The sequence below is a fragment of the Vigna angularis genome, chromosome 2 (assembly GCF_016808095.1).
Source record: "Vigna angularis cultivar LongXiaoDou No.4 chromosome 2, ASM1680809v1, whole genome shotgun sequence".
Taxonomy (NCBI): domain Eukaryota; kingdom Viridiplantae; phylum Streptophyta; class Magnoliopsida; order Fabales; family Fabaceae; genus Vigna; species Vigna angularis.
This window is the reverse complement of record NC_068971.1, coordinates 14,351,336-14,423,424: the sequence shown is the minus strand read 5'-3', so window position 1 is coordinate 14,423,424 and position 72,089 is coordinate 14,351,336. Positions and strand designations below refer to the sequence as shown.

Sequence of the window (72,089 nt, the reverse complement as noted above, 5' to 3'; positions counted from 1 at the left end):
CTATGCTATATGAAGAACAAAAAATCAAACGAAAACATCAAAAACCTAAAACAAAACTACCTTGAAGGTGGGTTTGATGCTTAAACGAAACGAAATAAAATCCAAAGAGCACCTATACACAAAATCAATTGGTAAAAATGAAAGAAAATGGTAGAGAAAGCAATTAATTAATGAAAAATGAAAGAAAAAATGGAAGAAATGGAAGTTGATGGTGTGGAAGACATGGAGAGAGTAGCTGCACAACAGAAGGTTGTATTTCAAATGTGCAAGAGACTCTCTATTTGCAAAATTTAACCCTAGAAACATGTTATACCTCAATTATAATATTAACCGAGACAATAAGGCTCTATGGTCTAAGTTCTATTAAGAATTGCTGCCTAAAGCCTCTCAAAACAATAAAATAAAAATTTAGTTATTTTATGTCTCGATTCGCGACATAATTGAAGCATAAGTACTCTATAGTCTCAGTTCTTTAGACAATCGATGTCATAGATCCCTTTAGGTTTCAATTTTTTGTGAACTGAGACATATATGTTTGCAATAATTGTAAAAATGTCACTGCATCATTTTATACTTTGGTTGCAACGAAACCGTGTCAAATGCACGAGATAAAATCCATATTTTTTTATTAGCAAGAGAGACATCACCCTTGCTTTTAAATCTTAGTTAATTGCATTATCATTTAATAGATACAATAAACAATTATTTTTAATCAATTTAAAAAATTGGCTTAAAATTTTAATTGATTTAGTCTAAAATATATTATTTTCTCTTTGAAGAATTGCTACTTACACGTTGGTGTAATTCCATCTATGTAATGCTCCACTCCTCATTGTTCTTGAGCGGACGTTAAAAGTTGGAAAATAATTATTAGTTTTATGGAGGTTTTATCTGTGCTTTGGAATATGTATGACCCACTAACTTTATAATGCATAACACAATAATCATACTATAAGAGATTTATTATTTGTGTGTCATTCACCTCTTAAAATGTTATTGTTTAAGTTTACTTATTCACCATATATAACCATTAATTTTTAAGAAAATATTCTGAATAATGAATAATTATATTCAGAGTAACTAGATCTCTTATTTACTTATTTATTTATATATGATAAAATAATTATAAATGTAAGTAGGAAATTAAAACGATTGTTTAAATAAGACTTGATAGTATTCATATTCTGTGATTCTATTTTAAAAATATTAAAAGATTCTATGTTTTCAAACATTTGTTTTAGTTAAAACTTTTCAAATATTATATTTATCTTTAAACAATATTTTCCTCTTATAAGAAGAGAAGTGTTTACTTTAAAACTCAAATATGATTATTTTGAAAAATAGAGACAAACTCTTATTGATCTTGTCAAAATTTTGAGCGTGAATTTGTAGATATTAACAAGTCCTTAGCGGTAACTTAAAGTATTATCGTTAACATAATGATACATCATCATAAATAATCATAATATCAAAAATTCGAGATTAATTATGATATGTAAATAATTTTAATAGATGTAGGTTTAGACTACTTCAGGATGAAGACACTTAATGAGGCTTGTTGGGTTGTGCTCTTTACTATCTCTGTTAGATCAGGTAGGAACATAAGTCTTGAGTCTAGGTCTAAGGGAAATGACTGACCATTCCTAATGGAGGGCTTAAGGAACCAATGTTTCTGTTATCGGCTTCATGTGAGGTATTGTCCGCTTTTGAAAGTAGAACTGCGTCATAGTTTTGTTCTTAAAAGACTCCTTAGATGGAAAAAGAAATGAGTAATTAAAACATAAGTCTTCTAATCAAAGTTTAGGGAATTGACTAATCATTTCCAATAGAGGAATTAAGAAAGAGATTGTTCGTCTAAAAATATTGTTACTTTAAAACTCTAAGTATGACAATTTTGAAAAATAGTGACAAACCCCTGTGTTTATTGAAATTTTCCATCTTTGTTCCTATGGTAAGAAAAAGTGTTAGCTTTATTAGGAATTTAAAATTTGAGTATTTCAAAATACATATACAAAAACCATATTGGCATAAAAAAGTTAAAGATTAAGATTACAATTGAAAATGTTTTTGTCCGAGTAAAAAGACAATCATCCTTTAATAAATTGTGGTCTCTTTTTTCAGTTGAATATATATAGTCTGAACTCTAGTAACCAGATTCAAATCTGCTATTATTTTACTTTTGAAAAATCAAATTTTAGTTTACATTATTATATACACCAGCAAATTTGAAAAGAATTGTGAAGTTAACACTAGTTTACATTATTACATTTGATAAGGAATGTATGGCTTTTGAGCATTAGAATTGTGAAGTGACACTAGTGAGTGAGGCTGATGGAAAAAGAGACTGGTGCTTTGTATATATATATATATATATATATATATATATATATATATATATATATATATATATATATATATATATATATATATATATATATATATATATATATATATATATATATAGTGGTGGATGTGGGAATTGCAATATGGACAGCAACTGGTGCTCTTTGTGGTCGTACAATCACTTATATTCTTTTTCTTAAGAAATGAGAATAAAAAAATATTTTCTTTGATTCCAATTTAAAATTACACAATCAACAAAAAAATTACAATAAAATCAAAACACGATAAAATAACATGTTATGGTTTTTGCTATCTATGTATCATTTTCAATGTTTAAAATGATACTATAATTATCTTTTATTTTCGTATATCTAATCTTGAATCTATACTTATAGTGAAGTACACATAAAACTAGATAAAACATGAATAGTGATTTAATTCAAAGTCAAATTACGTTGGTGTTTGTGTCAAGAGTTTACTTTGTAACAGTGAGGGTACACAGTACCCAAAAACTGTTTGTAGTTTGGTTATAGTTATTAACTTTTGAAATTCATCTTATAAAAAAAACTTTTTGAAATTCTTTTAATTTCCTCTAGGACCAGACAAGTATAGCTCTTATAAAACAGTTTGGTTCACATGCATAAACATCGCCAAACAGATAAATTATTATTTTCTGCACATTATTTTCACGTTTCTTTTCGTAACTTTTTATATTTTATTGATAATAAGAGACGCGTCCTTTACAAGATGTAACTTTAACGATTGTTTTGCTTGGATTACGGAAGAAATTGGGAGAAAAACACAGGAATGATATAAACTAAAACTAGAAAATTATAATATTGTGTACTTATAATTTTATCGATACTCCATTGTGGCATTAATATGTATCAATTAGGCTCTATTCCCATTGAAAAATGGATTTAGAAAGAGTAAATGGATGGATTTGAGAATATTTGAAAGTAAGTTTATTATTGTTTATTTTAAGAGATTTGGAGGTGAATGAAAATAGATTTGGAAGAAAAATTTGTAAAAGTTAGGGTAGAATTTGATCAATGTGACAGATAAAAAATATTTTAATTGATAAAAAATAAAGATTACCAAAATGTCCTTAGTGGTAAAAATAATGTAAAATGATATTTATTAATAATATTAAATTTAATTACTTCTTAATATAAATTAATATAAAATTATTTAATTATTTATTAATATAGATTAAAATAAAATTATTTAATTACTTATTAATATAGATTATTAAATTTTTAAAATTAATTTTATCATCTTAAATTAATATTATTGTTATAAAAGATTTTAATAAACATTCTCAATGTTTTTAAATCTTTTTCATTATTATTAATAGTAGTTATACAAAATATATTATTATGATTAATTGATTTTTTAATAAATTTTAATTATTTTAATTGCATCTTAAAAAAAACTCATTTGAATCAATTACACTTGTAACTAATTATGAAATAAAACAAGGACAAAATTGACATTTAGATCAATTACCTTCAAATCTCTTCTCATCAGCGAGTAGTAATTTGATCCTCAATCCCGCAAATCACCTTATTTTCTTATTTCCAAATAGGTGCAAGTAAACATGAATTTATGCAAGAATCCGTCTTTTTCAATCTTCTTAAACAGTAAAATCAGTGCAAGTTAACACTGCCTTAGAGACTAAATGGATTTAAACTCGCGTATACACACATATTTATGTTTGTTTGTACGTGTTTTTTTTATTAATAAATATACATTATATTAACATATATTTAAATATATATTATATTAAAAAATATTTAAATATGTATTATATTAAAAGATATTTAGAGATTGAGAAAAAATATATTTTTAAGTTTTTAATCAAATATTGAATAGAATAAATATAAAAAATTATTAATAAGTTTAAAAAGTTGATAAAAGTAGATTTTTGTAAAAACAGATATAACATGTTAAAAATATAGAGTAAACTAAAGGATGGCCTATGCAAAAATTTGTGAAGTATATTTGCTATAAATATGAATCAATATATGGACATATTGATCTAATATGAATTATTAGACTTGTCTAATCAATGCATTATTAGATTCATCTAATATTTAATGTTAGACTCATTTAATCAGTATATAAACACATTCGTCTAAAGTATAATATTAAACTCATCTTATGTGTATGAACATGATCGTCTAATCAGATAATGAATTTAATTGTTTAATGTTTATTAATAAGCTCGTATAATAAGTGTATAAATAGACTCATTTAATGATTATTGCTAAACTTATCTAATTATGCATGGTTAAACTCATCTAATGTGTGTTGTAAGACTGGTTTAATTAATTTATGGACAAACTCACCTAATGCATATTCTTATAATTGTCTACTCATTACAAAAACTCTTGGAATTACTAATGAAATTTTATGGACAAAAATAAATATGCCGGTAAATTTGAATTATCGATAAATTTTATTAATAAATGTTTTAAATTTTAATTACCGACTAATATTTCCGTTAGTAATACATATTTCATTTATTGATGAATTTTTTCATTAATAAATCTAACGATAACACATTTTATTTACTAAAAAAAATTCGATGGCAAATCCTTCGATAATATATATTTTATTTATTGACAAATTTTTCTATCAGTAAAATTTCTCAATAAATGAAATTTTTCTTACTTGAAGGGAATCCACTAATATACTGGTTCGGTTATCACAAGCCTACATCGAGTCCTCATTCAACAACCTTAGTTGAAGGGAATCCACTAATAATGATTTAAGTCTATATTAATACAATGACAACCCTCAATTGCACTCCTCACACCACTAAAATCAAAATAGCAAGTATAAGAGATAAAAACACTGAATCTCTTACAAATCATAAGAGCAATACCAGCTCTCAAACCTGACTATCCTCACACAGGTATCCAATACACAAATTGATGAAGAACCTGATCTAAATACACTCTCTAAAGTGTAAATTGAATAAGAAACAATGAAGTCCAAATTTCTTGAATGAAATCTTGCTATGTAATCACCAAGAAAGCTTTGATTCCTCTAAGAACAAGTCTTTAAGAGCACCTATATTCAAAACTCAGAAAATCTGTTAATATGTCGAAAACTAAAATGTTACTAAATCAGGCCTCAAGTCAAGTTTAAATATAAAATTCAAATCCTGATGCAGAATAATCAATTATGTTATTTACATAATCTATTATGATTTTCTCTCTGTTTTAACATATTATCTCATGTTAGTAATCGATTATTTAAACACTTATGCCTATAATTGCTTCTTCTAATAGTCTTAATAGATTAGGCTATTTGTGTAGTGGATTAGACTATGTTTTCTGTTTTAATCGATTATCAAAATTTTGTAACCGATTATATTGACACTTAGCCTCATTAGTCATCCATTTGTCGTTCTTAACAAATTATATCACTTATATAACAAATTATGGCATTCTCTATATTTTAATCGGTTATGTAACTTATATAATTGATTATAATGAAATGATTTGTCCTTCTTTAACTTTCTAAGTGTTTTGGGTAAATCTAACAGATTATTACACTTATGTAATCGATTATTTATACTAGAGACTAGATTTCTAATCTATTTTAGGCTTGGTTCACTCAACATTAATGGATTCAAACATCTAGCACTAACATGTTAAAGATATAAACATTTGTTATGTCATTTTGTTGTGCAAGAAACCATTATTAATCATGTAACCTATTCATCATCAAAAACTAAGATGCAAAGAAGCTAAGCTCCCCCTATCAACAATCTCTCCTTTTTTTTATGATGACCAACAAAAAATGATGTTTTCCATTTACTTTCCCCCTTTGGGCATTAGCAAAAAATGGCAGAACAATCAAGTATAATGGAATTCACATGTGCAAAATATCAAAACAACTTACAAACGAGTGAAGTATGTGATGCTCCCCTTATCAAAAAGAGTAAATGAATTATAGAATGGTATGAGAAATTTATGAATGATGTCAAGATAAAGAGAGCAGCTTAAAAGTATTATACCAAATTCATGTATCAAAGTAATTGGACTTGTATCAGAGTAAAATTTGCTTAAAATAACAATGATAATACCATAATATCAAATGCTAAGTATGTCAAGTACACTTTGGAATGTTTAAAGAAAGTATGATTTGCAAATTTAAACATATATAGAGTATTATATCACAAATGCGATGTATTATGCAGCAAAAATCATTATATGTATACCAACAAAGTTTATAAGTGCATAAATTGACTCAAAATTATGCATATTTCACTATGTACAATGGAATTCAAATTGAAATTGTATTGTATGCAACATGTAATATGGATTGCATTCAAAACATGTACTTAATGACAACTTGAACTTGTGCAACAGACCAAAAATGCAGTTAGATGTGCACAAAATAGATTGATCACCTAACCGATTACATTAGTAGCTTAACAGATTAAAATCTACATTAATGGTCATTTAATCGATTTTACCATCTATTTAATCTGTTAAAATGTACAATATTGGTCTAAATAGAGCATATTGATACAAAACCTGTTTCACTCAAATTTTGACCTACAGAATAACTTTCTCAATACCATACAATGTTAGTGTTGAAGTGCAATATATATGCAGTAGTTTATTCCATTATTCATGGCCATTGAATGATAAAGAACATTTAATCACGGTACCAAGTGCTAAATATCATACTAACTATTCTATAACAGAAACAACTTGGTAGTTTAATGTATTCAAGCAAATACACATTAATTTAATCAATCATTCATGAAAGTATTATAAATTTTTATGAATGTAACATTATGTAATACTAAAATGCTTTAGAAACATATGATGCATTACTTAGATCAAGAATGACTAATTCATTTCTGATAGTATAAAACCTTTCCTTTGATAGAGGTTTTGTAAAGATGCCTGTCCATTGATGTAATGTATCTACAAATTCAATTTTGCAATCACCCTTTGATACATGATCCCTAATAAAATTATGTCTTACTTCTATATGCTTGGTTTTGGAATGTAGTACACGAGTCTTGGTTAAGTTTATTGCACTAGTGTTATCACATTTCAAAGGAATTTTATCAAAATAAATGTCATAGTCCTCCTATTGACTCTAGATCCATAGTGATTGAGCACAACAGCTTCCAGTTGTAATCTACTCAGCTTCTGTGGTGAATAGAGCCACACAAGCCTGTTTCTTTGAATGTCATGTAATTAATGAACATTCAAGCAAATGACAATTACGTACCACTAATACTTTTTCTATCTAGCTTGCATCCACAAAAATCAGAATCACTATATCCTTCTAGGGATATATTTGTACCCCTAGGATACCATAGACCTAATTGATTAAGCGAAGAGGGAAGCCTATTTGAAAGTGAAAAAATCTCTCTAAATCAGATTTTAACCGATTATATTTTTAATGTAATCGATTATATCACATACAGAACATGATTTCAACAAAAACAGAGAAGACAACCTAATTGATAACGGTTTAAAATACCGTTATCTGTGATGTAATTTTGATACTAAATGCACCCCTTTTGACTTAGAAACTTGCTTTAACTCGTCTTTTTGCTTTAGTTTTGTGAATAAGAGAGTTGAGGTTGAATTTGATGATTTTATGATTAATTCCCTTTGTTTTGATAGAAAATGAGTTAATACAGGAAGCAGAGATGAAGTGCTAAGGAGTTAGACCTCAGAAAGGCCTGGAAAAGCACTTGAAGGAAGGACAGTATGAAGCTTGGGCTCCCTACAGAGAAGCTTAGGCGCAGAAAATCGACGTCCGCCGCCCGGGCACCCTCTTAGGCCGCCCAAGTATCGGACCCTGAAGCTTGGGCGTCCAAACTGGAGGCTCAAGCCCTACGAAAATCGACGTCCACCGCCCGGGCGCCCTAAATGGGGTGCTTAAGCGTTTTGTTTCGCGGTTCAGGCCCAGTTCTTGCTCTGTTTCGACTCTTTTAGACTTGGCCTTATTTCTACTCTTTTCCGACTCTATTTAAAGGACCCAGGCGCTCTAGGTTTTGTATCTCTGGCGGGAGCAGCACAACACCACACTCTTCCACTCTCTGAAGGCGGATCTAGAGGCTGGAGCCTCCATCCTCTACTTTTAGGGTTTCACTATCTCATGCTTTTCCATTATTCATCTAGTTTCTCCATGTCTATGGGGAACTAAACTCTATTTGTTGTTGGGGAATGATGTAACCTTGTGAACTCTCATGTATTTGAATTGATTCTTAATCATATATGTCTTTTCATTAAATGTTAGGGAATTCATCTGTTTCAATGCTTGCTCTATTAACTCATTTAGTAGCATGATTTATGAATTGCATGAGTGCTGGGAGGTTCCTTACAATTCAGGTTCTTGTTGAATTCTCCCAAGGGTAATATTTCTTAGGGATAAGGGTATGAGTACTTGGTCATCTTAAGCTCTTGATCTTCAGACTTAATTTTCTAAAAACGTTAGGAATTGCACGAACTAGGAATTAAGGCAGGCTTATTGCGTCAAGGGAGCGGATTCTAAGTAATTTAGTGAGTGATGTTAACATTAATGTAAAAAGAAGAATTCTTATATGCATGAGAGTCCACTTGGTCAAATCAAACCCTAACAACAAAATCATCTCATTTTATAAACAACCTTCGTTCATCGTTGTGTTCTCTGCTATTGATCAATTGCATTCATATTTAATATTCTATCTTTGCATTTTAAACCAATGATCTCTTTTTATTTAAGTCTTAATTAATCGAGTTATCACACAATTGTTTAGTGCCGAGAGTCCTTTGGGATACGATACTTGGTCTTACCATTTTATATTACTTGTGCGATTCGATACACTTGCCGATCCATCAACAAGTTTTTGGTTTCGTTTCTAGAGATCAAAAATATTGTTAACAAGTTTTGGGCATCATTGCTGGGAACTCACGGTTTAAACTATTCTATTTGTGTGGTTCTTAATTAATTTTTGCTTTATTCTATTTTAATTTATTTTATTTTATTCTATTTTATTTTATTTCCATATCTTTTATTTTTATTTTTATTTTTGTTTTTGTGCTAACAATATTTTCTAGGGTTTTGTGTCTAATGCTTGCAGGATGCAATTCAGACAAGAAATTAATTATATGGGCACTCAATTCCACCAAGGTACTTTCAACCACTAGTGGGAACCTCACTCAAGCATAGATCAAAGTCAATTTGGACATGTTGTTGGACAATTTTATAGAGAACCAGAACAATAATGACAACAACAACTCTCTATATCAGAAAGATGGGCTAAGATAGATGACACACTTCAACAGTTAATGCAGATGTCTAATTCTCATCACAAAAGCACTCAAGCTGCCGAACAATTTGATAGGCTGCCACAACAACAATGGCAGCAACAACCCTCTATATCAGAAAGATGGGCTAATATGGATGGCACACTTTAACAGTTCATACAGATGTCTGAGTCTCATCGTAATAACACTTAAGCAGCATGCAGAAGAATGGAGGCGCATTGTAGGTTCATAATTCAGAAGCTGGATGATTTTGGGGGCAATATGGAAGTTAGCCCTAAAGAGGAGTGCAACGCCGTTAACACTGACAGTGTCAAGTTTTTAGATTAGAGAAAATTAGAGACAAAAGAAGAAAGTTTGAACAAACAAGAGAAGGATGTAGAGGAAAAGAAAGAAAAAGAAGAGAGTGAGAGAAAAGAAAAGGAGAGGGAAGAAGAGGAAGAAGATAAGAGAAAAATAGAAAGAAAAGAAAAAGAAAGTTTGAGTGAAAAAGAGAAAGATATAGAGAAAGAAGAAGACGAGAGTGAGAGAAAGAAGAAGACGAGAGTGAGAGAAAGAAGAAGACGAGAGTGAGAGAAAAGAAAAAAAGAGAGGAAGAGGATAAGAAAAAAAAAAGAAAGAATTATATGAAAAACCTCTTCCTTACCCAAAGAATTATTCTAAGGAAGAGAAGGAAAGACAGTTTGAGCAATCCATGGAAATCTTCGAGGAATTGGAGATTAAAATTCCTGTGGCTAAGACATTGCAACAGGTACCCGGTTATGTTAACTTCCTGAAGAAATTCAACAAAAAGAGAAAAAGTCTAGAGGAAGAAACAATTGAGGTACAGAGCAATTGCAGTGTGATCTTGCAGAAGGCACTTCCACCAAAAGCTAAAGATTTGGGAAGTTTCAATATCTCCTGCACTATTGCGAGTCATGAAAGAGGGAAAGCCTTAATTGATTTAGGGTCCAGTATCAACTTGATGCCCTTATCTATACTTGAAAAGATTGGTGGTCTTGAAGTCAAGCCTACAAAGAGGAAGCTGTTGAAGATAAGTTGGTGGGGAGACAGAAAGGAGAACACCAAGATTAAAGTTGGAATTGGGTGATCCAGATTTAGCTTAATGGTGTCAAGCTAGTGATGTTAAAGAAGCACTTGCTGGGAGGCAACCCAGTCTCTGAATTTTATTTTATTTTTTATTTTGTTTTATTTTTTATTTTCTTTTTAATTTAGTTGTGTGGTTTGGATTTGATTTTGTTTTTGTGTGTTTGAATTTCTTTTAGGGTTATATGCTGCTTCTGATGGCAGTAATGACAGCATCTACTAATGGATGCTTCTACAACATCTACTGATGGATGTTGCTATGATGAGCATGATGAATGAGAGCATCTACTAACGGATGCTGCTATGGAAAAGGATAGACATCTACTGATGGATGTTAGGTGATTAGGCATCTACTGATGGATGCCGATAAAGATGAAAACGATTGGTGTCTATTGAGGGATACCAATGAAGATAAGAAATATTAGCATCTACTAATGGATGTTATGTGATTAGACATCTACTGATGGATGTTATTGATAGCATCTATTGATGGATGGTATGATTATGAAGACTGGGTCAAGCTAGTGACGTTAAAGAAGCACTTACTAGGAGGCAATCCAGCTTTCTAAACTTTTCCTTTTGATTATTTGTTTTGTTTTTGTACTTTGCTTGAATGAATTATTCTGCTTTGATTCAACTGTGATTGTTTTGTGATGAGTATTGCTTTGTGAGATTCTGGTGTATGGATTGATGTTGGGATGAGGCATGATGTGATAATATGCAGGTGATGGCTCACAATGTATGAAACAGGTGCTTGAGGTAAAACTTGATTGAGACACTGAGCATGATGTTTTTATGAATTCTAGAACTTAAGAGTTTACCTGTGTGAGTTTTGGGCTTCAGAGTTGTTGTAAATAATTTCTATTACTTTGGAAGCATGAATGATTTTGCCCAATTTTTTTGTGATTGAACTACTTGCTTGCAAGTTTCATATGATCAAGGCCATCTTTTGTTATCCCTTATTCTTTTAGCCTTCAAAGAATACTTTGTCCATTAAAAAGAAAACAATTGTTTTTACCCTTTGAACCTTGAGCCTTATGCATGTTTTGAAACCTTTGTTTTAATTTCTTTAACTTGAGTTGAGTTGAGAATATTTCCACTAGACAATCTTGGTACTGAACTAATCAACAAATGTTTGAATTCTCTTCAGAATGCGCAATCAAACTGATTGCTTACAAGTCTTTAGACGATTACTCTCACAGAAAGGATATATGTTCAGTACAACTCAATATATAGACTCACAAAGTGTTTTTATGTCTTCTCTCTTCTTACAATAGTAAGCTTATATAATAATGAAGTTTGAGAGTGTTTCTAGACTTGAGTTTTTTCTCTTCTCAGATATTTTCTGAGTTCTTGAACTCTTCTATGTTTTTCTCATATCAGTTTTGTTGTTTTTGAACGTTGAATATTTAATGACATTTAATGCCTATTCAGAACAACTAAGTGTTTTTTACATTTTCTACCGTTCACGTAGGATTTTATCATTTAAGCTTCTCACTAAGATGTCAAGCATTGATTAAAGACTTATGAAGTAGATCATTTAGCTCATGTTATCGTCTATTATGTATAAACACTTTTTAAGTCCTGCTTTATTCAAGAAGTGCATTTAACAAGTTGTCTTCTATCACAAGTGTTTGGAATATTAATTGAGACTTTCAAAGTGCTTTCTCAAAACATTGTCTAGAAAATTTTACCTTATTAACTAAGTTAAGAGTGTGACTGATTATGGTCTGGTACAATATAACTTTTGTGTGTAGTAAGACTCTCATTGACACTTAAGCTTGGGGATCGTTTAGTTGCATCCAGTTTATGCCTAGGTGATTTTTTAAGACTTCCTAGTTTATGCTCATTTCGTTTAATGTTGTTTTGTTAAACTTCAAAACATATGAGAGTGTTTATACATTTTAATCTTATAGACGATTTTGTCTTAACAAAGCCTTACGGTTAGAGTCACCATGCCTACTCCACAAAAGGCTTATGGTCGTGATTTGTTTCCCATGCTTTTCAAAAGTCTTACAAGTTAAAACTTTGCCTATTTCACAAAAGCCTTACGAACAGAGCACTATACTTAGCTCAAGTGAAAGCCTTACAGACGAAACGCAAGTTCTCCTTTTTCCAGCTCACCAAAGCCCTTTGGATGAAAAGGAATCAACTGACTTTACGGTTATAAGATAAAGACATAACACATAAACATGCATTTCAGCTTTACACTAAACATACAACATCACTCCAACACAAGAGTAGAATCAAAATCCAATATCACAACCATGTTCCAACACAACATGACAAACATCACAACAACTCGGCCACACCCACTCACAACTTGGCCTGAACATGCACAACTAAAAAAAACATTAACCCATTCTCCCAACCGTCACACGTTCATGCTTGCTAACCCTCAAACATGCTGCCTCCCTCCTCTCTTTTCCAGAATATTATAAAAATCTCATTATATTAAATTCAGGATTGATTATGATGCCAACTTTCCTTTCTAGCCTCACTTTCATTTTAACGCCTGATTCCCCTCTACAGGTTAATTTGCACGTAAAAAAATGTGATTGATTTCTCGTTACAAATCTTTCTCCTTATTTATCATAATAAACTTTAAATACCTATGTGTGTGTCAAGATTCAATGCACCTATTATTTGCTCATCCACTGGAAAAACATGACAAAAAAAAGTACACCTAAGCTTTAATACAAGTTCGAACCCTCTATCTCAAACACCAACAGCACCAAACCAAAACAAGTATCACATTCATCTTTACTGTGACAATACATAACAAACTATATACATATATTAATCACGTCAATGAATAATAAAATAATTTAATAAAGCATCATGTGGACCTCCAGCAAATCTACCGACATCCTCCTCTATGTCAGAAACATTTGCATGCTCCTCCTCCTCAACATCATCATCAGAGGCCTCAAATGTTTCCTCCTGAACATTGAGCCTCATAGGCCTCATATGTCTATTTCTCAAATACTCGCTCCTAAGCTATAAGGTCATCCTCAATAGGAGTTGCACGTCTTTATAGAAAGTATTTGAATGAATTGATTTTACTATTGGATTATAGTGGTATAAATATACAAATTGATAACCTAATTGGAAAGAGTAAAGGGAACAAACTCCATTAATTTAGCTCTAACAATTAACCTAAATAAAGGGAAAGTAGATATACAAAAATTGGCTAATAAAAACTAATTATTATAATTTAAAACTAACTATTATAATTGATATCCTCCTGCAAGTTGGATGATCTAGAAGAGAGATGCAACTTGGACAATAATGAGTCAAACCGAGGATGAAGCAAAGGATTTGTGAGTATATCAGCAAGTTGATCATTAGTAGACACAAAGGACACCCGAAACTTGCCTTTTCGAACATTTTCACGAACAAAATGATAGGCTAAGGCTATATGTTTCATCCGAGAGTGGAAAACAGGATTAGAATTGAGAGTTGTGGCACCAAGATTGTCACAATAGATAACCGGATTGGTTGTGGGCATGTGACCATGTTCAGTGAACAAGGATAGGACCCATAGAAGTTCACTGGCCATGTCAGCCAAGGCTTTGTATTCTGCTTCGGTTGAGGAACGAGTAATAGAGCGTTATTTCTAGGAGCTCCAAGAGATAGGAGTGCTACCAAGATACAACAAATAATTAGTGGTAGAGATATAATCATCCTTATCGCCCGCCCAATTTGCATCTGAGTTAGCATGGAAGGTTAACAGAGCAGTTGTTGAGATGAAGATGCCTTTGTTGCAAGAGCCCGCCAAATAACGGAGCACCCCTTTAAGGGCAGACCAATGCGTCGTTCTGGGGTGAACATGAACTGCGTAAGTTTGTTGGTACTGAAGGCGATGTTCGGGTGAGTAAGACTTAAGTATTGAGGACTTCCCACGAGTGCACGATACTAAGTTGGGCAAGGTAGGAGATCACCGGAATCCTTGAGTAATGGAGCACTAGCGGACAAGGGAGTGGATGCTGATTTTGTGTTAGCCATGCCTGATTTATGGAGTACATTAGTGATGTATTTCTTTTGTGAAAGAAATAGTCCTGTATCGGAAGGAATTACTTCGATGCCCAAGAAATAGTTAAGACAACCAAGGTCTTTCTTTCAACAAAAACCGAGCAATAAGGGTGGAAATAAGGTTGGACAGCTCTGTAGAGGAACTCCCAGTGATAATGATATCATCAACATATACTAATAAATATAGTGTGGAACCTGATTTTTTGTAGATGAAGAGAGATGCATCTGCAGTTGAATTGACAAAGCCAAGAGAAAGTAGAAACACTCGAAGCTCTGTATACCAGGCGCAGGGTGCTTGCTTTAGCCCATAGAGTGCCTTTTTTAGGCGGCAAACATGATCAAGGAAACTTTTGTTGACAAAACCAGGAGGTTGGAGCATGAAAACTTCCTCTTTGAGCGTCCCTTGAAGAAACGCATTATTGACATCAAGTTGGCGGATGGACTATCCTTGACGAACTACAAGTGCGAGAACAATGTGAATGGTGATCGGTTTAACAACCGAACTGAATGTCTCTGTATAGTCCCAATCAGGGCGTTGGTGAAAACCTTTGGCAACTAGCCGAGCCTTGTACCAATCAATCGAGCCATCCGGGTGTCTTTTGATTCGAAAAATCCATTTACAGCCAACCAAATTTTGAGTAGAGGACCGACCGACAAGTTCCCAAGTGTTGTTGCAGTGTAAGGCGTCAAACTCAAATTGCATAGCTAAGCGTCAATCAGGGTTGCGAAGAGCTTGGGTGATGGTGCTGGGCTCGAGTGGAGAAGAGGGTTGGACATGGAGGTTAAGCTTTTCCAGGGGTTCGACAATGTTGTTTTTGGACCGGGTGATGATGCCACCTCCATCGGTTTGGGGTCTCTTGTTAGGATTGACATCGGGTTGGGATGGTGGCACAGAACATTGTGAGGATGGTGTTGAGGTTAGAGGTGAGGGAAGGGATTCAGAGTGTCCAGTGGAGGGTTGGGCCAGAGTCGGGGAGTTAGGGAAGGATGAAGATGAAGGGGCAGCCGAGATCTCCTCTGATGGGTTTAGAGTGGTACTGACCATGGGTTGGATTATGGGATGGAGTATGGAGAGTTGAAGTGGGCCTTGTTGTTGCTTTGCACTCGGCCTGGCTTGAGGTACTAAGGAGTTGTATGGGAATTCAGATTCAACAAACTTGACATGGCGAGAGGTGTAGATCCTTCATGTGGCTGGATCGAGACACAAGTATGCATGTTGATCAGCCGAGTAACCTACAAAAACACACATAACAGACTTTGGTGCAAGTTTATGGTTATCATATGGTTTAATCCAGGGAAAACACAAACAACCAAAACACTTTAACTTATGATAATCCGAGCTAATTTTGAGTAATTTGGAATAGGGGGACTAGTATCCAAGAATTGGTGTTGGGAGACGATTTATGAGATAGGCGGCAGTTGTCATGGTGTGAGGCCAATATGTGAGGGGCAAACTTGAGTGGTGGAGAAGAGAAAGACCGGTTTCGGCAATGTGTCGATTCCGGCGTTCAAAAATTCCATTGTGTTCAGGTGTATGAGGTGGGGTGGTGTGATGACTTATTCCATGAGTGCTTAAAAAAGGAAGGAGACCAATATATTCGCCACCATTATCCGTGTAAAGAATTTTGATATTGTGATGAAAGAAATTTTCAACAAGCGACTTAAATTTGGGAAACAGAGTTTGCACATCAGATTTACGTTTTATCGGATATAGCCAAATATAGCGAGTAAAATGATCAACAAACATGCAATAGTAGCGAAGACCATCAATTGATAAAATAGGGGAAGTCCATACATCAGAGAAAATTATTTTCAAAGGATAAGATGATTTAAGAGTGGATTCATGGAAAAGAAGTTTATGACTTTTGCTAATTTGACATGAGTTGCGCTCTAATTGTTGGAATTTATTTGAACCCAAAGAAAAATGCTGCTGAATAAACGTGAAGATAGAAGAGGAGGGATGCCCAAGTCTATGGTGCCATGAAGCAGAGGAGTCTGTGCGGACAGAGTGGACGGACGGAGAGTTGGTTGGCCAGAGATAGAGTCCATCCACACATTAGCCATTATGGGTTGTTTGACCCGTCTGCAAGTTCTTCACATAAAAAGAGTTTGGTAAGAAAACAACAGCAGAGTTAGTTTGTTTGGTGAGTTGAGAGACATAAAGGATTTTATGTTGAATAGAAGGAACGCACAAAGTATGTGAGAGGGATAAATCATTAAGTAAAAGTGTTCCAGAATGAAGATGTTTAAACCTGAACCGTTACCCATATACAATGAGTCTGGACCCTTGTACGGATGATGAAGTGCGAGATTGGCAAGATCATTGGTGACGTGATGTGTCGCTCCACTGTTAACCAGAAAATTAGTTTGAGATGTGCCAGCAGTTGCAGTATGGACCTGAACCTGTCTAGGCTTAGCAGAAGAGGAACGAGGAGGCATCAGGACACCAGGGTGTTGCTACTAGAAGGTGTGATACTGAGAAAGGACATGGCCCTTGACATTGCACCATTGATAGCGACAAAGAAACGGTTTGCGATTGTTAGGGCGTGAAGTTGATAATGCAGAAAATTGCCAGATCGAGTTTTGTCATAATGGTTGGGTCGAGCTTGTGCATTCAAGGCTGTCATGGGAGCAGGAACCTGTCGTTGAGTAGTAGTAAGGGAGAATTCTTGAATGAGAAGCTTCTCGAGGAGGTCATCAAAAAGAATGGCAGTGTCCCTTACATTGACGTCGTCAATGACAGCTTTGTAACCGGCGTTGAGGCCACACAAGACATGGTCAGTCATGTTTTCAACGGAGACAGGAGAGTCAAGTGAGGCAAGGAGATCTGCAGTTTGCTTCAGAGAATGCATGTAGGTGGTGATGGATTGGATACCTTTGGACGCCGTGTGGAGACGCTCTTTTAACTAATTGAGGTGGCTGCGGGATGCCTTAGCATAGGTGCGCTAGAGAAGAGTCCAGAGATCATGTGATGTTGTTGTTTGAGACACCAGGGATGCAAGCTCAGAGGAGAAAGTGGTGAGGAGAGCACCGTATATAAGACGGTCTTGTGTGTTAAAGAAGAAAAAAAAATGAAGAGGATCGTGTTAGTCTGATACCATATAGAAAGTATTTGAATGAATTGATTTTGCCATTGAATTACAGTGGTATAAATATACAAATTGATAACCTAATTGGAAAGAGTAAAGGGAACAAACTCCACCAATTTAGCTCTAACAATTAACCTAAATAAAGGGAAAGTAGATATACATAAATTGGCTAATAAAAACTAATTATTATAATTTAAAACTAATTATTATAATTTAAAACTAATTATTATAATTGATAGCCTTCTCCAAGCGGATGCAGTAGATCTTCTCCTAACTTCGCCCTGAACATAACTCTTTCTTCGAGAACTAGATGCACTGCGTGTTCTTATCATTTCTGACACAAAAACATTTATTAAATAAAAGCACAATTAATAAATTAAACAACACAATACATATAAAAATACTACAAGAATAATCAAATAGATATTAGTTCAATAACTATAAATAAATTAAATAAATAAAACAATTACACAATTAATTAAAAATAAAAAAATTCAAAACAAAATCAATTAACTATAATTAAATTAATAATAATTAATTCATTAAATAAAATAAAATAAATTTAATTATAATTACGTAACAAATTATAAATAAAACAATTAATTTAAATACTACATATAAATTAATTTACAAAATAATAAATTAATAAACTAAAAACTAACAAAAAAAAATAAAAGAAACAGTGAAGGCCTCACCAGATTTGCCATATCCGTTGAGACCTTCGCAGTTATCTTCTTCTTTTGTACACAAAAAAAAAACGCAGGCACACCATCATAGAACACAACACACATAATATACATTCAAATACATTAATGAAACAATCTATCATGCTATCTATCATGCATACAAGCATAGCAAAGAAACCCTAACCTCTCGAGACCAAACAAAAAGCGTCAAACTCCACAGCACAAACCAACACCACCACGAACGACGCACCACCAACGCACCTCCAACACAACAAAATGGAGAAGAAAAAAAGAAGAAAATGAAAATAAAAATGGAGAAGGGGGAAGAAGGGAATATGGTAGGAGAAGAAACGAAAATGGAGAGAAAATGAGAGGGGGGGAGGGGGTTGAGACTACGAGAAAATGAGAGGTAGAGAATTAAAGTTTTAACAAAAAAGAGTAAAATAGGTAAATGATAAATAAAAAAAGATAAAGCAATTGGGTGGTGAGGGTGTAACACTCTACTAACACTACAAAAATTTAAATTTTTATCGGGAGTTTTTTTTTTGTTTCTAACGGTTTTAACCCTGGAAAGTACGTTACTCGGGGTTAGGAAAATTCCTGGAAAAAATTGCGTCGCTAAGTAATTACTGACGGTTTTTTGAGAAACTGTCGCAATTTCCAGAAGTTTTGAGAAAATCGTCGAAATTAACAGCTAGAACCGCCGAAATTAGCAGGAATTTTGCTAGAACCACCAAAATTAGCGAAAGTTTTGTTGTAACCACCGAAACTAACCGAGGTTAGATAAAATCACTAGTAAAACCTAACTGGAGTTAGATAAAATTGTCGGTGAAACCTAATCGAGATTCTAAAACCACCGGAAATGTGTACATATGTTTCTTCTTTTAGTTTTTGATTGTAATAAAATGGGATTGTGATAAAATTAGTTTTAGATTGTTTTTGTCTTCAACATAATCTTTTGTGATAGAGTAATAACCTAAAGATATAATTGTGACAAAAGTTTAACTTCACTGTAACAAGGAACAAAGTCTATAAAATATTTTATTAAATTGATATCCATAATCATAAACTAACAAAACTGAGATGAGATTCGAGGTTGCATACGTTGCTTCAACCTAGATTATTGAGTTGAAACATTATTTATTCAAAGTTATGCGCATCACGACTCCATAATTATCTGTTGTGAATCCACCACAAGAGATTAGTGAATGAGTTTCCACCTTCAAAAGCTGTCAATGTTCTTATGATACACAATGCTGATTGCTTATCGTAAATTCCCTGCAAGGCACAGGTCATTCCCTTCCAACTCTGACTACTTAAAGATGGAAGTGTCCATTCCACAAGCTCCTTCACATAAGCAGCATCAGAGAACAATGTCTCACTGATAGGCAACAAGGGTAGCACTTGGATTCCAAGTCTGCACTCTTTACATGTAGCAGCGGCCCACCATAATGCACTATCCCTCTTATTAGACCACAGAACACCAATTATCCTATTGTCTTTTGCAAATTCTTTATTGTACATGTTGTCTTCAACTTTCACAAGCCACCAAATTTGTGTAGCAAGAATTTCCATCGCCAATAGCGTTGATCCAGTGGCAACAAGACGTGAGTCAGCATATGTTAAACCCACCAAAGCTGCTGAATAGTACGCATTCACAGCTTCACTTGTACTTTCTTGGTTCCGTCCATCATCAAAGCTTCCTCTACAATATACCCACTCATACCTACAATGCAAACACCAAAACACTTCCTTAAGGCCTTCCATTCACCATTTCAATGCCTACTTCGGTCTCTAATAACTCATATAATATCATAACCATTATAACTTACTCATGCACTGCACAACTAAAATGAGAAAAAGAAAAGAAAAACAAGATAAATTTTAATTAGTACTCACCTTTCAGTTTTCTCCTCGATTTCTGACCCAAATTCACAGTGAATTCTTTCATTTCTTGGTGTTTGCTATACCACTTTGACTGAGCTGAAGCAAAGAGCCAAGTGGAATTCATTTGCCTGTCGAAAAATCTGCATAGTATGACATCTTGAACCCCTGTGAGTTCATGAACGTTAAACAATCCATCAATGTAATTAATGGAAACTAGAAATAAACCGTGCTGCATATTCTGTCATGTACAACACAGAATATAATTTTCTATTCATAAGGAGGACTTCTCTTTTCTATTTCAAATTGTTCTTCAGTGACAAGTTCTTAGAAGATGTGGCGAATTTTATGATATCTTTGATTTGGCTTAGAGGTTGTTCGATAAGATTTTAGAAATAGGGCTTCTGATTTAATTTCCTTGCTAATTAGATTTTATCAAAATCTAGTCTTGGTCCTGCTTATCTGCTAAATTCAATTTCGTAGTTTTCACCTTCCTAGATTGGTGTAATAACGTGTTTGATTGTATTAGTTTTGCAATTTAAATTGATGACTAGGATGTGAATTTAATACAGGTTAGGGTCCTCAGAGTTTATTTTCTGTAAGGCTTTGCTTAAAGAAATGAGCCTTCTACGGCTACGACATCCAATAGAAACAACATTCCATAAAATGCATACCCCAGAACATGCATTGAAGACACCCTCAGATACATGCCAAAATAACTCTAAATTGATGTTTATTGATAATACTTTGTGAATAAATTCTTGCTCAAAACCTTTGGAGATTTGAGTTGATACGTAGTAGAAGCACATATTTGTCACCAATTTGATTAATTTATTTGTAAAACGTATACATTCAATAAATATGTTTTCCAAATAATTGCAGTTTGGTGATCTAAATAGTTAATTTTTCAGAATGTGTCTTTTAATAACTAAATTGGGTTTTAATTTATTTAAGACTTTTAAGATCTAATTTAATTTTTCAAGTTGATAAAATGAAAATTATTCACCATATCATATACTAGTTACTGATATAATCCACGATTCGATAAATGTCTTGAGCATTGTCTATATGAGCAGGGGTAGTGGAAAGAAGATTTATTCTGAATTTTTATATAGCCTGTTTGCTACCAGAAAACTTACAATCTTCGTTTTTTATGCTATTTTACTAATTTCTAGAAGTGCCACTTAAGGTGTGTGTATATCTTCTATTTTGTCCTTTTCACTTTGAAAGATATTCATCACCTCTTTTAATCTTCTGTTGAGTGATAACTTGAATTAGGGATTTACTATATGTTTGTCCTGGACATAAACAAAAAATGTTCGATGATATTTTCGCATATTATGTCAAATTCAAATTTATGAGAAGTGTTAAGAATATGGTTTTTCAGATACACTTGAAAAATCAAGAAAAAAATCATTAGTAAACATATGAAACCCACCAATTTTAACCGATATGGTTTACTTAAATTATGCAGAACAATACTATATTTTTTAGTATTCCTTTTTGTTACTGAAACTTTTGACTTCATATAACTATACCATCTACATGATGGCAGTCACATTAGCCAGACTTATCGAACATTAAAATTGCAATGACCATAATTTAAAACCTTATTCTATAAATATAACTAACCAGAACCCATGCAACATTCCACTATGGAGCCACGCGGAATCAAGACGATGGAGCCACCGCGCCGGCCGCATGTCCCATACAATATTCCACGATGCCTCTCCCTTCAGGTAATGGTTGGTCCGAATCAAAACCGCAATCACCTGTGAATCACCACAAAACCCATTTGTCATCAGCGCCTTCATAACAATCTCCTTCAACATCATCGAGCCTCATCTTTGAGGCAACCACGAGACCATCATGGTCATTCTCCACCTTTCGAGTAAGTCGCGAGCCTTAATTGCAGATAATCCCAAATTAGAAACAAAAAGCTCCAAATCTGAGTTCGAACCAGATCATCGCGAAGACAATCACCTTCATCGCAAGCTTCATTTTCACCACCGCAAGCCACTGTGAAATAGAGATCCTCCATCATCATCCCCACATCGTCGTCGCGAACCTCTGACAACCAACCACCACACAGCGCCATCATCGTCTTTCTCTCGCAAAACGCGAAGCTCTCGAACCCAGTCCTCGTGCCTCCATGACACCTGCAAATCTAAATCAAAATCGCGAACTAGTGTGGTTACATGTTATTTTATTTTAAGTCAAATAGAAAACGAGCCGGTGCGAAAATGAGGAGGGAAACGAAACAAACATTTCTTTAATAAAAATATATTTTTAATTTGTTTGCGGCTTTCTATAAAACCGCTGAACATTTATAGGGTTTCCCGCCGAAAATAAACTCCTGTTATAATGTATTTTTTTTAGTGTAACAATGATTAATAAAAGATAATAATACATTTTTTTATTTAATTACATCTTTCTCTCTTTAACAACTTTATATTTTAATCGTTTTTTGTTTCCTATCACATTTTACTTTCAAAACAGTACTAAACCAAAAACAAAATCATTCCCTCCATTTTAAAAAACTGGTCTCAAAACAAAACAAATAGGTTTTTCTGTTGGCAAAAAAAAAAACTATCCTTGTAAAATAGAAAAAATTCTTATGAAAATCTGAAAATTAAGAGCAGCTCCACCTTCTCCACCAAAACGACCGGCAGCGTCGCATCCCTTTTCCGGCGATGGCCAATCCACCCGAAACTTCTGAAGAAAACGAAACTCTCTCTCTCCGTACCCTCTGCACCATGAGGTCCCTCCTCCTCCACCCTTCTACATCAAAAAGCACCGTCTCCCACATTCTCCAAACCCTAACCAGCTCCCCACACCCCACTACTCACTCCCTCAAGCTCCTCTCCGACGGCGCTTCTCGCCACCCCGACCTCGCCCCCACCATGGCTCTTCCCACCGCCGAATCCTCTCCCCGCCTCGCTGTGGAGGCCATCGGCGCGTCCCTCTCGGGCCTCCATCTAGACGACGCGCGCTTCACGTCGCTGTGCTTCGGCGCCTCCGTGCCCGCCCGCGCGTGGATGCTCCGGAACGCGGGTTCGAGTTTCGAGGTCCGACCTGGCTTGCTGTTGGCGGTGCTACTGGGGTTCACGAAGGATCCTTACCCTTACGTTAGAGACGCGGCGCTTGAAGGGCTCGTCCGATTCATCGAGCGCGGTGGAGAGTTGAAAGACGTTGGTTTGGTCGATGCTTGTTACCGACGCGCCGTTCAGTTGCTTCGGGACTTCGATCCCTGCGTAAGGTACTCTGCGGTTCGCGTGGTAAGGTTCTCTTCTGCTATCATTTTCATCGCCGTAGACTCTTCCTCCTTTACTCTGCCTCTTCCAATAATTTCTTTATTTCATCAGAAATTATTTTTACTGCTTTGCCCTTGTAACTGGAAAAACTAATATTTTAACTTAGACATTCTACAAACTAAATTACATAATTTAAATTTATGATAACTTTTGGATACAGGAATTATATATAATAAAATTTTAATAGATAAATATTCTCCTATATAATTGTTTTAGTTTAGATTTAATAAATTATTAAAATTATTTTATGTGGTTATTTTTAATTATTTGAATTTTAGAGAAAGAGTAAATTATGAATAAGAGGGTGAAGAAGATCAATTGTGAGACGTAATTTTTGGTTGGTTCATCAAGAGTTTGTGTGAATGCACTCCTAAGTGAGTGAAAAAAAGAGAGAATGATGAAAGTATTTAATTTGATTTTACTGGATGATATTCTGCAAAAACGAGATGGAGTTTAAGAATGAAATATGTGGTGTATTAATAAGTGCTTGCATTTGAGAATAGAAATTAACTATTGTAATAATTAATTGAATGTTTTGAATTTAAAGTAAGATAATTTTAAAGATTTGTGTTGTCCATTAGTTTTTATCCATTTGTGTTTTAGAAAAAAACTGGGTGATCCTGTTTTCTCTCCGGGAAGCATAAAGACGAAGAAAGTCAAATTCGGTCCTGACCAGCCATGTTACCACGACTATTTGGTTATGCTGATAAATCCTGCAACTAAAGTTTAGGTATTTTTTTTAGGATAGTTAACTTGAAAGGAGATTTTAAGTTTGAACACGAATTTCTTAAAGGTGACTTTCAAAATATTTTTTTGGAGAAATTTTTAAAATGACCTTATATTACCAAAGTATATTTCAATTATACAAGTTGTCAATATATAGTGATGCCCATGATCATAGTATTTCAGTCGGTTAATACCATGAAATTGGTCTTCTAAGTGGACCAAAGTAATATGATAGCGGCATTTATCTGCAATTTGAAGACCAATGGATATATGAACGAAGGGTCGATATGATGTGGAAGTGCTTTTAGAATGGGAGTATGTACTGCATTTAAGATTAATTTGATATGACCTACATCACCAACAGACAATGCCCAATGTGATGTAGGGAATACTTTTGGATGACTAATTAAACGAGGTGTCAAGTCCTTTTTTATTATTGCTAGATATTGTGTTGCGGAAATATTAGAAATGAGAAAATCTGATATTTTAGTATTAGTGTCAATCAGATAGTGTTCTTGTTGAGTTCAGTCAATTGTCGAATGATTAATATTCTGTTTTGAGCTAGTTGATGGTGGTAAATCTTTGAATGATGTATGCTTATATATTCCAGGTGGCTTCATGGGGTATGATGTTGGCAGCTTCTAGCTCAGAGATGAAAGCCTATTGGTCCAATGACGTATTTGCCAAGGTGTAGTATTGGGCTTCATATGTTTCAAGTTTTTTGGTGTTACGTATCTGTTTTAGTTTTCTAGAATTTCGGACAGTTGTTGCCTCAGTATGACGTAACTCATTCACAGTATGTATGTTCATATAGCTATGCTCCATGGCAAGAGATATGAATATGAAGGTTAGAGTTGAAGCATTTAATGGCCTCAGAAAGATGGAAATGGTATCGGAGGATCTTCTTTTGCAAAGTTTAGCAAAGAGAGTTTCAGGACGTGGAAAGCAAAAGGAAACCGAGAGTCCGAGCACATCTGAACAATGTGTCATGTTGGCAAGTAGTGTTGCTGGTGCACTAGTTCATGGACTTGAGGATGAGTTCTTTGAGGTATCTTTTGAAAACCCCTTGTTAGTAGAGATTTATCTAAAATTGACAGCAATAATCTGGTATAGTTATAGTGTTTTTTCCTTGTGTGATTGTTTGATAATATTTTCTTCATTTGTGCCTGATATGAAGGTGAGGAAGTCTGTATGTGAGTCCTTACACACACTGACAAGTCTATCTGCTGAGTTTGCACGTGAAGCGTTAGACTCATTAATGGATGTGTTGAATGATGATTCTGCGGTGGTTCGCTTACAAGCTTTAGAAACCATGCACCATATGGCAATTAATGGCCGTTTAAAGCTTCATGAAAAACATTTGCACATGGTGTGTTTCTGATCCTCCATTAATCATTTTGCTCTATTTCTAGTATGTATTTTAGTGCCTACGGTTTTTCCTTTCTTTGAAACTGCAAGATGCATCTCATGTTGGACAAATTATGGAACCTTCTTCATATTGCTGTATGGAGATTTATTGGTTATTTGTATTTTTTTCTTTTTCTTATTTGGAAATTTTACTGTGCTAGGAGGTAGGACAAAATTTGGGGGAAAAATCTAATGTTTTATTTGGAAGTTTTATGGTTAAGGAGTTTTGCTAGTGGTGTGATTATTTTCCTGGAAAATAAGTAGGGTTATAGTTGTTATGGTTTTAAATTAATTGGATGTAGTCTTCATTCTCTATTTTTGTTTTTAATAACAAAAGTTCCATTTTGTTTTCATTTTCTCACTATTTCAAAAGTCTGTGAAGGAATCACTGACAATAACCTTTTATTGTTTTTTTTTCCACCATGTCCTATACATATTACAAACTTGTGAAAATAGAAAACCAAGTAAAATTAATGCGACATTTTTATCATTAAAAGTGAAAACAAAAGGTGAAAATAGAAATTGTTTTCTCAAACCAAATGGCCCTAAGCTTTTCAGTAGATTTGTAGAATGAACTAGGTCCCTTGGGTTGACCAAATTACATTTGGAAAGTGAAGAATGACTAGCAGGGTGCATGGAAAAGGTTAGTTTTGTTGGGACCAATGGTTAGATTGCCTGTTTGTGGTTTGCCAAACTGAAAAGAATGATTGTTTGTGTATCGGTGATCAAATCAAATACCGGGGACTGTTATGGTTTTTTCCTCTTCTAAAAGGAAGAAACATTTTTACTAAAAGCTGTCTTGGATAGTCCTTAAGTTTCAGCTGATAAAGTCTTTTTAATAAACAAGACCTGACCAACAGCATGAATCAGTGGTGGGGATTTTATTGATACTTGTTATGGATATTGAGTGTTTTCTTAGTTGAATTCTTGATTAATCTTAATCTTTTTCAAGAAACCTAATTTGCCAAAATCGTGAATTTTTCTCTAACTGACTCACCTAATGCCATTACTTGTATATATAATGCACTTTATAATTGATATTAGTAATATATTTTTCATTTTATTTTTCAGTTTCTTGGAGCTCTGGTAGATGATAGTTGGGATGTAAGATATACTTATAGGAAAATACTTAAAGTAATGAAGCTAAACAATCTGGCATTGTTCAAATCATCTGTTGATAGACTCCTGCGAAATTTAGACAGTTATCCACAGGTTTGCTTTATACTCGGTTCCATTTGCCTTTTATATTTTCAATGGCTACGTAAAATCTCTAGTTAATTTTTTATTTTTGTCAATATACGAGGTCATTTTATCTGCAAAAATACCTATGTATACTACATGTACTTTTATTTCACCATTCAGGCAATAGCGTACTATATCCTTGAGGACCTTGACTGCATATGAATATATCTTTTAACCATTTTCTATCCATTTTATTTTCTGTTTTTAATTTTTAAATATGCAATAATTTGTGTTTTGCATCGTCATCTCTTCTTTCACAGTGCACCATTGGCCATTTTAGATGTTCTCAATTAAAGACGTGTCCCTTGATAAGAATATCCTTAATTACTTGTATTATTCACCCTTTTACATAATATTTTTATCTTTGCTGCATCCTTGTCTTATATTCCATCATGGTTTAACTTTTTGTTATGGCTTCAAAATTATTAGTAATAGCCATAACGATGTGTAGAAGAACAGGATAATATAAACAGAGTTATAGATATTATTATTTAAGTGAAAACTAGACTAACCACAGCATGGGTGGACTACATACCAAAGTAGTCCCCCGCATTCAAAACCAGCCATTAACAGAAGAACATTTAATGGCCCTTCAAAGAAAGTTATTCTCTCTTTCTTTTTGCATTCCCTCACTTTTCATTATACCATCCAGACAAAGAGGTGTGAAGTGATCCTATATTAAGTGAAACAACTTTTCTGTTGTGGGCAGTCTCGCAACCTCTTTTGTTGCCCCCCGCATAATTGCTTGCTCATGTGCTACAAAGTCATCCCTCTCACTAAGGGGTAATCCTGTTCTTTCAGAAGTTGGAGCCATGATTCTCAATGCAACTACTTTTTAACCAACATATATTCCATTTAATTTTTAACTTTGGTGCTTCCAGGATGAAGCTGATGTATTTTCTACTTTTTCTCATCTGGGCCGAAATCACAAGAAATTTGTAAGGCTGATTATGAAGGACACGTTTGAAGAGGTGCGCTTGTTCGGATTATTGCATATAATCATATATACAAGAACTTCTTGATCCTTTCACATATTTTGCATGTCAATGAGACAGATGTACCTAAATTTCTTTGAAGTAGTGGCACTGATTACTTTTTGTTTTCGCTTTTACAGGTAGAAACGGCTTTGGAAGGAAATGTAGAATTTGATAGTGCAAGGATAGCTGCACTGTTAATTCTTTCTATATCTGCTCCACTCTTGAATGCTGATGTAGGCAGAATACCACCAGTTATGTTTTCTTATGCAGTTACGTTCCTAGGTAGAATTTATAATGCTTTTAGTGATATCATGGATAGGGATTCCCTTTTGGCCTGCCTATGTGAGAAAAGCAGATCTACAGAGTATTCTGCAACAAATATTAACCTCACGGAAGGGGAGGAACAGTTGCCTTTATTTGAAGGTGATAATGCTCCAAATTTTTCTAGCAATGAGGTCACTGGCGCACATATCACAAGGGAGCCGAAAGAGTTAGCAGATAACCAGATACAACAACAACAATCTCTGAATGATGAAGTTATAAATTACATCCTTGCAAAGCCCCCTGCTATGTGGCTGAGGATACAATCAAGTCATACAAATGAAGTGCTAAGGTCCTTAAGGTGAGGAATTGTTGTGTAACTTTAGTAACATAGGTGCCTTAGTATTTGTTGTTGTTTCTTCCAATATTTGTATCGTGTGAGTTGCATATGGTCCTTCAATATGGTCCTTCAATTTTTATTTTTCATCTCAATGTAGTCTTCATTTTAAAAAAAATATGTTAATGTGATTTCTTCTTTTAAATTGGTACTTGCATCATTTAGAGAGTGACGAGGTGGCTGTGTATATTGGTACTTACATCATTTAAGTCCAGCCACCTTGATACCACATTGGATAAACCCAGCCACCTTAGTGTCACGTCATCATTTACACTGCCACATCGTCATCGACTAAATAATGTTAACACCTTTAACGGAAAGAACTACAACTTTTTTTAGAAAAAATAAGGACTAAATTGAAATGAAGAAAAAAATTGAGGGACTATTATAATATGATAATAGTAAGGACTAAAAAGACTATTTTGCTTGAAATTTAAGATGTCCTGCAAGCTTTTATAATATAATAATAATATCACTTTTTTTTATATTTTTATTGTTAAAATTCAGTATGCATGTGCCTAATATTCTCCTTGTTCTTTTTAATCATTTATTTCTGTGCTGATGCCAATGATGCAGGTGTTTGAAGGAATTAGCTGCCATGAAACATGATTCTTTGGGATCTGGTGATGCTGATGCTTTGGCATTTACTATACTATACCTCCGGGTGATAGAGCTACTTGTTGAAGTATGGGAGCCCTCGCTGCCATCAAAAAAGTTGTGTTCTCAGCGAATAGGAAAAATGGAATTCAAACTGGGAAAGCTTGATAGGAGGGTTAAAGAATTGATGAGTAGGTTTATAGGCTTGTCTGCGGAAGAGGAATTGAACTTCTTGGAGCTAATGTTATTAACGTGTGCTCTCAGGATATGTAGAAGTGAAATCATCTGTCTTAATCATACATTGAAGAGGCTGAAAACTCTATATTTACGTGTTGAATCTATCCTTAAAGAAAGTTCAGCGTTGCCATCCAATTTCATAGTTGAACTTGGGAAAGTACTAAGTACCATCTCAACCGATGGAGCTTCTTACAGTCCACTTCAGTTTGATGCATGTCTCAAGTTTTTCTCTCTGAAGCAGTTTATGTTTCATGGAACAATCAAACATGTAAAGGCAGAACTAAGCATTCCCAACAATGACATGGAACACCCTCTTCCCTTCGTTTCAGGGCTACCCGTTGGTGTACCATGTGAAATCACTCTCCATAATATTTCAAGTGAGAGTAAGTTGTGGCTAAGGATGACTTTGGATGATGGTTTCGTACAACATGTCTTTCTTGATTTGGACTGTTTTGAAGGCTCTGAAGTGGTAAGAAAATTTACATTTGTTGCGCCCTTCTACAGAACACCAGAAGCTTATTGTCTTACATTGAAGGTTTGCATTGGTGCAGAATGTTTGTTTGAAAATGTTGGTCCAGTCCAAAGGTTTGGGGGACCAAAACATGAACTAGTACTTCTTTGTAAAGAAAAACAAGTTTATCTTTCCAAGGTTAATAAAGATTAATTTATTATTATCTTTCTTGCTTTAAGCTAGGCTAGTGGAAACTACTGCACTATAAATACTGGTCTTAGTTCCTTTCACCTTGTCATTTAAAGGGTTTTTTTTTAACTAAGAAATACCATAATGTTTTTCCATTTAAATAAAACATCTACCATTTTTTTATTAGTTTATTTTTATTTCTACATCATAAAAATCACATATAACTAAATGTATAATAGATAAATAATTATTAGTACTATGTTAAACTTTGGAAATTTTTTTTTTTTTCAAAAAAATTGAAAAGAAGCAAAATAAGTGATGCATTTTGTAGTGATGTCAGACGAAAGAAATGCATTTTTTAAAATGATTGGATTTCCGATTTTATGATATATTATATTAGCACCTATTTGTTGATTTTGAAAGAGTTTAATTAGTTTAAGTGAATATTGCCCGCGCTTAAGAGTTTTTGAGTTTTTTTATTAGTTATGAGTTTTTATGGATAAATTTTTATCTTATTTCTATATTTAAAAAAAAAAATCCTTGTGAAAAAAGATGGTCTAAAATGCTCTAATTGTTTGTTTACATGGCAAATGCGTTGGTTTTATCTTTTACTAATGGATTACGAAATGTTAGATAGAGATTGTAAATGATAAGTGTTATTGGATATCTAAGGTTCTTCGTTTGAAAATTTGGAAATTCTTAAAATTTGTTCATTTGGAAATTCTTCTAGCACTTATGGCTCTAGTATCGTCACCTTTTATTCATAAATCTAGAAAAGTTATCTGCACATTGTTCTCAACTTTTTTTATCCTTTATTTTCAAATTCAATTCGTACAACAAAAGCAACTACCTTATTAGTCTTGGTTTGAAATATGATTTAGTTAATAAATATTTAATTGCAACACCTTATTACTCTTGGTTTGAAACTGATTTAGTAAACAAATATTTAACTGCAACATGGTCAATAAAGAAACTTTGGACCCAATCAAATAAGCTCTAAACTTCTCCGGTGCATACATTATAACAAGTAATTCCCTTTCACTTGTAAATAGAAAGCTTTCTCTTTTATTTGTCCTAGTACTACTCTTACAGCATTGTTACTATCATCACATATAAGTTCAAAATTACATTGCCAACTAGGAACAGTAATTAGAGTGCATGAATACTTATTTTTTTTTCAATTTTGCAAAAGCATAAAACATTTATCATTAGAAAACGCACAAAGGAATATTTAAAACATAGACAAAAACAAAGAAAAAGGTGAATGGGTTTATTTAATAAAAACTATTTCTTCAATTTTTTTTAAGTGACTTCATAATAAAAGATTATTCTTTAAGATAATAAGTAAATAAAAGAGTGCATAATAAGATAAGTTTGCCCAATAATTATTTTATATTAGTCGCATTAAAAGATCTTACATGAGTTGTTAATCACACTAAAAATAATCAAAAACTTATAATCACAGATAATAAAATTAAGGTTAGAAAGCACCTTATTTGTCACACAAACAATGAATAGTCTTCATAGCAACAAGAGTATCACTCAATCAAAAGACACTTAGTAAAAGTTTTCGCTCTACTCACACTATGTTTTTCAAAGTCTCTCTTCACAAACATAGACAACCCTTGAACCTGAGTGAAAAGTTGTTTTGAAACTAGGTTTAAGTTAAATATTTATTATAAACTCACATTTTAAAAATTAGGTCAAAAATTGAAGAGTCAATTTCGCAATTATCATTTTATAATCGATTATAATAAGTGGTAATCGATTATTCCATAAACTATTTAAAAAATTATTTTCTCTTTGTAATAATTGATTACAAAATGTGATAATCGACTATTTCATTGGCTTTTCTAAAAATCTGAAATTAATTATGATAATCGATTATTACTTATAATCGATTATTCCATAGCCTTTTTGAAAAATCATAAACTTCCTTGAGTGCTCTCCTACTTAGGTTCTCCCTATTGACTTTTGAACTACTAATTTAAATACAATACATAGATTACAAGACTTCAACAACTAAATTATTTAGTCTTCAATATATCTCTTAAATCAAAGCATTTGTTAAATCTTTAACACTAATTATCATCATCAAAACTTTTTATTGAAACAAGATATCTATCTTCTTTTTGCTAACAAAATTTAAATCAAATTTAAAAGGAGTGTCTTTATTGAGTAGGTTGTTCAATAATTTTGCAATCTTAAAAAAGTTGCAATCTTTATTGAGAGGATTTGAAAGTAATTTTATTTGTTTTTTTTTAATTTGTCACGTCAATCAAATCCTACACCAATTCTCACAAACTTTACTTTCAAATTGACTCTCACTTCTTAATCTACTCAAATAAACAACAACAAAATTTACTTTCAAATCCTCTCAAATTCTCTCAATCACTCTTCCCCAAATTCATTCAAGTGAACAAGGCCTTAGTCATTATAAAGTAGCATTTCTCGCAATTGACTACAACATAAGTCTTCATACACTACTTTGGTACAATTTTTAAGTTTTCAAAACAAGAATCAAAAGTAAAGTCAAATGAAATTGGGACTAAATTGAACAAAAATAGACATATGAACGACTTTTTTTAAATTAAGAAAAAATTTAAAAATTAATAAAAAGTTAAAAAAAAACATCTTCAATTAAGATCAAATTAAATATAAATTATAAAAATTGAAACTATATTGAATACTAAAAAAAAAAATCTCACATTAAACAAATTTTGACAAAAATAAAGACAAAAATTAATATTAAACCTGAATACAAAGATAATCCTAAAATCTAGACAACTTAGATATTCTAATGATTTTCTAACTTAAAATAAAATACCTTCACGTTAATTTTGAACCAAAACAACCAAAAACATATATTGTAAATATTTGTTCTTCGATTTAATGTAACCCTAAAACACTAATCACTTCCTGCATTATGAATATTTTGTTATTTCTTCTTTTAGATATAATTTCAGACAATAAAAAAGCAATGGTTATCAAACTCGCGATTCAATGAGTTTACGTTCTCACTCTCGTTCGTAGACTTTTTTCAAACAAAAAAGACACCAAATATTATTGTCTCCTATGTGAAATCAATTTGATTCGTTCTTCTCCTTCACTGTTACTCACAATTAGGGTTCCTTATTTTCTATACTCTCACGACTCATCCCATGATCGTTGATACAACATAATTCCGTTCTAGCTAGTGACCTACTATTGCAATCTTCCTGCGTTGTGTTCGTGTTACACCATTGTCACATTTAATGAAAGATCAAGTTTAAAAATTTCTTATTATGAGCTTTGAGACCCCAATCCAGCAACCTTTTGTTTTATATCAAATATAGTGTACAATCTAACTAATTAAAATTATTATAAAAGAATAACTTAATAATATTAGAAAAATATTTAAAATATAATATAATAATTTAATAATAATAATAATAATATTTCATTAAAAATAAAATAAAAAATTATTTATAGAATCATATAACAATAAAATATTATACTACTTCGAATTTGAACGAGGCCAATTTAATCTTTTTTCTTTCTTTCCTTAAAGAAAAAAGAAGAGTAGATTGATTACACATATTTAATAGATAATTGGACTTTTAATCTTCTTCACCCCTTCCCGTGTCAATAACTAAAATGAAAAAAAAAGAGAAATATCAATGCATCTGAAAAAAAACGATTGATCTCTATCAATAGACCCGCCAAAGCCCCGGACCATAAAGTACTTACCACTGGTGTCAGGGAAAGATATGTTTTTGGATCTCGCATTTCAAATCCTCCTTTCTTTTTATTTTTGAAGTATTTTATTTTTTTCTCTGTTGGATATATCAACAGAGAAAAATGTAAAAAACAAGACAAAGATTCTTTACAATAACACTGTAAACAACTGAAAAAGGGATGTAGCGCAGCTTAGTAATTTTTATTCATTTAAATTAATCTGAGTTTACTATTCAAGTTTATCAAGTTGGCGTAAATTCTTGACTTTGACAATCTTGATCTCAACCATTTCAAATTTCCCTTATTATATACTTTTAAACTATTCATTATAAATTAAATTTATATATTAAAATTATTTATTAAATATTGTAATTGTAACAAACAAATACTTTTAAATAACAGATTGTCCATGAATTTAAAGAACAATTTAAAGTTATCAGAAAAAAAGAATGGGTGTAATGCACGGCTATCATAAAGTTGAGCCAGAATCTATACTGGAGCATATTAACAAATTAGGTTCATACAAGTAGCATCCCAGTATATCTGACTGCAAACAACTATATATGACTACTCTATTAGCATACTAACCCTAGTATCTATGGTGAGTGCCCTTATGGTCAATTACCAAACACTTACAACTTCAGATTTTAGTTGATGAAAAATGAAAAGGGTTCACCTTTAGAAATATCCAACAAACTCATTTATATACAATGTTAATGCACTATAAAATGTTTTATGCACTCAAGAACCTTATTTTCTTACTCCTGACTGCAAGCAATGGCTGACAAGAAACACCTATTAACAGCTGCTGATCTGCAAGTTTCCTGCCATCCCTGACCGACTTTATAATTCTCAACCTGTAATGTATATATTTTTAGAGAGATATTTAAGAATTAAAGTATTTGAGGGTAGTAAAAATGCATCTTCAAAAGAAAAATATTAGATTAAAAGATTTACTCACTGTATCTACAATGTTCTCGCCAATCCTAACTCCTCCAAGCATATAAATGGATTCATTGACAACTACAGCAGCACAATACCCCCGTGGATGAATCATTGGTTCCCCCATTATCCATGCCCCAAGACGAGGATCAAACAACTCGATACTTTGAACCATTTTTTTGCCGTCAAAACCACCAAGGGCGTACCTACGCAATGCATGAAATTTTAAGTAAAATATGTCTCTTTTCGGTCAAGCACAAGAAATTCAGATTTAGGTCTATGATTAGAACGGCGGTACTTTATCTATAGAATATTACCCTATTTATGATTACAAACTTTGTCCAACATGATATGAAGATAAGTTGAGCATTTCCAAACAATCACCTAATGGTTCTACAAAACAAATTTAGATTTATAAACATTACTTGGTTACTTTGAAGCAAAAAATGTTGAACTCACAACTTTTCATTCAAAACAACTGAGCAGTGGCAGCCCCGCTTTACATTCATGTCCGGTATTTTGGTCCAAGAATGTTCCCTAGGATCAAATCTTTCAGCAGACCTGCAGTTATGTAAAAGTGTCATTCTCATTGGTACAAATATAAAATAACAAATATAAGGACAAACCATCATAGTCTAGATCAACCATGTTTGCCTGGTGAGTTTCAGCTAATGATGTAAATAAATTAAACCAAAATCAAGTTATACATATTACCTTAAGTAATCATTTCCATCAAACCCGCCAGTGGCATAAATTGACCCGTTGAGTTCAACTGCAGCAAGAGCAAATCTCTGAAATATAAAGAGCACTAAAGTTATACGTTAAATATTTTTCTATGATTTTCAAAGAAATTATCTAAATGGTTTCTTCCGCGTGAGAATAGGAGACTCGGGTCATCCTACTAAGGATCAATATGTAGAAGTATTTAAAAGGTACAAGGCTTGATGCAAACATATGGACTACATGGTATAAGATACACTAAACCCCCATTTTATTTTTTTTACCTTGGGCACAAATGAACTGACAAAAGTTACACAATTAGAAGCATAAGCCTCAAAACCACATATCTCAGTTCGTTTTGAAGTTACCATAATTATACCTCTCAAATCTCAATCAAAACCTAAAATATTGACCATTTAATTATTCCATTTTACCTTGCTTAGCATTGAGCGTGTAGGGATCCACCGCCCAATATCAAAATCAAGCATCTCAACATCTGCATAGATGTCAATTCCATTGCCACCACCAACAGCAAAAATTTTACCATATAAAGCAGCACCAGACAAGCTTCCTTTCTTCTTGTTCAAAGAAGGGCACATGGTCCAGTTATCATGAACTGGATTGTATGATTCAACTACACAGATAGAAGATGGGTTGTTAAAACCTCATCTCTTTCCAAAATACAATTAATTGAAAAGCACAGATAGATCTCATACCTGTGTCATACCAAACACAACCATTTCCACCACCAAAAACATAAATCTCACTATTCAACCGCACAACTGAAGCATATGAACGAACTGAGTTCATAGGCTTAAGAGGTCTGGTCACACTCTGAGAAGTACAGTACAAATCCATAGTTGCTAACCATGATCTTCCATCAAAACCTCCAATTAAAAATAATGAATCTTTGGGATCTAAATCAGCTGTCGACTTTATTACTTCCTTCTCAACATGTTCCAAACGATTAGGGATATTACAAGCAGATTCTAAAACTTTACAACGATCTTTAAGATGCTGAATTTCCCTTTCTGCCTCAATCTGAATGACAAGTAAAAAATAAGCCAATGTTGATACTCAAGAAGACATCTATATGAAAAATAGAAAATAGTGCAAGTAAAGGTATACCAAAATTACTTCCAAAAGATTGCACTAACTTTTGCATCACTTCGAAAAATGTTTTCAAATTATCTCCCCAACCAATTGAAATCATTTATGCCTTTTGGAGCCTTAACTAATTATCTCAAGTAATCAATGCAAGTTAAGCATGCCTAATGTACTTCATTTTAGTTTTTCTTACCTATACATCCAGTCAGTCTTGCATTAATACTTTCAAGTTTCAATTTATATAATCTTCATTCAGTTTACTTCCTAAAGACTCTAAATTACATGAAATTATGTGTTCACACATTTAAGAGTATTCTCAAACCATAGATGGTGTGCCAACTTCAACTGACTATTTTAAATAGTCCACAGTCAGTAGTGGGGAGGCAGTTTTTGGAAAGGAAAAGTTTTAGAAGAATTGTGGAGAATGAGGTTCTCTCGAACAACCTCAGTTGGAGAATACTATGTAAACATTCTATATCAATTTTATGCCCACTACATTGGTAGGAGCGGAATTGGACTAAAGCAAAAAAGATTTGAAGACAGAGTCTTGTATTTTCAATTCTTAATACATAATACTATATATCAGAGAGAAAGAACACAATGTGAGAACCACTCTACAAAAAGCTAGTTGTTGTAGTTGGACAATCAAAGGCCATATAAACCCCACAACAGAATCCCATATTAACATCCCACCATGCTTTGCCACCTCAGCACCCACATGAGGTGGCAATGTACTAGCCCTTTGACTAGTCTGAGATGAACACTGCAATGTCAGTGCACAACTTGTGTTGCTTGCTTGCGGCTACAAGACACTGTGGAAACCAAATTATATACCAATGGATTAGCACCTTGGAAAAACCACACCACAAAAAAGCTAGCCATTGTAGTTGAAGAGCTCAAAGCTTCATAAACCCACACTAGAATTGCATACTAACAAGACTTGTTGGAAGTGGATCCTACTATAAGCCAAGAAAAATTGAATTTCACTACATTTAAACTATGGACTCAACTTGTTTTATGTGTTTCACTCTGCCACTGCATTTGCTGCAGTATAACAACAACGTTGTGAAAATGAGTCAATTAAATATGAAATGTCAAATCTGCAAAGAGAATGTAATGAGTAAAAACAAGCCTAACAATATGTGATCCACATATTTGGAGAATTCAAAAAGTATAGAAGTTAAAAGTTGCATAAGGGTTTAATTACTTCAGAAGAATCTATATGCGAGGTAGATTGAGAAATTCCACATGCATGGTCAATTTCTTTGATAACCCAATACTTTTTATGCATGCTACCCATATGCTTAAAGATGTTAGGGATGGAGAAACAGTTCAGAAATATGATAAATTTCAGATAGAATCTACAACATAGAAAAGAGTACCAGTCTCTGCTCCAGATAGTTAACAGTTAACTCCTTCAGTTTCAAATGTACGCCGTTAAACACATCCTCATGTACTTTGTTCTCAACTTCATCTTCATGTACTTCGTTCTCAGCCTCATCCTTGTGTACTTCATTCTCAACCTCAGTAGTATCTAATGGCTGGTTGTGTTCTACAAAAGAAGAATCATTTTCTGTCCAATATTTTCTTGTACTTGAGTGGGTAGAATAGTCTGTCTCTAATTCAAGCCTTTTAGATGTTTCATCTTCCCTCGAAGTCTCATTTGATGTAAGAGGTCGAGATAAAGTCATCCAATTTGGTGTATTCTGCGAGACAGAATTACCAGAGACAATTGATCCAGATGATAGTAACGAAATAAGTCTGCTTGTTTGCGCATGGTCTAGCTCAAACCAGAAATGGTTATGAGTGTAGTAGTTGTCTGCAAGTAATTCTTTAAATTTATCTTCGGACAGTGGCTGGCACTTAAGTCGAACACAAATTTGCACCTTAAATATTTTAATGAAGAGTATGAGTATAAAAGGTTTTTCATGTATCATGACCAGAATTATCTTCAATAACAAAACCATATCAATTATAGAATTCAAGTGAGTGAGTGATATACCTGTGCAGGATATTGTGTTTTCTCTGAACCATCAGTAGTCCATCCATAGGGATCTATAAACATTCTCCCTTTGCTAGCTGCCTCAAAAATTCCATGAAGCTTCCGGTCAGTATAATTAAACAAAAACAGAGGCAATCCTGGATCAATATTCTTCACATAAGAGAAGTGCTGAGCTGGTAAGCCTGTTGAAAACAGATAAATGTATCCATGAGCTAGAGATTTCAATCCTTATCTTCGTTGCCAGTACTGATTATCATATATAAATAATACCAATTTTAAGCACTAAGTTCATGAAAAGATATAAGTGTCTCCAAGTCATATAGAACACAATTTTCATTTCAAAATGCTGAATATCGTAAATACTTTCGGATTATTGACGGACTCACAGATGCAGTTTTGTTGTCATCCTTAACATTGCAGACATGTGGCTGCAATATCGTACCAGTTTTTAGAGACATTGTGTCATGTAAGTGTTTGTCGACGCTATATTTTAGAGAAAGGAAAAGAAGAGGGAGACAGAGAAGAACTGACCAAAGAGTTGTTTAGAGAGGCATTCTTTCATTGTGGCGTTCTTGCATCCAAAGATTACAGCACCAAGTTCACTCTTCCTCAAATTTCTGCCACAAGATAAATTTGGAGGGAAAGGTTGATTCCCACAGTACTGAGGAGCTTGTCCTTTCTTCCTTGCCCCCGCCCTGGCATGAGAAGAGAAAGGTTATTTCCTATACCATCTATGTCAAAATTATAGTATAAAGAACTGAAAGTTGTCGTTATCTTGAAAAACATCTCTTGTGCTAATCGAAATCAAGGTTTGGACGATAAAAATGGGTTTTCTTATTTAAGTTATTGAGAAGATGAATAGATTATTCACAACCCCAGTACATACATATCCCACAAATGTCATTGTAAAAGTTGAATGCAACTCAATCCAAGAACAAAATTAGTCAATAAGAGAACAAAAGGTTAGCCTAAAACACAAATGCCACAAAGGAAACTTGCAAAGAAAGTACTATTCAAGAACAGCAAAACGATCCTACACCACATTTTAAATTTCAATTCACAAGAACCATGAAACAAGAAAAAGTAGAACAGTTCAACGGTACAGATTCTAGTACTTAGAAACTTTATCAATGTATCAAAGCATCATAAGTGGCGTTCACTGCCCATGCAAGTAAGAACAAGAAAAGGGAGCAGAACTGACACTGTTCAAAAAATTAAAAACAGATGGAACGGGGTTTAATCCAAAAACAACGCGTAAACTTCAAAACCTTCCATAAGCGGCACTCACTGTTCAAGAACTTGCAAGTATGAACCAGAAAAGAGAACAGGCAAACCCAGTTCAAAATTCAAAAATCGATTAAATGGGGTTTATCGAACATCCAAAACTTCAAAACAGCGTCGAAAACCCAAAAAACTTTCAAAGAGGTTGTGATCAACAACTGGAAAGAAAAAAAAAGGGGTGCATTTTGAAGCCTACATTCTTCTGGGCATACAGAAAGAAAACGATGAACAGAGAAAGCGAGAGAATCACGAGAGATGCTCCGATGATGGGACAGGGTAACAAATAGTACCAAAGGAGTAACAATGGAAGGAAGAAGGAACAGCTTGTTATTACACAATGGCCAAATGTTTTCAATCAAAGCGCAAAAAGACATAACCCCTTTGGTTCTTGTAGTGGAAAAAGAAAGAGCGAAGAAAAATAAAATAAAAGAAAAAATTTAAAACTTGTTTTTTTGTATACATTTTAGTCAAATAAAAGAAAAGGTATTACTATATTTTTATTTTATTTTCTCTCTGTCAGTGCAGACTGTGGTATATAGAATCGAGAAGTATAGTAATGAAAAAGGAGAAGGAGTGAGGTTGGTTTAAAGTGAGAAGATTGTTTGATTTGACATGGGTTATTGTTTGTTTGCTAGCAATTTGGAGTTACAAGTATTTATCGAATTAAATTATGTAAATTATTGAATTTAAATAAGAAATAATTTTAGATAATCATCGTAATTTTAAAGGAATTTTTAAAATTCATATTTATTCTTTTAAAAAATATTATTTTTATTTTATTTGAAAAACGTAGAGACTTTAATTAATAAATATTTAAAAACAACATTGCGGACACATCTAGAAAAACAATTAACAGAAACAATAAAGGCGTGTATTAGAAAGATATAATAGAAAATTCCACCATATTAAACATAAAAAATTAATAATCACACCAAAATAGGAATTCTACTTCACCATAAAAAAAATAAAAACAAATTATTGGTTAAATATAAAAATTATTGATATATTTTATTTTTAATAAATTTACTGTTTTAATATAATAATTTAATTTTATTAATTTTATTAATATTTAATATAATTGAATATATATTTTATACATAATAATTGTCATATATATATATATATATATATATATATTAAATAAAAAATTAATATTAATATGTAATTAATATTGAAAAAAATTAAAAAATTGAATTTATAAAATAAAAGCTAAAAATCAAAAGACTGAAATTGTATATTAGCATTTATTTTTTTTTCATAAGATATGTTATAATTATTAGAGATTAAATATGTATTTAATTAATAATAAAATGTAAATAAAATTAATGAAATCAAACTTTTAGTAACAAAAATATATATTTTTTCAATTTGTATCAAAATTAAAATATATAAATACTTGCTGCTATTGACAGATTATTTTAAAAAAAAGTATAATTATATATTATGTTTTTACCATACAACTTACAAGATCATTAGATTATTCTGAAGCTGCTATCATCGAATCGTATCCAAGTTCAATAGAAAGAACAAAAGAATTAGCCATGGGAATGCCAAAACACATGTGTTGAATTTTAAGGGTGAATTTAAAGACGGTAATTAAGTAGATTTGGAGGAATTTAAAGATAATTTTAAGGGATTTAAAAATAAAGTTTATCTTGTTTATTTTTAAAAAATTAAAGATAAAAGTAAAGAGATTTAAAGATAAAGTTTATAAAAATTTGTAAACATTTTGATAATATGATAGATTAAAAAAATGTTTTAATAAATTAAAATGTTAGATTATAATTTTAAACTTATAGTTAAAATTAATATATTATTATTATTTCAAAGATGTCCAAAAGAAAATGAACGAATAGAAGAAGTAACAAAACCATAAAATTGTGAATGAAAGAGTGTGATGAGACTTTCTCAATTCCAGATGTTAGAAGGTACAAAATTAATGGGTTTGAAAGTTGCTACAATTATTTAAGCGGAAGTTGTTATAGGAATTGAAAACATATTCAGTTCATTAATTCATTCTGTAGCAAGAATTCATCGTTGGCAAAACAACTATTCGGATATGTAATCCTGAATTTTGCTCTAACCGAGGTTATTGCCTTGTTTGCATTAATGATGATTTTTTTATTTGTTTTTTGTTTTCTAAGTTTCTCCTTTTGAAATGTGTAGTCTCTCCTACTAAAGAGGACGAGACCCCAGAAATGGGGGAAGGGGAATGGGGAAGGGTTCTTTCACGACTAACCGATCTCTCCCTCTAATAAGCTCATTGAAAGACTTGGTGTCCAATACTAAAACTTAGAGAAGGTGTGATGCTAGGTAGACATTATTAGCGTTAACCTAGAGAGCTAAGTGCAAGTGCACTTTGTTACTTCTTATTTGTTATCTATTATTGAAACTAACACATTTCTTATTTTTAGAAAAGATATGAGCATTTCAATAAAATAATAATACATGAAAAGTAATTCTTTTCAAATCGTACTTACATGAGGATGAGAACAATGATATATCAGACAAATCCTTCTTCTCAAATAACCTCAAATATGTAAAAGTAAAGAACACAATTATTTAAAGTGAATACAAATCTTGCACAGGAATTCAAGTGAAGGGAACACAACGTTAGAGTGTATTCACTTGTGAAAATAAGTATAAAGGAGAGTGAGTAGATGAAGTTTAGTGGATTTGGAAGTAATGTTTTTATATTTGTTTTAAGGAATTTTGAAATGAAAGTGAATAAATTCAGAAAAACCTATTAAACTAAAAAATTATCTTTTCACCTTGTTATTATTATTAGTATTATTTTTATTATTATAATTTTTATTATATATATATATATATATATATATATATATATAAATTCAATAACAATAGGAATCGATTCTCTCGTAACAAGAATTAATTCCCCTCCCCTTTTAAATAAACCCAATTGCAGGAATCGATTCTGCGGTCATTTTAAATGGGAGTGAACCGATTCCATCATTTCCTCTGTATCCACAACAGCTGCTCGCTCATGCACAATGCTACAGTACCCAATATTGTTTTTGTTTGTGATTTAAAAGAAAAGGAGGTCAGTATAGAAAAATATATATGTATACCCTCAAACTCCCTAATTTGAGAAAGGATATTATTTTTTCAATTTCACTTGCCTATTATACCGAATTTAATTAAAATTGTGTTTAATTTAATCAAAAAATTTTATTTTAATTAAATCAAATTATCTGAGCTAATTATTTGTAAGTAATTGGAGCAAAAAATTTGAAAATACAGTTTAGGTCATTCGAAAGAATATTCATCCACACTGTGTTATTTTGGAAGAAGCTACGCTGTTTCTTGGACTTTAAGAAGCAAAATTATTGGCCAGAACTAATACACCACAAAGCCTATGACGAATTTACGTGTCCAGAGGCCTTGACATACGTTAATAAATTGCTGAATTAGCAATTGGGGAAGGACGTGGACAACACAAACATGAAACATGTCAGCAGCAGGACAGCATGGAGGATATTATTCTTTGAAAAGTGCATGACCAGCAAGAGTTTTGCAAGGTAGTGCAGACACAAGCGGTCCTTTCATTTTCTCTTTAGAGAATATGCACACGGCTTGGGTCCATCAACATTCAGCAAAGCGAATAAAAGTGGGAGCCGCCTCTAAGGGGAATATTATCCTCAATGGAAAAGCTTGGCAAACGGACATGGAGAAAGGGGGCCATGACTGAACGTAGGAGATGGCTCATGGGAGGCTAAAGTTTCTTTTAAAAAGGAAGAGGCACACAAGAGAGAGGAGGATAGTTCTGGACGCTACTCTCTTGGCTGGAGTTCTCTGAAGAAAAACAAATTGGTTGGAGGGCAATGAGAAGAAAGCATTGACTGAAGTAGCTTTATTCCCTTTGCTGTTAACGTTTTTATGTAGGGCCATTTCCACTATGAATTGCAATTAAATGCTTAGTTTACTAGTTGCATTTTTATTTTATTCCTTTGTTTAATTGCTTTAAGGGAGAAATAACTAATTAATCTAGCTAGAATGAAGTGTAGTACGGTGACAGGAAGTGGGCATGGCCCATTTTGCAATGAAGAGCACATATCATATTATCAAAATTAGAAAAGCATTGTCTAAAAGCATGGAACATGCGGTGATGGATAAACAAATGAAGATGGAGATTGGATTGGAATAGGTGTCACGGCTGCTGGAAGAAAAGAGAATGGTTCTTGATTTAAGCAAGGAGTTCGTTGATTTGAATGGAGTAGGTAGTGGAAGCACATGGTGATTCACGGCTGCTGGAAGAAAAGAGAATTGTTTTTCCAATTGTTTGAGAATGAAGAAGTGATTATTAGATGGGGGTAGGTGTACGGTGATAATTTGGAGAGAAGAAATTTTATTCATATGCTTTGGAGAATGAAGCACATGCAATGGTGCAGCACGTTAATGGGGAGAGCTTCAATTGTTTATTTTTTCTTTCTTTCTTAGTGGATGTACCACCTCACGGCTCCAGGAAGAAAAAAAAGTCTCTCCCCTCTTTTCGGTTTTCTTACATAATTGGAATGTTTAGGATTGCTTTTATGCTTTTCACTGAGCATAGTCCGTAAAGGCTTACCCTTTTGAATTGAAGAATGACAAGTGTGAAGAAGTAGCACGGCCTGCCAAGTGTAGATAATTTAGCTTGTGAATGTTTTGAGCTTTGGGAATTAATTTAGAAGTTCATCTTATATTGCTTGAGAAATGACGTGCCGAAAAGGATGAGTGGTTTAACCGCCTCAGAAAAAAAATAGTTCAGAACAAATTTTATTTTACAGCTTATTTAAACTAACTCTTTACATGTTTATTTCTTGTCATTTCTGATTATTTATTTTGTGTTTAGCTTACAACACTGTGCATTTAATGTTTTAGTTTAAGTGTTGCACTTGAATAGCTTGAATTGTGTTTAGATAATTAAATGTTACAGTGTTCAATTTAATATTTTCATGTATTTTAATGTCTTCAATTGTATTTGGTTGTATTTAATTCTTATTCGAATTTATTTTATTTCCAGTTTAATTTAATTTTTCCGTATCAAAAACAAAAAAAGACATTTACAAACCTCTCCTCTACGTGTTTGACGTAAGACTGAACCACAAGTTGGTCCTTAAGAGACGACCTAAGAGTCACTTTCTAGCTTATACTGCATTCTTTTTTGCAATCAAATTTGACGGGCCGCGACACCCGTACCACCTACCATCTCGCAAATCGTCATCCTTATCTCTTCAAATGAGTAAAAATGAACGTAGTAATCACTCATTCATCCCTCCTTTTTTTTACAATAAAATCGATGGAAATGAACGCATACTTAAAGAAAGAAGCATTTCCCATAACAACATGAAACTTTACCACATCTAACCCACAAAAAATAACAAAGCTATAAAAGTTCCAAAATAGTATAAATTATAAAATCTGTATCTTTAAAAATAAATAAATAGAAGATAAGTAAATTAAATAGAAAAATAAAATTACAAAATTCACAATTTTGAAGAGAAAATAGTTCACTAAGTGTCTTATAAATTTAATTTTTTTCATTGAAAAAGATTAGTTTAGTTCCTCTAATATAAGGATATTTAAATAATTTATTAACAGAGTATAATCATAAATGTGTTACATAGAGGAGTAAATAATATGTACTGGTTTAAAAAGAACTCATAATCATCCTCATCATGCAATTTTTTTTTTTATCATAGTAGAAATCTTTCCATATCCATGCATCAAAACGTCTTCAGTGGCATTCATTGTTCAATGACGACTGCAAGTGACGGAAAGAGAATAATGGAGAAAGAAAAATAAAAATAAAAATTGATATGATAAGATATGAAAATAGTTATAAAAAATAAATTTTTATATTTTTTTTAAAAAATAATATCAAAAGAACTTAAAATATTTATGTACGTCAACATATCATTTTCTTATGCAAGGGCAATAAAAGTTAGAGAAGCGTAATGGGGTTTAATCGTGAGAGGAGTTAACATAAACAAGGTAAGGGGAGCTTTCTTGTTTGTATTTCTGTTAATGCTTGAATGCGCGTTTGATGATGAAACCTGTGAATTTCAAATTGATGCTTTGGTTTGATTAATGGACTTATTTGTATTTTGGAAATGAATTGTCATGGTGTAGAGCCAAAAAATATAACAACTTAGAAAAAAGTAATAACTTAATGAAAATCCAATTCTCTTTTTTGCGAGAATATGAGGAGCACCAAACAAATAAAATAAAAATAAAATCCAAAACATAAAGAGAAACCAACAATTTTTAAAGTGAAAAACCCCTCAATGCAAGGGTTAAACCACGAGTCGTCCAAATCAAAGAAAAATTCACTATGATCAATAATAGGGTACAAAAGAGTCTTCAATAATAGCACCAAATGGTGTGTTCAATATGCCAATTTAAATAAGCACAAATGCTTACAAATGAGAACAAAGAAGATGAAAATTCTCCAAAACATGGTTGTTGGTGCGGGACTGATTTCTCCAAATCTAGACATCCGATTTACGATCTGAACGGTCAGAATGAAGAAAAATATGTCTAGAACCCACTGTCCAAAACTCAGCTCGATCAAACGGTGAACGACTTCACAGCAACACAAACACCAACGTAGGTTTAGGGTTATGCGGGAATAACTTTCTCTCTTCCTTTTTCTCTCACTTGGCTTTTGCCTCTCTTCAAATGACTCTAATGTACCCTACTAATCTGACCCATCTCTATTTAATCTAGTGAGACATAAAGGTCCACATTATTTGTACCCTACTACAACTCCTTACATGCTTTAATAAGTGCAATGAATTCTGCCTCAATAGTAGACAACTACACACTTTTGCAACTTTGATTGCCAAGCCAAGGCTCCCCTGCAAACTGAATCAAATAGCCTGAAGTGGACTTTCTGGAATCAATGTCTCCAGCCATATATGAATCTAAGTAATCCACCAAAGTAGGCTTATCACCTCAAAAACAAAGCCTAAAATCACTAGTACCACAAAGATACCTCAAAATTCATTTCACAGCATTCAAATGCTCTCTACCTAGATTTGACAGAAATCTACTGATTGTACCAACAACATGTGCAATATCAGGCCTTGTACATATCATTGCATACATCAAACTACTCACCGCATAAGCATAAAGAACTTTACTCATATATGTCTTCTCAGCTTCATTTGAAGGACTTTGTTTAACACTCAACTTAAAATGAGTAGCAAGAGGAGTACTTACAACTTTAGCATTTTCCATTTGGAATCTTTGCAACACCTTCTGAATGTAGTTATCTTGTGATAGCCAAAGTTTCTTCTCTTTTCTATCACGATTGATACTTATACCAAGAATCTACTTAGCAGCTCCCATGTCTTTCATGGCAAATGACTCGCCTAGTTGCTTCTTCAACCTGTCAATTTTGGATACATCTTTCCAACAATAAGCATGTCATCAACATATAACAACAATATAATGAAATCATTCTCAGAAAATTTCCTGACAAAAACACAATGGTCAGAAGTAGTCTTCTTGTAACCTTGCTCACACATAACTGACTCAAACTTCTTATACCACTGCCTCAGAGCCTGCTTCAAACCATATAGGCTTTTTCGTAGCCTACACAGATAGTCTTCCTTGCCTTCAACAAGAAAACCATCCGGTTGCTTCATGTAAATCTCTTCCTCCAAATCACTATGAAGGAAAGTTGTCTTCACATCCATCTACTCAACCTCCAAATCTAGAGTAGCAGCTAAACTTAACACAATTCTGATGGATGTCATCCTTACCACAGGTGAGAAAATCTCATTGAAGTCAACCAACCCCCTTTCTTTGTCTGAAGCCTTTCACCACTAATCTGGCTTTATATCTGGTAGATGTAGAATTGCCCTCTTGCTTCACCCTAAAAATTCACCTATTCTCTAAGGCTCTCTTACCCTTAGGCAACTTCACTCAGTCATAAGTGTGATTATCATGTAGAGATTTCATCTCATCCTACATTGCATCCAACCACTTTTGCTTTTCTTCACTTTCAATGGCCTCCTCATAACATTTAGGTTCTCCCTCATCAGTTAACATCACATACTCAGTGATAGAGTACTTCTTAGAAGGTTGTTTTGGCCTGTCAGATCTTTTAGGTTGAGCTTCAGGTAGCTCAGTACATCACCAAGACTCTCATCTTGTGACACATCATGTTCCTCTTCATCAACATTATCAATAGGAACATCCAAGTCATCTCCAATCTGTTGATTATCAATATCACCATGTTGTTCATCATCAAGAACATCAATATCCAAATCATTAATAGACAACCGAATTGGATCAAAATCAGCCACATTACCATCTTCCTTAGGTGTAGACTTCTCCACCTTATCAATATCTTCAATGGTTTGATCTTCCATGAATTGCACATCATGACTTCTAACAACTTTCTTTTCAACGGGGTCATACAACTTGTAGCAAAATTCATCCTAACCAAAGCCAATGAAGATACATTGCCTTGTCTTCACATCCAACTTGGATCTTTCATCCTTTGAAACATGAACAAATGCTTTACAACCGAAGACACACAAATGATCATAAGTAACATTCTTGCCAAACCAAATCTTGTTTGGCACCTCAGAGTTTAAAGCAATTATAGGACTTAGATTAATAACATGCACTGCTGTAAGCAATGCCTCACCCCAGAAATGCTTAGGCAATTTTGCTTCAGAAAGCATACACCTAACTTTTTCAATCAATGTCTTATTCATCCTCTCTGCTAAACCATTCAACTGAGGAGTTTTGGGAGGAGTCTTCTCATGTGCAATACCATACTGTCTACAATAAGCATCAAATGGTCCACAATATTCACCACCATTGTCATCAGCTTCTTGCGTGGCTGCCTCTCAACCAAAGCATGAAATTCTTTAAACTTGTCCAATACTTGGTCCTTTCTCCGTAGTGCATAAACCCAAAGCTTCTTGGAACAATCATCAATAAAAGTAACAAAGTAAAGTGCACCACTAAAAGACTTTACCTTCAATGGGCCACAAACATCAGAATGCACCAATTCAAGCAACTCTGACTTCCTGGAAGGAGGATGCTTCTTGAAGGATACTCTGGTTTGTTTACCAGCCATGCAGTGAGAACATTTCTCCAACTCTACACTCTTCAATCCTGAGAGAACATCTTTTTTAGCTAAGCAGTTAAGTCCCTTTTCACTAATATGCCCAAACCTTCTATGCCACAAAGATGACTCCATATACATGACATTCACACTATCTTTAGCAACCAAAGCTTTTGTCCAGTAAAGCTTAGAGTTTTTCTCCCCTTTAACCACAATCAAGTTACCTTTGGTGAGCTTCCACTTTCCAGAACCAAAGTGGTTATCAAATCCACCATCATCAAGTACCTACAAAGAAATCAAATTAAAGCGAACATCTGGAGCATGTTTAACTCCTCTAAGCAACAACTGTATCCTCATGTTGGTTTGCAAGTGAACATCACCAATACCAATAACCTTAGACACCCCATCATTACCCATCTTCAATACTCCAAAATCACTAGGTGTATACGATGTGAAGAACTCCTTCCTGGATGTAACATGCAGTGTAGCACCACTATCAATTATCCACATGCTCTCATCAAATACGAGATTAATAATGTCATAATCACGAAGACAAACAAGGTCACCACATGTAGTAGTAGTAACACGATCACCATCATGGGTATCTTTTTCTCTTTGCTTACCTTTTTTTTCTTTGCTCTCTTTCTTCAACAAAAAAATAGTTCTTCTTTATATGTTTTGTGACAATAGTGATACTCCACATTCTTGTACCGAGACCTGGACTTGCTCCTACTTTTATTTCTACCATTATTTTGTTCTTTCTTCTGGCTTCTCCCCCTATTCTCTATAATAAGCACTTCTGAGTGAGATGAAGTACCCTGTGTCTTCCTCATTAAGAGCATCGCTCTTTGCCATTTGCAAAGAAATATCACCATTACGGGTAGCACTTATCATGGAAACCTGAAATGTCTCCCACGAATCCAGTAAAGATTTTAATAAGAATAAACCCAATAGATCATCATCAAATTTTATACTTGTTAAAATAGAATGGCTTAATTTTCAACACCAAGAGGGGGGATGAATTGGTGAAATACAAAAACAATGTTTTCTTTAAATCTTTTTCGCAAAGTGGATGCCTTTAAAAAATTTCTTGAAACGCAAGGAAAAAGACTTTGTAGTGCAACGAAATATAATCGAATTAGTAAAATACAAAGTTGGCTGAATGTAACAGAGTAGGGATAGAAAGATCAAACACTGAGTTTTTATGCTAGTTCGGCCAAGCCTACATCCAATGTCCTTCCACCACAGGAAGCAAATGCACTATAATGATCAAGATTTTTACAACAAGGCTTTTATAGAGACCTCCACGTAGAAAATATAAAACACCTCTCTAACCCTCTAATCAAAATATAGGCATATACAAACAAAGAACAACAGCAAGATGTCCCCTCTCCTACAGTCTTTAACACTTTAAACAATCCTCTAAGTCCAGAACGTCGCACGTTCTCTTCCTGTAGTCACAACAGGGAAACACCAATGTTCACAAGATTGAAAGGAACTGATAACGAAATAAACACCTCAAGTGCAGGTTGATCAGAAAGTAAGAGCACACAGGTTCTTGCTCATTAAACAATCACCAAAGAATGAACACCATAGTCTCCTTGATGAATTCTTGGAGCTTTCACACATTCTGCAAGAGATCAATAATCTGAAACAAATCAATCAAATTGTTAGAATCACAAAAGTCTCTGCAGAAGTAAAATTCAAGTCTATTTATAGATTTTCACAATTCTGGCGTGCTCAAGTCGACTTAGCTACTAATGCAGTCGAATATCACAATTCAGTTAAAGCAATTAGCAGCAATCAATGTAGTTAATTGAATGTACAACTAATGCAGTCGAATCATAATTAATGCTTGGTCAACATATTTAAAAGTATAGTCATTGTAACATTTAATACAAGCATTAACAGAATTTCAAAACTATAACAGACTTAGTTGAATGCATGTTGCATGTAATCGACTATATAACACAGTTAAACAAAGTTTTGAAAAACTTTCACTTTGAAAATCTCACAACACACTTTGATAATGGTTTGTGCAAAGACACGAGTTTTAATCGACTTACTTCATAATGAAGTCGACTTAAAACTGTTGTTTTGCCACACAATTAAAAGTTCAACATAAGTGCTTGTGGTTTTCCTTTTTATAAAACACCAGACATGCATTCACCAATAAAATCAATTATATAGCACAGTGAAATGCAATGTATCAACACAATGATGTTCTCAATGCTTTAAACAGATTTACACAATGATTAAAAATATAGCATGTAAGCAATAGAACACGTAACACATAAACACATAACAACACATGTGTTATTAATTATGTTGTCATCATAAAAAACCAGAAGCTCTGAGATTATAGGTTCAGCTAAACCAGTGATCCCCTTATCAACAATCTCAACAATACCTACTCCTACTAATTGATCATAGCGTCCTTGAAATTCACTCAAGTGGTTTGAAATAGGAGTTCCTTCCTTTTACTTTAACTCCAATAAATTTTTCACCAAGTACAATTTATTAGTCCCTGACTTAGAAGCATACAAGGACTCAAGCTTATCCCATAGGCTTCTCGCATGTGTCTCATTAGCAACGAAATTATAAACATTATCATCAACAAACTGCCTGATAAATCCACATACCTGTTGATGTTCAAAATCTCATTCTTCATCTGACTTGGATTCCGGCTTATTGGAAGCAAACACAAGAAGATGCAAAATTTTCACAAATAACAAGTCCTTCATCTTGCCTTTCCATAGGTGATAATTTTCTCCATTCAAATTAATCAATTTTGTATGTGCCTCCATCATTCACGCAAACTAAATAGTCCCTTAACCAAAGACCTCCGATACCACTCTAATGGGAGAAGGGGCAAAAAATACAACAACTTAGAAAAAAGTAATAACGCAACGAAAATTCAATCTCCCTTCTTGCGAGAATCTGCGAGGAGCACCAAACAAATAGAACAAAACTAGAATCCAAAGCACAAAGAGACACCAACATTTTTTAAATGCAAGGGTAAAAATCACGAGTCGTCTAGACCAAAGAAAAATCCACTACGATTAATAATAGGATAGAAAAGAGTCTCAAATAATAACACCAAATGGTGTGTTCAATAAGCCAATTAAAATGAGCACAAATGCTTACAAATGAGAACAAAAAAGATGAAAATTCTCCAAAACAGGGCTCCTGGTGTGGGACTACTTTCTCTTAATCTACACCTCCGATTGACGATCCGAACGGTAAGAAGGAAGAACCATATGTATGGAACCCACTGTCTAAACATCAGCTCGATCCAATGGTGAACGACTTCACAATGACAAAAACACCAATGCAGGTTTAGGGTTATGCAGGAATAACTTTCTCTCTTCCTTTTTCTCTCACTTGACCTTTGTCTCTCTTCAAATGACTCTAATGTACCCTACTAATCTGACCCATCTCTATTTAATCTAGTGAGACATAAAGGTCCTCATTATTTTGGCCTATTCTCCACATAGGAAGGGAGTCCAATAACCCAATAGTAATTTGGACTGCACTGCTTTTAATCTTTGGATATTTGATGTTTTTGTTATTTTGTTTTGTGGTAGCTGGTATAGAGGTGGACCTATAGTTTTAAAACTGTCCGTTAAGCACCAATGAAAATCCATTCTATGAATGGTCTAGAAGGAGGTTCCACAACCTTCAAAACTATATTAATTAGCAATTAGAATTGCCCAGATTAGGAGTAGGAAGACCCAAGACAATTAGTTTCCCAGAAGTGGTCTCTACAGCATAAAATTTTTGTACAAGTTAGTAGTGCGAAGGTCCATTATAAGCATGGGTGCTGGGTTTTGGTCTGTATTGTTAAAATAGGCAGTCTAACACTTTAGTGGTGGGTCCACACGGTTAGCGTTTTAGGCCTGTGGTTGCAGGATTAATTCTGGTCAGGCTAGCATTGCAAGGGCTGGTTCTGCAACTTTAATGGTCCCGTGTAGCATTAAAAGTGATTCATTTTAGTTAGGCTGTGTTCGTTTCAAAGACGGATTGTTAATTCATTTTATGTTCATTTTAAAGGATTGGCGAGGGATGGAAAGGGAAGAATTGCGGGAAAAACTAGTTTTTCAATCTTCACTTACATGCGTAGATTTACATTCTGTTCACTTGAACATAAAGAACTATTTATGCGTGTTTGAGAGCGATGAAAGACGAAGAAATGTGTGTTCACTTTAGCGTAAATGCGACGACGGAAAGACGCATATTTGTAGGATTGGGGTATTTTTCATCATCCTTTGGAGTGTAGGGTTTTGCAAGGATTTACCATACGATATCTAATTTACCCTTTGCACATTTTATATTTCCAACTCCTGGCTGACATAATAATCGATTTGAAGTATGAAATAATTGATTCCTTCGTTGTATAATAAAAACGTAGAATTTATTATTTTTTCACTATTGAGTCATGAGTAAATTGTGCGTGTTGTTGTCTATGGTAGATGACGTTGATGGCTGATGATTGAAGATGAAGACCAGTTCAAAGAGGAAGAACTAGAGGTGTATTCAGTTACATTGTAGCAGTATTCGGTTCTAGGGGGTGAAAAATTTCTGAATATGAAGTATTCGGTTCCCAGTGGTGGCATTTGGTTCCATCACGTTCATATTTGGTTCCAAGATGTGAACAATTTGTGTGAAGAAAGCGTATTCGGTTCCTACTCTTCATATTCAGTTCCCTTTTCGAGGTGCGGTTCCACAAGAAGCACCGGGAGATGGTTTTGTCAAAGTATTTTTCGCGCGTGATGCAGGAGGCAGAGGCGACGCGTGAGGGGTGAAAGACGCTGAGGCTCTTCACGGTGAAGGACATGCGGTTTCGGAGGGGGGGAGGGGGAAGTTGTGGCAAGGCGTGAATCGTGAGCACCCCACGACGTTTGCGACCGTGGCAATGAATTGGGAATTGAAGGAGATGATAATTAGGGATTTGGATAGGTTTGTGGAGAGGAAGGATTTATATAAGAGTGTTGGGAAGGCGTGGAAGAGAGGGTATTTGCTTTCGGGTCCCCTGGAATTGGGAAATCGAGTTTGATTGTTATGGCTAATTATCTGAATTTTGATGTCTATGACCTGGAATTCACTGCTGTTAATGGAAATTCTGACCTTAGGAGGTTGTTGATTGCCACCAAGAATCGTTTCATTCTTGTCGTGGAGGACATTGATTGCTCCCTTCATTCTTATCGAGGTTCCCGAATTTCATAGATAGGTTGTGGTTGAGTTGTGGGAATGAGAGGTAGGGGAGTAGTTTTTGCGAGACGAAGAAATGAAATCATGAATTCAAGATAAAAGTATCTCTCACTGTTGAATGATTTGAGTCTAGTGAAATGAAGATCATAACAAACACTTGGTGCAATTAGACTTATAACTATAACTTGTATAAAGAAACAACAAAAAATTAAGGAGAAAATATAGATAAACATAGTGTTCTAAGGTTTAAACCCATCCAGTTGAAATATTACAATTAAAAATAAATCCATTTTACTAAAATAATTTTTTTTACAATACTAAAATTAATTTTAATTATTAATGTTAATAATAATCCTAATAATAATAATAATAATAATAAATAATAATAATAAATAATAATGATAATAATAATAGTAATAATAATAATAATAACAAATAATAATAATAATAACTAATAACAATAATAATAATAGTAATAATAATAATAACTAATAATAATAATTAAATAATAATAATAACAAATAATAATAATAACAAAAACAAAAATAAAAATAAAAATAATAATAATAATAATAATAATAATAAACAATGATAATAATAATAAAAATAATAATAAGAATAATAAAAAAAATTCAATAATAATAATAATAATAATTATAATAATTAATAATTATAATATTAATGTTAATAAAATAATAATAATAATTATTATTATTATAGTAATATTAATAATAAAAATAATTTAATAATAATAATATTATTATTATTTCAATTTACTAAATTACCATTTTTTACATTTTAAAAATTAATTTTTATTTTTTTTCTACTTATAAACATTTTTACAATTATATATAACATTAAAATTATCATTTTATATTACTTTTATAACTAGGGGTATTTTGGTAATCTTTAATTTATACCAAATAAACAATTTTTATTTATGTGTCATATTAATTAAATCCTACACTAATTCCTAGAAGCTTTACTCCAAATCCACTCAAATAAATAACAAAAAATTTACCCTCAAATCCATTACTCTCTCGCCCAAATCATCTCCTCCAAACTTCCTCAAGAGAACAAGGCCTTCAGAAAATTTATATGAAATGTCCACGTTGTCCTTGTATAATTGCATTTGTAGTGTTGCTAGTTTTCATTTATGTGAATATGAAAATTCAAGATAAAAAGAGTTGAAGACAAATGATGCAAACATAATAATAATAATAATAATAATAATAAACATACTAATAATAATAATAAACATGATAATAATAAAAATAATAATAATAAAATAATAATAATAATAATAATACAATTTATTTTCATATTAAAATTAATTTTTATTTTTTTTCTCCTTATAATAATTTTTACAATTATATATGATATTAATAATTATCATTTTATATTATTTTTATTACTAAGAGTATTTTTATTAATCTTTAATTTATATCAATTAAATCATATCTTTATGTCATATCGATCAATTTCTACACTAATTTTTATAAACTTTACTCTAAATTCACTCTTTACTTACTTCCAAATCTCTTAAAAAAATAATTAATTTACTCTCAAATTCATTCATTCACTCTTTTCCAAATTCATCCTTTAAAATGAACAGCCTGTTACGGGGGATTCTATGGATTTTAAATTGTTTAGATTCACCGTGAAATGGTCCATGATAAGGGGAATTCCAGGGGCTAGCTATACGGTCTAATACCAAGTTTATGCAGTACCTTGAAAGGTCTAGTTTTCTTCTGAGCGTGTGGTTGTTGACTGTTATTACCAAACTGAATGCTCACTTTTCTACATGCATTATAAGGTTGTTTTAGCTTGTTTGGCTGTCAAACATTGTTGAAATAACTTTGATTTGTTGTAGATGGTTTTGATGCTGATTTGCAGGTTGTTGTGTTAACTTGTTGGCTATTTTATATTTTCTTGCATAACTCCAATCTGACATGAGAGTTTTGACGCTGGTTGTGTGCTTTAGGTAGTAGAAATGTTGTAGCTAGCTGTTATTTTTCCAATGACTATATTTGGCTGCATTTAATTAATTGATTTCAAACTGCTATGAGGTTGTATGTGCTGCTTTTTGTGCTTGGGGCAGCAGAATTGCTGTAGTTGGTTCATGACGTTAGTGCTTGAATTTGGTTGATAATAATTTAATGATTTTCCCCATCTATTGTGAGATTTATAAGTGGTTTTGACGTGGTTGGCTGTCATAGTGTACCTTGTTTATTGTTTGATAGTGTTGTCTTTCATTTTTTGAAAATCAACCTGTTTGGTTAATTTATATGTGCTGGTTTGGTAATGTGGACTTGTCCGAGTCAAGATAAGGCAACTGTATTATTCCATCTGGTTTTGGTAAGCTTGTATGGGCTGAGAGGTTATTATGGGTGTCATTTTTTGTCTGCTTGTGTATATTGAAAGATAGGTTGTTATGACTTATGAGGTATTCTTCTTGTGCATAGTAAATTCGGGATGACTTTTTTGCCTATGCGAGGGAGTAAAAATAGGTTATTTGTGCCTATGTGAGGCAGTGGGGAGGGAAAGATGTTTTGCCCTTAGGTTCCAGCTTGTGTTTGAATATAGTGCTCAGTGTGAGATTCACCGAAGTTGTTACTCATAAGTTCTTTAGCAGCATAGGAAATAAGTCTGGTGTTGTGATGGCATGACGACTCAAACTACCCTGTTCTGGTAAACAGGTTTGTTTAGTAGGATATGGGAGATAAACAAATGATTGGATTTGTAGTTGTAATGATCATGCTTGGGTAACTTGTTGGTACTGATGTGATGCTTAATGTTACTTGTCTGAATTTCTTTATTGTCAATGTTTTTCTAGTTAGCTCACCCCCGTTTGTTGATATATGTACACTGATCATATAATTTGTGTGTTGTACGGGAACAAGTGATATTGCAGATGTCCTGATACGATGTAGAGTGACGAGTGGACTGGGAAGAACTTAGTCTTTTTCTTTAATTTCAATTTTGAATAAGTTTTAAAGACCATGTAATTCAATTTGAAAGTTTTATTTTGAGATTACTGGACGTATTAATTTTAATTTGCGCAATTGAATAATAAGTAGTTTTCTTTATTTCCGTTTTTCGTGATAGTATCAAAGACTCAGTTTTGAATGCTTTATACTTATTTGTGGCATCCCGAAATGGAGTGTTACATTTTGGTATCAGAATCATAATTTCAAAAATCTTTTGGGCTTTAGGAGTGAGTTAGTGTAGTTTCTGATGTGTATCTCTGATATCCTTGTGTTTCATGATGTGAATGCTTGCTAGAAATTGTTTAAAGAAAAGAACTTGCGTTTGGAATTTGTGATTAGTTAGAAACAGTTGGTATGCTCAATAAAATTGATTGAATGCACTGATTTTATGTGCTGAATAATGCTAATCCAAAGTGGTAATTTGATAGCTAAGTGCATGATGTGTTTTGAAAATTTTTGGTTGGTAATATGTGGTGTTTTAAAACTGTTTATGGTGCTTGATGCATGTGCAAGGTGTATAGGCTGTTTAGGCATTGTTTTGGTGGTTGTTTGATGTGAATAGTATGCTAATCGCGAAATGTAAGTCCATGGTTGTGTGAATTAAAAAGATGGTGCAAGGATTGGTCAAATGGTTCAAGGCTGGAAGGAAGTGGTTCCTTGGTTGTTTTGATTGTGATAGTGCTTGGAATTATGCTGGATAGTTGGTGCAAGGTTCATTGTGTAGTTGGTGCAGAAGTGGCAGTAAGGGGAACTGACCTTCTTACTTTTTTCTATGCTTGCTGCGTGAGTTTTTTTAGTGTACGCACGTGCTCAAATGTTGTGATAAGTGTCTTTCTCTGCTATTTTTTTTCTGGAGGAATTACCTTATTCGCTGATTGATGAGTATTATGAACCCTTATTTGGTCGAATGACTGCCCTTGGTGTGAAATTGTACTGCTGTAGTGAATTAATTTGGTGTGGTAAATATTATCTAGTGTCATATGTGATGTTATGTGATTAAAGGCTGTTTTAATTGTCTAATTACTGAAGGAATTGCACACGTCTAAAATGATGGGCTTGGCCTGTGTGCACTGTGCAGTTTTTTCTGAAGACTAATTGGTTTCAGAATGATATTATCCCTGACTTAAGTATCGGTTGGCTGTTTTGATTGAGTTAGTTTAATGGTTCAGTGGTATGGGAAATAATGCGTCAGGTTCTATGTGTGCTAATGTGGGGTGCTTTAGTTGTTTATTTATACCGTTGTTTGACTGTCATTGCATGATCATGTTATTATTTTACTGACATAAAGTCTGGTGTGATGAGTCTATATATATCATGGTTAGTTTGTGAAAATTCGAGGCATAGTACAGGTGCAGCGGTGCTTTCTTGGATCAATTTGTGCAAGGTGTTAATTCTTGTAATGTAGATAATTTGGTTCTACATGCTTAAGTATTTTGAACGAGAAATACATGTATAGCGCTAGAATTATATTTGGCTGTTTTCACTGGTTAAGTAAAAGACTTTTTCTGGAAGCTGATGCATGGAAATAATTAGAGTGTGGTGTTAATTTATGGTAAACACATGTCCTGGTGCAGTGGTGCCTTATGGTTAAAATAGAAATGTATTTTCTGTGTTAAAACGTGAAAGTGTGTGGTGTATTTGACGTGCAGTGTTTAATATATATTACGATGTGGGTTGCTTTGAGTTTAGAAGTTGGTTAGTGCGATGATTGATTGAAGAGCTGTCTCTCATGGTAATTGAAGGGTTGTAGTGCAGATTAAGTACATTAATGCTTTGCTAGTCCAAGTTATATTTGTGGTTTTGATATTGTAATTAAAAGACTGTGTTAGAATTTTATTATTATGTTAATGATGGTTCACGCTTTGTCGTCAGATCATTAGTTGAGTCATAAATAGAGTGTTGTGCTTTCTCTAAGTGACAATACAATCTTGAGCTCTCCCTCTCGCACAGAATACAATCTCGAGCTCTTCTTCTCTCACAGATCAGCAGCTCGAGCCCTTACTCTCACGGAATGACTCTTGAGCTCTCCCTTTTCACAGAATACCTTTCGAGTCTCCCTCTCTCGTTTAAGTTCTTAAGGACATCTACATGCCTAAGAATTTTTTTTTCGTGATCTTTGTCAACATTTTACAACAGGTGATCCCTCTCACCCTCAAATTTTACATTTCTAAAATAAAATTGTTAGTAAGTGCACAAGATTGTGTAACACTCTATCATGCCTGAAATATGTTTGAGAAAATTCCGCAACCAGAAATCCTATGTGCACTAACTTTCTTTTGTTTTGCATAGTTTTTGAAGGTGCCAAACTTCAACACATAGAGGACCCGCTCTTACAAGTTTCTAGTGTGTGCACATGATGTTTTCCTTTCAAGTAAAAAAGCATTAAAAAAATGGAAGCTTTGACTCAAAGGTCTACATCTAGATGGTCTATTACACCCAGAAGAAGCTAAGCTTTGACTCTGATACTTCCCAGAAGTCTAAGCTTGCTCCTTTGCAGGTTGGTCGTCAACTCTTTTTTGCACATGAAAAGGACATGCTGTCATTTATTTTAAGGTTTTTACCACTGCTTTAGGGTTATGGGTGGTTTTGTAGGAGAGACGAATGATAGACAAGTGTAAGATATTTGCAAAAGTAGGTGATGGAGGTAGTGGTTGCTTCAGCTTGCGCAAGGGAAGACCTGATGGTGTCTATGTCTCTTTACTATGATGTATAGCCGCGGTTTTGATTCACAAATTTAGTTGCATTGTGATTTTAGAAATTGCGGTGCAGTTGTGGTTGCAATTAGGTAGTAGAGAACTTCTACAAAACTGCAATAGTGTAGCTGTAATAGTAGTTGCAAACCACAATTTAAGAAATGTGTATGGTGTGCAATGCAGTTGATGACAATGATACTTTGATGTCTATTTGTCGTAGGTGGCAATGGTGGGAGAGGTGGTGATGTGATTTGATAATTTTTTGGCAAGTATACCAAATCGTTCAAGTAATACAGTGAAATTAGGGAATTTGAGTGTCGTTCTCCTAAGGAAATTTGAGTCACGTTATTTAATCAAGCTTGTTTATCAAAATCAATTTACTGATGATAACATTTGATTTCAACTTTGGAAAATGGCATAAAATTAAGAACGTAAAAATTTAAGAATATAAAATTGGATAAAAGATCATTGGAATTAGTCTTAGACTACCATTACAGTAACATCCTGAACAACATACGTTTTATATTCAAGCATTCACATCAACGTACCTTGATTTAATTCCTTAAAGCAAGTTCTAAAATTATCTATTAAATTATTAATTCCTTAATTAATTTAGCAGATAACTTTGCATTAACTCTAGATGTTAAGAATGACCAAAGGAACATAAGCTATTCCTAGCGTCATTACTTTTAGTTGCTTTTTTTACGTTTATGTTCCAAAAATACTTCCCAGTACAAAAGAACGTTTAAATAAAATTATAATTCCGTATAATCATAAGCAAGTCAAGAAAAGCACAACACACAGACATATATTGCACAGGAAAATTACATTAATGTATAGTCATACAACCAATTCCAATGAACAGAAAAACTAGCTTCTTCTAGACATCTAGAACATACTCTTTACAACAATTCCTTATAGAAAGCGAAGTCTTGATGCCTTGAAGTGTCTATTGATCGTAACCTGAAGTTCTCCAGTATTTTTCGTGCTCTTTTTATGTTAGAAGATAGTTTCTGTCTTTCTGTCACGTCTTTTAAGCCAACATCATTTAATTAATTCGCTGAGCGCACATGTGCGTATGCGCTGAGCGAATTTCTTAACTGCTGCTCTTCAATTGATGACATTCGCAGAGCGCATAGTGATAGTGTGGTATGCGAATTTCTTCCTTCTAGCATTGCGAATTATGACTTGCGCTTAGCGAGAATTAACTAACAAGAGTCCAAATAATATAATCTTTCCCGTACAATGTTTACACAACTTTCTGCTTCCTATTACAACTTTTCAATGAGGAACAAAATGAATAATTACAAGATTGAGCTCATTTATAAGTGTAAAAACAACTCTTTTTCAAACTTATCAACTCCCCCAAACTTGAACTATTTCATGCCCTCATGAAATCACAAAAGAAAATAAACATCACAATAGACATTTGACATTTTGATAAACTGACTTTGCACATCTAAAAAAATCACATGCATTCCCAAAGATTTCAAACAAGTATGACATGGTGCATCACTCACAAAATCACCTATGCATAGAATATGAACAACTAGATCAACATTTAGCATTACTCACCACTCAAGTGTTTGTCCTCACATGACAATAGAGTTGTCATAGAACTTCATCCACTTTTACATTTCATTTAATTCACACACTTCATACACCATTGGTTAAGTAAAAAGGTCTTTTTAGGTTATGGCTTGGCTTGGCTAGAAAAAAAATCATGGTTTTTCTTAGATTCAAAGTCACTAGTTAAATAGAGAACATCAGTACATGCTTCAATTCCCAAAGCAGTAGTCAAATACCAATATATACCACTCATTCCATACCATTTTCTTTCACAGTTCAACCTTCTTTTTCAGTTCAAGCACCCTTTTTATCAATCCGTTTTTCTTTATGATTTTTTCTTCCCCCAAACTTGAATTCAACCTTAACCTCAATTAAAGCATAATACATGTTCTCTTCTAGGGTGTAAGGTAGTATAACATATAATAGGCTCAAGGTGAAAGAAAGAAATCAAGGCTAAAAAATGGCTCACAAAGGTATCATAATGTATAAAAGTTGACTATCTGACCAAGTAGCTGTACAATAATAACAACAATGTCGTTCTCAAAAAGTGTGTGTATGTACGTAGAATCAAAATCCTGCAAAAGTTAATTCCATATCTAGAAAACTCATAGTATCTCTCAATCAACACATGCTCTCAACACTCACAGATCTGGTCATAGTTCATACACACAGATAAAAATATGAAGCACATTGCAACCACAGTCATACATGTTATCATCTTCAAGAATCACATCAACTTAATCAAGATAATGCATAAACCATGTAAATCAAAAAGTCAATTGTCTTTACAACTAAACAATTTAAAACATAACTCAACTAACACATAGTTCCACATAGTAACAAACGAAACTCAAATAACACAATCCAAATAAAACATAAATCATCAAAAATCTCCATCCATCTGCTACTAAGACCCATCTAGTCTCAATCTCCACTAGCTCTCCTGGTGCTGGTGACTAGGCTGTGTCCATCTAGGATCAAACTCTTCTTCCTCCTCATCACCATCAATTACCATCATGTCCTCCTCCTACTTTGGCTCCTGCTCTACTCCTGCTCTACTAGGTAAGCACTCCCCCACCTAGATTGTGGCCTACCCTCAGGCCATGGAATATGGGCCGCAAACTAGGCTCTAGTCATCAGTGAATCGTCGAGGAAGTCAGGTAGGCCAAGTGAAAGGTTATACATGTTGTCTTGTAAGGACACCTGGCGTTGCCTCATACTAGTACACCAGTCACGGATATCGTCCTGTTAAGCAAGACTCTAACGCATGTAGTCGGTGAACATGTCTGCTGAAGGAACTAAGAGGGCTGAAGGAGGTCTAGCTGCTCTAGTATTTCTACGTGGAGGCGGAACTGGAGGAGGGGCATGCACAGCTGACAACTCCGCCCTATTGGTGTAATTTCGGTCAAAGAACTTTTTGTTGAGGGCGGGCTGTAATTTAAGGGTGATATCAAACACCCCAACTACTCCACTAGTTTTACACAAAGTTGTCACCAAAGCTGGAAACCCAAGCTTGCAAGAATCAACATTAGCAATAAGAGCCATCTCCTGAGAAATATATGCTACAACATCAATATCAATGCTTGTGATTATACCATATACCATGTACGAGCATTCCAGGTTGATATCTGAAGTGTGAGAATTGGGGCTGATGTTAGTGAAAGAAAAGGTGCTCCATATTGTTGCCAAAGAATTCAGATGTTTCCTTAAGATTCGTACTGGTGTCCCACTGATGCCCAATTGATATCCATAGCCAGGTAAGAACAAGGTGGCAACAATAAGATCATGATCAGGATGACTGGACATAAAAGTTCCTAGAGGGCACTGCTGAAAGGTAAGTGTATGCAACATCTTGTTCAGAGATCGTCTGTCAAAGCGAACCAGATTGCTCCTCACCTTGGAGACTCTCGGCCGAGATTGAGAGTGGTCGGGTTCCCAGGAATTTGCATAAAACTCTTTTACCAAGAGCTCATCAATTTCATCAGGGAGGTTGGCTAAGACACAATGTCATTTTCTCCTCTCAAGTTCTTGTTGAATGTGGTCATATTCACTTGGTCTCAACTTCACTCGCCTCTCAAGTAATAGTGCTCGGCCCATCATGTTCTGATTAAATCTATCTGAAGCCGCCTCTAAAACAAAGCGATCCTGATCATAGTTCAGAACCGTGTTTTCCTCTTGTGCGTCTGCAGGTTGGGATCTAGAAGAAGACCCTCTGGTGGTCTTCCTCTTCTTCTCTTGAGTGGTCTTTGGAGGAACCATATCTGCAAGAAAAAGCTACACAAGAAGCATGGAACACAATGTAATCAGTTAAGCAATCAACAATGCATAAATGTTTCCAGATGGATTCGTTATGCGCAAAGTTGCACTGAACGAATTGGAAGGCACAGTGGCTGCTGTCAACAACAATTCGCTATGTACACAGTTGCGTGATGACAAATTTATGAACACCGAAAAACAGCGCCAAAAACTTGTTTAGCCCTCGGCAAGTGTGACCAAATCATATCAAGTAATAAACTCGGTAAGACCAAGTATCGTTCTCCCAAAAGACTTGTGAACAAATTCTTGAGGTTTCAAATGCAAAAGACAATAAGTAAACATGTATGCATGAGTTTTGATCAATGGAAAAGAGGAACACAAATACTTAAACGAATTAGATGGTTGAGTATGTTGTTGGGCTAATCAATTTCATCTTATCCACTCTCATATACTTTAGGAATTCATCATTCTTTTCATCAATGTTAATGCCACTCTCTAAATCACCTTGCAAGAAAGCCTATCCTTAATTACGAGTTCATACAATTCCTAGCATCCCTAATAATTAATTTTGAAGCACAGAAGCTTAAAGGCAACCAACCCTCATATCCCTATGTCTAGGCAATATGTTATTGGGAGAATTTTCCCGGATCTAGATTTCCCCGTATGTGTCCATATCGATAAAACCAATAATCATGACATCGAATGAGTTAAACAATGCATGCTTTGAGCAAAGAGGAAAAACCCTAATTAATGATGAAAGAAAGCATGTATCTTAAATAAGATGTTTAAACACAAATTCCATATATGAGAGCTTCAAAAGATTACATTGATTCCCCAACAACAATACAAAGTTTAGTTCACCATATTCATGGTGAAACTAGATGAACAATAATGAAAGAATGAAAGATAGAACCCTAGAAAGTTGAGTAGGTAGCCTTAGCATCCAAGATCTTCCTCCAAGGGGTGGAAAGGTGAGTGTTTGCTTCGTACTCTGCCAAAGATACCAACTTTAGAAAGTCCTAAAGCTTATATATTATTCGCAATATTACAGAAAAGTGGGCCTAAGACCAAAAGACCACCGCTCAGCGGTAAACTGCCGCTCAGCGGTACCAGCGCGTAGTCAATTCTCCCCTTAGCTGCACTTTCACCCCTCAGCGAAACCAACGGGTGTTCTTGAGTGCCGCTTAGCGGTAAACTGACATTGAGCGGTACTTGCGGCTTCTCTTCTTTTGCACTTTTTGAGTTCTTTTCTGATGCCATCTCTATCCTTCTTCACTTCTTTCATCAAATTCATCTTAAAACCTGCATAAAACACTGAAATCAAGCATAAACCTGTCCAACTCTCTTATTTCTAAAAATATGAACAAAAGCATGATTCTAAGCTAGTTTCTAAGTGTTAAATGTTGCTTTTAGTATCAATTTTGAGCATGAAAATAACAGTTTTTCAACTGTTATCACAACCCCAAACTTAGAACTTTGCTTGTCCTCAAGCAAACAAGATGTAACTCAATCTTCTACCAATCAATACAATGGTTCACTCCATTCAAAATAAGTAAGTACTTAATTAAGCTCATGACAAAAACTTCAATCAAGACATGCACATGCTTTAGTGTTCACATAATCACCTAATATCCAACAAATGCTATTTTTCATGAATGATCAATCAACTGGATGTTCATGTGCTCATGGAATCTTTCCTCACTAGATAAAGTGTTTCACTCAAACACACAAGTGTATAAGAGGTATTCACTCATTCACTCTACTATCACAATGTCACATGAATTGACTTTGCCTTTCATTTAACAATAATCAAATACATTCACAAGCATGCATCATCACAAGGACTTTTTAATGGCTTATAATGTGGCTGGGCTAACAAGAAAATTGGTTTTTCTGGATCACAAAACCCTTGAGTTAAGAGAATCATATAAACACAATCATTCTTACTTATTCCCAATTTTCCTTTGCATTGAGCTCTGCTTTTTCTTCTCTTTTCTTTCTCTTTTTCTTTTTCTTTTCACATTCTTAATTCTTAGCTCTTAGCTCAATGCTTTCAATTTCCCTTTCATAACTTCCCAACAACCTCAAACTTGAACATTTATCAATACCACAAAATATTTTCTACTTAACTCAAGGTAAAGCTTTTCATAAAGGGTTTTCAAATTATGTTCAAGGCTAAGGGTTCAAAGGATAGAACACATAGTGCTGTCTTTTGTGGGCTAAATGCATTTGGCTAATAAAAGGGTTACCAACAAATGGCCTTGATCATATGATGCAAACAAGCAATTGATTCAATCATAGGAAACATGGGCAAAATCATTCATGCTTTCAAAGTAATAGCATTCAATCACAAAAACTCTGGAGCTCAAAACCTCACATATAAGCTCATTCACATTCCACATACACATCCTGCTTAGTATCATAATCACAATCACAACATCATGCATTTGTTCACAAAGCTTGTGAATCACCTGTATAAGCATATAATGTGCACATCTTAACATCAATCAATATCAAAGCATCATCAGGCATTACTTATCAAACAACAATCATAAGCAAACCATCATAACAGACAAAGTTTCCAATTAAGTACATCAAACCCTATTCTAAAAACAGAAGCAAATAAGTTCAGAACAAAACAGAAGATAAAACAAATCCTGCTCTAGTGCTGATAGCATCCATCAGTAAATGCTATCTCAGCTCCTCATCATTTTGTGCTATCATCTGTATCCTCCTCCTCTTCCTTATCTTCAGCATCCTCAAATGCGTCATCCTTAGCATCATCAACATCATCTTCATCCATGGTTGAAGCTTCAGCTGCTCCAACTCTATCGCCTTGGGCCTGCTCCTCTGGCCAAGCTACCACATTATGGAACTCATCCATAGTCCACCTGTGTGCTAGAGGTGTATCATACATTCCAACAATCATCTCAGTTGTGGCCACCTGCCCTCTGTGGAAAGACTGCAACTGTGCACCTATAAGAGACATATACATGTCCCTCATTTGGAAAGGCTTTGCTTCATGTGTCTCGGCAGATGCCTGACTCTGTGCTTGTCCTCTTTCTCTGCGAGTACGGCGTGGTGGAACTGGCTGAGCTGCCTCCTTACCTCCACAGTATTGTCTATAATAGGCCTCATCAATTGCTTTCCTTGGCCTCTCAAATGGTGGAGCAAAAGTATCCACCCCAGCTATCTTGCATAGGTGTGTGATCAAAGAAGGATGTCCTAAGGGTGCTTTGTTGTTTGTTGTGTTAGCACACACCCTTATCTCATTAGCTATTACCTGTCCAATATTGATGTTCAAGTTCCTAATCGCATAGTAAAGGAGGAGTGCCCTGCTAAGAGTGATGTCTGAAACATGAGAACATGGCTAAATGTTGGCATGAGAAAATGTCATCCAATACTTTACAATAGGATTCAAGTCAGTCCTCCTAATGTTCACCACAAAACCAGTTCTGTTCCTCTGAAAATGTCCTCCAGGTACACACAAAACACTCTCTACATCATCAAAATCAATGCCTTCTTCCATACATAGAGCAAACTGGCACTGCTCACTAGCCCATACAGTACCCAAGAAGTTGTTGATAGAGTCAGGATCATACCTAATAGCGTGGCCTCTGACATAGCCTAGGTAATCCTCAGTCGGATAAACACCAATCTTCCTTGCATTGGTGTAAAATTCTCTCACCACAGCTATATTGGCTGGTGCAGGGTATGTGGCTAGCTTCCCCCCAATCACTTCCCAGCAGTTGCTCTCCAAATTGAGGTGCAAAGTTAGGTATCATTCCAACTTTCCTCTCCATAAGGAGCCTCCTATCTTGGACCACCTTAAAATGCTTCTCATGTTTACGAGATAGGAACCTACTAGAGTGGGGTTGTTCTGGTTCCTTTTCTTTCCTTTTGGATGCCATGGTCTTCACTCTTTTTCCTGAAGAGGATGTCATTCCTACATCAAACACAGATTACAAAACCACAAGACATGTTGTTAATCATTAGTAAACCACAAACAACACCCTATTTCCAAGCTAAACCACCGCTGAGGGTCAAAATCACCCCTCAGCGCCACCAGTGCATCAATCCAGTACACAATTCAGCAAAAATTCCAAGTCTGTCAGAGTGCCGCTCAGCGGCAATTTACCCCTGAGCGGTGATTTTGCAGATTTTTGAAAAACATCTTTTGACCTTCCCTAACTCCACCCACATACAATTTTCATGCTTCCAGATCAAAATCAATTAGTTCAATCGATTCAAATATCAATTAATTCATCAAATCATGCATAGGAATCAAAACCCCTAAAAATTCATGCTTCAACAATCAAATTCATGCTCAAGAACCCTAGAATGAAAAATGCTTGACTTACTTGGGTGGAAATGCTAGATGAGTGGAGAATGCTTTCAAACTATGATGAACAATGATGGTCTCTCCCAACCCCAAACTTAGATGGAAAGCTAGTTAGAAAATGAGTGGAAGGGAGATTTTCTCAAGAGGAATGAAGGGAACAATGTAGAGAACCTTTGGAAAAGTATTTACCTTTAACCTTTGGCTTTTCATCTACAGGGCTAGTCATGAGTACATCTTGATATGTAGCTTTATGACTAGCTTCTTCCTCCTGCATCTGCCTCTCTTCTTTGAAAACATCTACAACAACTCTTTCTTCTCGGTCTTGGAATACACTATGCCTTCATCCACATCAATGATGGCTTTGGCCATTTTCATAAACGGTCTTCCGAGAATAATGGGTATCCTTTCATTCTCCATCTCCATCACCACAAAGTCCACCAAGAATTGTAGTTTGCCTACACAAACTATAACATCCTCTGCTATACCATAGGGATTCTTTGAGGATCCGTCTGCCATTAATAAATTCATCTTTATAGGCTTCACATCAAGGTCACCAATCTGCTCAAGTAAGGAATAAGGCATCAAGTTAACACTTGATCCTAAATCAAGTAAAGCCTTCTTTATCCTTTTCTTTCCTATTGTGCATGGAATGGAGAAACCTCCTGGATCTTTTGCTTTTGGAGGAAATGGCTTCTTTTTAACAGCTTTATACTCCTTTGTCTAATCATCTCTACGTCTTTTCTTTGTAGAGACTTCTTCCTCAGGCTTTGTATAAACTGCAATGTGCTATAATATCTCCTTCCAAGTTACATCATTATCCAACATCTTGAATATTTCTGTAAAATCAAATTGTTTTTCATGATCTGTTGGAAAAGGAAGAATATCTTCACTCTTTATCTCTCTTATCTCTTCTTTCTCTTTTCTCTCTTCTTTTTCTTTTTCTTTCTTTTTTCTCTCTTCTTTTTCTTTCTCTCTTTCTAACTCAACTGTTTCAACATTCACACTCATCAACACCTAACATTCTTCCCTGGGGTTAACCTCAGTATTAGCCCCAAAATTTTTGTCAGGCCTTTCTTCCAACTGCTTAGTAATTTAACCCATTTGTATCTCCAAGTTCTTAATAGCAGCTTCAGTGCTCTTTTGAGTGGATTCAGTTTTCTGTATGAATTGTTGAAGAGTTTCTTCCATCCTTATTGATCTTTCATTAAGTATAGACATTTGTTGCCATAAGGTTGGTTGTTGTTGTTGCTTGTTAAATTGCCCTGCTTGTCCAGCTTGCCCACTTTGTCCTTGACCAATGCTTGGGTGTGGTTTCCACCCTTGATTGAAATTCCCCTAACGGTATGGAAATTGATTGGCCATGAAGTTAACATCCTCTAAAGCTTCTGCTGGAAAGGCGCATTGACCATTGATATGGTCACCCCCACATAATTCACACAACTGTGGTTGAACCTATGCAACAGTCTTTAACTCTTTTGGCAGTTGTGCAACTGTTTTTGCGAGATTCTCCAATTGTTGAGTTAGTATCTTGTTCTGAGCTACCAAGGCATCATTGGATTGCAACTGTAGAACTCCTTTTTGTTGAATAGGAGCTTCTCTTTCACTGTTCAGCTTGTTATCATTAGTAGCCATGTTTTCAATTATTTCCGTGGCTTCCTCTGGAGTCTTCCATTTGATATTGCCTCCAGCTGAGGCGTCAAGCATCATCTTGGTTTGTGAACCAAGACCTTCAAGGAAGATTAGGACTACTTCTACTTCGTCAAATCCATGCGTGGGAGTCTTTCTTAATAGGCTTTTGTATTTGTCCCATGCATGACCTAGTGATTCCTCCATGCCTTGCCTGAAAGATGATATCTCTTGCTTCCCTTTGTTTACCTTGGATTATGGGAAGTATTTGTTCAAGAACTTTGTCACCACAGCTTCCCACTCTGTAAAGCTCCCTTATGGAAAAGAGTTCAACCAAAGCTTAGCGTTGCCTCCTAATGAGAATGGAAACAGGCTAAGTTTGATTGCTTCGTCAGGCACCCCATTTATCTTCACTGTATTGCAAATTTCATTAAAAGTTGTAAGGTGCTCATATGGGCTTTCATGAGACAACCCATTAAATTGGTTACTCTTAACCAGTTGGATTAATGTCGGTTTCACCACCATATTAGCTGCATTGACCCTTGGTCTTGCTATGCTATTGAAATACTGAGGCCCAACTACATTAGAGTAATCTGCAAGAGTCCATCTAACATTATTATTCTCCATCTCCTCAATGCTATGGTAAGAACCTTGTGGTGAAGGTTGTAAGAGATCTTCCGGAGGAGGGAAAAGTTCTCTAGATGTACGGATTCTTCTCCTCCGTCTACTCTCGTCTAAGCCTTCAAGCAGAGGTTCTGAGGTTTTCTTGCTTCTAATTCGAATTGCTTCCTGCATACACAAGAAAACAAGTCCCTAGAAAAATTTGTTAGCACAAAAAGATATAGAAGAAGATATAAAATAAGAGATAAGAAGATAAAATAAAAACAAAAAAATAAAAACAGAAAACAGAAAAAAATAAAAACAGAAAAATAAAATAAAAAAAAATAAAAACAGAAAACAAAATAAAATAAAATAATAACCGAAAAATAAAAACAGAAATTCAAAATTCAAAATTCAAAATTCAAGTCAAAGATAATCAATAATCACACAAATGAACTAGTTAAACTACGAGTCCCCAGCAATGACGCCAAAAACTTGATGACAAATTTATGAACACCGAAAAACGGTGCCAAAAACTTGTTTAACCCTCGGCAAGTGTGACCGAATCGTATCAAGTAATTAACTCGGTAAGACCAAGTATCATTATCCCAAAGGACTCACGACCTAGTTAGTTATATGATTTCTTGATTATTTAAGACTTGTGAACAAATTCTTGAGGTTTCAAATGCAAAAGACAATAAGTAAATGACGCTATGATTCGTTGTGCAAAACTTTCGCATAGCGAATGTGACCTAACAGTGAATGACGCTATGCGAGCAGCTCGCTTTGCGCCTCAGAAACAATATCATATGGATCAGTATAGACATTCACTAGTCAAGTTTGGTGAATGTAAAGGTAAAATATGTAAACATCTTTTCAAAAGAATAAACCCTTCGCTATGCGAATCAATCCTAGACCAGCGAAATGAACTACTCCTTTGACATTTACAGACCACAAATGTTGTTCAGATGGACAGAGCATGCACAATTTACACCTAAATCATGGAATTTCTATTTAATTGGCTACGAAACATAAAACAGAGGAAGACAAACTTACCTAAAAGAAAGCATTTTGAAGCAATAAAGAATGGAGTGCAAAGACACAATTGTGAGCACAATGGAGTTTGGCTGTGCTAGGAATGAAGAACTAAGAAAGAATTTGGGAGCAATGGGAGAAGAAGAAGTGGTAGCGCTTTGCGAAATTGAAGGGAGAGCACGGCTAGGGTAAAAACAATGAATGAGGAGTGATAAAATTTAAAAAAAAAAGAAGGAAGTTAAAATTTGAAAAATGAGTAGTTTCGCTAAGCGCACCAGTCCTGTGTGTTGTGCGAAACAGCTCGTATTAAATGCCCTTCTTCTTTTTCTGAACTTTTCGAATATTTTATTATTTTTTTAATATTGGGGTCAGTCGTTGAGCGCACGTCAATTATGCGCTGAGCGAATGACCATTTTTAATTTTTTAATGTTTCTTTTTTTGACCACTTTTCATTTTTTTAATATTATTCTTCCAACTACTCTCGCTGAGGGCACCTTTGCTATGCGCATAGCGAGACTAGTAAAACAGAACCACCTCTCACATTTTTGCACGCTCTGCGCAAGGCTTCGCACAACGAAACTTTTGAGACAATGGGGCTCCCCAAACTTTTGGTCGCTTAGTGCAAGGTGTGCGTTGTGCGAATTAGTGGCTCATTTTCTCTCATTTTGCTGCAGTGATTTTGCTCGCTTCGCGTTTCCAA

The 72,089-nt window shown here is 34.0% G+C and overlaps 4 protein-coding genes across 8 annotated transcripts; 2 read left to right on the top strand and 2 right to left on the bottom strand.

Annotated features, from left to right (window-relative positions):
- Positions 1–19,561: 19,561 nt before the first annotated feature.
- On the bottom strand, positions 19,562–23,194 carry LOC108318878 (uncharacterized). Of its 3 annotated transcripts, none has more exons than XR_008246989.1 (4): positions 23,064–23,194; positions 22,048–22,582; positions 20,431–20,583; positions 19,562–20,257 (listed from the first exon to the last, which is right to left on the bottom strand). XR_008246989.1 is itself a non-coding variant. In XM_017549862.2 (4 exons), exons 1-3 carry the CDS (start codon positions 22,514–22,516, stop codon positions 20,496–20,498), a joined length of 369 nt encoding a protein of 122 aa, XP_017405351.1. In that variant the 5' UTR covers positions 22,517–22,923; the 3' UTR covers positions 19,562–20,257; positions 20,431–20,495. The 3 variants fall into 3 exon arrangements, 1 of the variants encoding a protein (XP_017405351.1); XR_008246990.1 differs by lacking the exon at positions 23,064–23,194 and having other exon boundaries at positions 22,048–22,187; positions 22,399–22,923; XM_017549862.2 differs by lacking the exon at positions 23,064–23,194 and having other exon boundaries at positions 22,048–22,187; positions 22,376–22,923.
- On the top strand, positions 23,109–30,247 carry LOC108318877 (protein SIEL). Of its 2 annotated transcripts, XM_017549861.2 has the most exons (8): positions 23,109–23,693; positions 25,066–25,143; positions 25,270–25,503; positions 25,633–25,824; positions 26,934–27,074; positions 27,986–28,075; positions 28,219–28,703; positions 29,316–30,247. In XM_017549861.2, the coding sequence occupies exons 1-8, from the start codon at positions 23,109–23,111 to the stop codon at positions 30,235–30,237; spliced, it is 2,727 nt and encodes a 908-aa protein (XP_017405350.1). In that variant the 3' UTR covers positions 30,238–30,247. The 2 variants fall into 2 exon arrangements, with proteins under 2 accessions (XP_017405350.1, XP_052728971.1); XM_052873011.1 differs by lacking the exon at positions 26,934–27,074.
- Positions 30,248–34,407: 4,160 nt separating this feature from the next.
- LOC108348014 (uncharacterized) lies at positions 34,408–40,375 on the bottom strand. 2 transcript variants are annotated; one of them, XM_017587515.2, is made up of 10 exons: positions 40,179–40,375; positions 39,233–39,396; positions 38,702–38,883; positions 38,082–38,585; positions 36,309–36,633; positions 36,027–36,226; positions 35,587–35,663; positions 35,332–35,433; positions 34,892–35,078; positions 34,408–34,787 (listed from the first exon to the last, which is right to left on the bottom strand). In XM_017587515.2, the coding sequence occupies exons 1-10, from the start codon at positions 40,190–40,192 to the stop codon at positions 34,689–34,691; spliced, it is 1,854 nt and encodes a 617-aa protein (XP_017443004.2). In that variant the 5' UTR covers positions 40,193–40,375; the 3' UTR covers positions 34,408–34,688. The 2 variants fall into 2 exon arrangements, with proteins under 2 accessions (XP_017443004.2, XP_052729928.1); XM_052873968.1 differs by lacking the exon at positions 40,179–40,375 and adding an exon at positions 39,088–39,129 and having other exon boundaries at positions 39,233–39,320.
- A 1,516-nt stretch (positions 40,376–41,891) lies between these two features.
- Positions 41,892–42,139, top strand: LOC128195284 (ATP synthase subunit 9, mitochondrial). Its single transcript, XM_052872524.1, is given in 2 exon segments — positions 41,892–42,006; positions 42,009–42,139. Coding segments are annotated over 2 exon segments (237 nt in total). The 5' UTR covers positions 41,892–41,900.
- Positions 42,140–72,089: the final 29,950 nt, after the last annotated feature.

What these genes read in the sequence shown, in the direction of transcription:
- LOC108318877 (XM_017549861.2), top strand. Translation starts at nt 23,109, where the DNA reads ATGGCCAATCCACCCGAAACTTCTGAAGAAAACGAAACTCTCTCTCTC. An exon ending in CCAATGACGTATTTGCCAAG is followed by an intron (nt 25,144 to 25,269) that starts GTGTAGTATTGG and finishes ATGTTCATATAG; the next exon opens with CTATGCTCCATGGCAAGAGA. An exon ending in TTGAGGATGAGTTCTTTGAG is followed by an intron (nt 25,504 to 25,632) that starts GTATCTTTTGAA and finishes CCTGATATGAAG; the next exon opens with GTGAGGAAGTCTGTATGTGA.
- LOC108318878 (XM_017549862.2), bottom strand. Translation starts at nt 22,516, where the DNA reads ATGATGGCGCTGTGTGGTGGTTGGTTGTCAGAGGTTCGCGACGACGAT. An exon ending in ATTGTCTTCGCGATGATCTG is followed by an intron (nt 22,188 to 22,375) that starts GTTCGAACTCAG and finishes GGTGATTCACAG; the next exon opens with GTGATTGCGGTTTTGATTCG. An exon ending in GGAATGTTGCATGGGTTCTG is followed by an intron (nt 20,584 to 22,047) that starts GTTAGTTATATT and finishes ATGAACTCACAG; the next exon opens with GGGTTCAAGATGTCATACTA.
- LOC108348014 (XM_017587515.2), bottom strand. An exon ending in TTGTGTTTGGTATGACACAG is followed by an intron (nt 36,227 to 36,308) that starts GTATGAGATCTA and finishes CTATCTGTGTAG; the next exon opens with TTGAATCATACAATCCAGTT. An exon ending in GCGAGAACATTGTAGATACA is followed by an intron (nt 34,788 to 34,891) that starts GTGAGTAAATCT and finishes TATACATTACAG; the next exon opens with GTTGAGAATTATAAAGTCGG.